The sequence below is a fragment of the Eurytemora carolleeae genome, unplaced genomic scaffold (genome assembly GCF_000591075.1).
Source record: "Eurytemora carolleeae unplaced genomic scaffold, Eaff_2.0 scaffold9, whole genome shotgun sequence".
In the NCBI taxonomy this organism is placed as follows: Eukaryota; Metazoa; Arthropoda; class Copepoda; order Calanoida; family Temoridae; genus Eurytemora; species Eurytemora carolleeae.
Window position 1 is genome coordinate 117,376 of NW_019396095.1, and position 72,089 is coordinate 189,464.

The window sequence follows — 72,089 nt, forward strand, 5'->3', positions numbered from 1 at the left end:
ATTGATGACATTTTTTTGTACTACTTCTCAAAGAGACATGTAGTCTTAATTCTAAGTAACTGTGCATTTATTTAGTGGCATGTCCGGTTCACAACGGTCCCATTATTTTTTATTTTCCTTTGTGAAATTTGTGCGCATTTCTTATACAGATATAATGGAAGAACATTAACAGAATAAAATAGTTTTTAAGACTGAAATACGACATCATTTTTGAACAGATAAAGCTTTAAAGGATGTCATTGTTAATCGAGCAGGCCCCTCTTTTTTTTAAATAAAAGATGACGAAAAATTGCAAGGTGAGTCCCTGTAAAATAACGCGGAATTCTATAAAGGGAACCTAATTTGTCAAATATGATTCTTAAAACAATTATTGTTAATATGCTAGCCCGGCACTTATCTGCCCTACTGTGCATTAGAAATTCTCGAGCAGAGGGGTTCAAAATCTTACGATTATAATATTTAAATTAAAAAAAGTTGAACACCATTTCCATATAATATCAAAGTTATAAAAATTTTTAAATTGGAAAATTCTGAATGATATTCCTAATTGTAGGACTTAGAAATGACGATGTTTTTTTCTAGTTATCATTGTATAAAGTGAACTTAATCAGCACCTGCTCTGTCCAGAACATTGTAAACATGTTGAAGGTATCCTGTATCTGGATGACGAGCATAAACTACGTAGGTTTGTCCATTCTCTGGGTCAGGTTGACCCTCAGGGGTTCCATGTTCTTGTAGGTAGTGCTGGGCCTGCAAATCAGTGAAGTCACATTAAAATAAAATACTTGAAGAAAACGTAAAAACTTAGATTCTAATCCATAACCCTGATAAAGTATTTTTTAATCGAATAAATTTTACTTCTGTTTAATTCATTACTTTTAAATCACTGTTTCTAAAACTAAATTAAGTTTTAAAAGCACAAGATCCATTCAATACAATGATGATAAATTGATATTAGGGCCTAGGGGGCAGTAAAATTAACCGTTGTAGAAAAAAATCTATATCTGCAAAAGTGCAGAGTGCTGCTAGGGAGTGTTTATTTTTCTGTAAATCACAATTGACTACTGATATTTACATCTTTCAACACCCCAAATGCAGTACACATTTCTAAAGTGTAATACATGTTCACAAAAATCTTGCCAAAGTTTACAATGACTCCAATGACACAGAAAGTGTTGCACCTAGATGTGCTTTTAACACTGAGCCCATTTGGGATCAAAAATGGAATATATGGACCCCTGGGCCCTGAATTGAAAGTATTCAGGATAAAATCTTATTTAAAACTTTCTGATAAACCCTGACAGAGAGTAATGAAAAGCAACCAGGAAAATAAAGATGAGATTCTATGAAATTTATGGTTAAGTACACAGCAGCATGACGTGCAAGGGTTCTTATCCTGTCGTCTCATTCAATTGCATAACATCAAGAGTTCCAGATTCTAAAATGAATAATTACAGGAAAAAATGCAAAACACTTATATCCTCTCAAATGTTGTCTTTCTTTCAAATTAAAACGACGTTTTTTCCGCTAGGTGTCTCTGCCACGTGTAATCATTCAAAGCATCCAGAGCAGACACTGGCGGCCAACTATTTCGGCGTTTAAGTGCATTTAATACAAAACACATGAAAAATATTATGAAATATTATCTATATATCAATGCGCCGAAAAATAATCGATGACTATAGGTTGTAATATCTGAATGATTTGTTTGAAATTAAATTGATTTTTTATGATCCGAGTCGTATATTGCAACTTTCTGGATATGGACGCTACATTATTCAGTATAAGTCGTTTTTAACAATTGTCTCCTTATAGACGCTAAGGATAGACATAAGATTAGTAGCGATCGAAAACGATTATTTTTTGCCGTAAGCATATACACTTTTTCATTTTTCGCGAACACTCCCTTTAAGATGATATACTTTAATCAAAAGAAAATTGAAGACAAAGGAAGAATGGAAACTGTTGGGAAAATTAACTGCATGAAAGATTTTGAGATTGATTCTCTAGGTACCTGTAAAGACGAGAGCTGCCAGATATTAAGAGCTGTGATAACTAATCCTAGAACTAGGACGGAGAAGATGAGAGAACTAAACCTTCCTCGTCCAAATACCCGGAGCAGAAAACTGTCTTCCATCCTAAAAACATTTCAGATTTTTAGTTAAAAATAATAATATATCATAAATTCAAATACATTTACTCCTTGTAGGATTGATTTGGAAAACTAGTTGTCAGTTTTTGTTGTACATTTGGCTTGTAGCTTCACGAAGCTAAAGTAAACTGCATGTAGGATTGAAATCAAACATATTTTACATTTTAACTGGAAACTGGTTAAATTCGCGTTACTCACAAGTGCGGGGAAAATCAAAACTAGAGGTGTTACAAGGTCACAATGTTATCCCAGTAATATTGCAAAAAGTCGACCTTCTCCCTCTGTCCTATCAAAGTGGCTTCAGGGGGATAGATTGTTTCGTATTTTGGGTAAAATATAGTTTCTCCCTTTATTTACAAAATAGTTTCTCCCTTTATTTACAAAAATAGTTTCTCCCTTTATTTACAAAATAGTTTCTCCCTTTATTTACAAAATAGTTTCTCCCTTTATTTACAAAATAGTTTCTCCCTTTATTTACAAAAACTTGCATTCTTCACAGCTTCGGAGAAGACTATAGACTGGATTAACACTAGTAAATTGAATATTCAAGTATATGTGGGAGAAAAATCCCTAATCTGTAAATTGTGAATTATGAATAATATATATATCCTTGTATAGAAACATATTCACTATTGATGCATATTATTATTAGTTTTGTAAAGCATATACTGTTCGTTTTCTTTTCATCTCTAGTATACTACGAATACTGCTTTTATACTGAACCTAGTACCATGACAGAGTTATAAACAGGGATACCAACACAAGGGGGGGGTGTTGTGTGCTCAGCCCCCTCCCACCTACATCAGTAAAGTCTATGGTTTTCAGGCCCCAACGGTTACAGAGTCCTTATCTGGAAAGATTTAACAAAATTATGCTTCCCCCGGAAACAGATTCAATGTACGCTTCTGGATCCTGCAGAGACGAATATACTTTTTTATTTTTTTGTAGTAATTTCATGCATTCTTCATCATTTTTTTATTATAGAACCTTTACAAACAAAAAGACTACAAGAAATCATAAGCTTTAAGAAGGTAGGGGGGGAGGTAAACACATGAAAATTGGTTACCTATCGTGCTGAATTTAACTCATGTAGGATGATAATAAGGAGAAGCAATCTTTTTAGTTCTCTAAATACACCACTACAACACTACACAGTTCAATTCATCTGAAATCTAGAACTACACAATATACATTATGCATAATTGATGTGTGGAAAACTTTTTATATACTCTGATATTTAAAATATATAATTCTTTTAACAAAAGAAAATGAGTTCCTGAGTTCCAGCCCACTGACTCTTAATACCACAAATTTAAGTATTTCAAACCGATATTTTTCCGGATTTATTCTGTAAACCGGAAATTTTTCCTATTTCCATTTCATCCGGAAAAATATCAGCTCCATTTAATTTCAAAAATGGACATTTTACCCTGAATAATGGAAACCATAATATCATATCTAACTTTTTTTGGGGAAGCACATTTCTGCAGTTGTATGATTGTAATAAATACAGTTGAACATACCAAGATAAATTACTTTGTACATTGTCCGTAAATCTAACTGCGCCAATCCTCAAATATGCAGAACTTGTAATGCTATTAGACTAGCTGCGTATTGTGATTAGCTTTACTACGATGATATATATCTGCGCAAATCTTGTAAAAACGTATATTGACTTAACATGCAACATAGATTTCTAAGTACACATTAGTTATCATAGTCTCCGCTTTGAAACATACGAGCTGAGATTGTGCCCATTGGTTTGGCATTGATCACTTAAGAGCTTGTGTCTGTGTTGACATTAATGGCTGGCGAACGGTGCCTGGATTGATACAGGTCTGGAAGCAGCTTTACGAGCATATCATTTACTACATGATGAGTCATTTGATGTCCTTGAAGTCGTCAACAAAACCCAGCGTATTAATTTATTGTATGTTTAGTCTCAAAGCAGATAAAATATATGATCTAGGGAACAGTTTTAAGTGCGTTGAAGGGTGATATGGGGGGGAGTACTGAACTAAATATCTTTTTTCTTTATGTAAATAATAATGCATCATGTGAATTTATAAAAAAAAACATACTAAGTGTAGAGTGTGGAGTATAAGAGGTTTTCTTAATCATAAGATTCTAGAAACTATGAGCTTAAAAAGCCTGGTACTCAGAAATATTGGAAATTAACACTAGAAAACATGACTGAAGGACGGAAAAAAGAAAATTAAAACAACAAGCGAAGTTAAAGAAGAGTAGGAATACTTTGAAGAAAAAACTGAAACCAAAAAGAAAATGAAAAATTTCAAAGAAGGAGGAAAAAACAGTAAAGGGAAACGAAAATTCACTGTAAAGAATAAATAAAAAAATTTAAAAAAATAAGTAAAAACTAGTTTGAGCATGCAGGAAAAACAAATGTGATGTTAATTAAAAGAAATATGCAATATAGTATGCATGTATGGTATTAGAAATATTGGAAACACAGAAAAAAATGTGAAAGAAAGAAAAAATAGTAAAGATAGAGAAAGGAAAAATAATAGTATAGGGAAAAGAAATTCACGGTTAAAATAGCTAAAAAAATACTAAAAAAACACGAATTTTTTTTTAAAGCATGCAGAAAAGACAATGTTAATTAACAGAAAAATGTAATATAGATATACAATAAGGTTGAGTTAGGTTATATTAAAGAGAGAGAATTAGACTGACAAGAATAAACAGCCCTGGAATAGCCGAATATTTATGAGTTTACACACTTCACAATTCTCCAGGAGAAGGTTTGTATCTGGGTAGTGTTTACAACTGTATAGCTGAGTGTACAGTGTTATATAGAGGAGGAGGTAGAACCAGGAACCAGAAACCAGTAAAGGTCATGCAATACAACAGGACAACTAGGATTTACATTAATCAAGAAATATGGAAAACAAAAATCTCCTTACACTAATTCATCTTGGAATTTTATTTGTGTGGGTGGAATGTATACAATGCAGTACACAGAAAGTTCCTTAAGGTTTTAGGTTATTATTCATATAGGACCTGAGCTGAAACTTTAGACTGGGATATCCTTAATCCCGATTGGTTAATTAATATGGAGATTAATAACAAGAGGAGAACAAGCATTGAACTCGATATCCGCCATTCTAAAGTTTTCAGCTCTGATTACAGAAAGTGGACTGGAGAGACAAGTGATGAGGACTGGATGGATGGAGACTGGAGGGCAAGAGAAGATTGAATTGGATTGTTATTGGAGGGACAAGTGAGGACTGGTTTGGATGGAGACGGGATGGTTACTAAAGGAGGGGATTTGATGGAGGATGGATGGTTACTAAAGGAGGGGATTTGATGAAGGATGGATGGTTACTAAAGGAGGGGATTTGATGAATATGGATGGATTAAAAGAGACTACGATTAATAAAGAATTTAGTGGAAAGAGACTGTGCTTGATGTTAATGAATTGAAAATAAATTGATTAAATGGAAAGAACTGTGCTTGATATTAATGAAATGAATAGAAATTGATTAAATGGAAAGAACTGTGCTTGATATTAAGGAATTTAATAAAAATGGATTGAACGAAAATAGAATATTCTTGATATTAAGGAATATAATTAAAATGGATTGGATGGAAAGGGACTGTGCTTGATATTAAGGAATTGAATAGAAATGGATTGGATGGAAAGGGACAGTGCTTGATATCAAGGAATTGAATATAAATGGATTGGATGGAAAGGGACTGTGCTTGATATTAAGGAATTGAATATAAATGGATTAAATGGAAAGAGATTGTTCTTGATATTAAGGAATTGAATATAAATGGATTGAATGGAAAGGGACTGTGCTTAATATTAAGGAATTGAATATAAATGGATTAAATGGAAAGGGACTGTGCTTGATATTAAGGAATTTAATATAAATGGATTAAATGGAAAGAGAATGTTCTTGATATTAAGGAATTGAATATAAATGGATTAAATGGAAAGGGACTGTGCTTGATATTAAGGAATTTAATATAAATGGATTAAATGGAAAGAGAATGTTCTTGATATTAAGGAATTGAATATAAATGGATTGAATGGAAAGGGACTGTGCTTGATATTAAGGAATTGAATATAAATGGATTGGATGGAAAGGGACTGTGCTTGATATTAAGGAATTGAATATAAATGGATTAAATGGAAAGGGACTGTGCCTGATATTAAGGAATTGAATATAAATGAATTGAATGGAAAGGGACTGTGCTTGATATTAAGGAATTGAATAGAAATGAATTGAATGGAAAGGGACTGTGCCTGATATTAAGGAATTGAATATAAATTGATTGTGCAACTAAATCCCTCCAACCGACCAGAAAAACGTTGTAAACTCCTTGAAAGTTTTAAGGTCTGAAATATTTTGTCAGATTTGCGTCAAATACAGATATAAAGTTTGATATTTAATACACTATTGATCTTCTCCGAGATAAGGAAGAGAAACTACAGGGTGTTCCAATAAACATGGGAATTAAGTGACGACTTCTATACGTCTTGTTTTGTAGTATTCCAGTTGAAGCAGCTAATAATTAAAACTACTAGTCTTGGGTATTCCAAAATGTGGTTTACCATAACTTTACATTCAAAACTGACGGAGTTATTAATAAATCTGTCAAGATTCTAATTTATTTTATAACATCGAAATCTTTCAAATTTTTAATATCTCCGTCAATATTGAAGACACAAAGAAGGAAAATCACATTCCAATAATTGTAAAAAAAAGATGGATTACTTTGTATTTGTCAATCTTCAGTGACTTTATTTATCGTTTTTAAATTTGTTAAATCTCACGAAAGTTGATATTGCAACTGACTAATGTCAATTTGTTATGAAATTCTATACTCCGTTGTCGTGTTAAAAATATTTTTTAAAGGATTGTTAACAATATTTCAAATGACTCTTTAATAAAGATTTTAGATATATTTGTAATAATTTGGATATTTATTTGTCCTTTTATACATAAAAACCAACAAATAAGAGTGGATAAACCTATCGGGCCTCAATATTTTGTAACTTTTTTATGTTATAGAAAGAAAAATTCTTTAAAATTATTTCTTTATGATTAATAATTAAACTTAAAAGAAGAAGATTTTTTGTAGGTCCTCACACGACCCCAGGGAAGGATGGATTATTACCAAATAATTTACAAATTAAATCCTTTAGAAAAAAACCAGCAATGAAAGAAAAAAACGTCATGAATTTCTCTTCGTCCAACCCCCCCCCCCCATCTTCTGGTTCCATCCCAGATCTACAGTGACCGTTCATTAGGGTAGAGCTGGTTGCTGATCACTGTTCCGGTGTTGGGGGGGGGGGGAGTATCCTTAATGGGATGCCGGGGGGGAGCCAACGTGATGAGAGGAAGTGGGGGAGTAGCCACCGTGATGAGAGGGGGTGGGGGTGATTAAGTATCGTTTGACCGGTAACCCTAAGCTGGTCTACCAGCAGGACCAGTATATAACTTCAACAAATCCTGATCATCTTCAGTTCTCCAAGATCAGTCAAAAATATCATGGATTTATCTATCTTTTGCTTTACTGGATATTCGTTTAGGATTAACATATCTCAGTGATAATTCAACAGATTAACATCACTGGGTTTTGTTTTCCTCAAACTGATATCTCCATTCTTAAGTATACCACTATTTACAGTTTGGATTACTTTCAATTCTTCATTTTTTATCGTTTTTATATCTTTTAACTCATTCGTAGTTTATCTTAATCTCTTTCAATTCCGTTAGTTCTGGAGGAACAAGTAGCAGTGGGATTGAATTGCATTCTCACTGGTTCATGTTCTTCTCAAGCTGAACCTTGTCCTCGACTTCGATATCAACAATTCATTCTACTTATTCGTAGTGTTTTACAGGAATTAAGTCGCAACATACTTAGTTTTGTCTGTCTACATTATGTACTGTGAATATTGTGTACATGAATATCACAGTTACATAACCTTCACAGATGGAACCATGTACATATGTTTCTTGAACCATAGATTTAACATATTCATCAATCTTGGAACTATCTTTATTCTGTACAAGCTGCAGTACACGCCATTGCCTGTGTCATAATCTATTTAGCATAGCATAGTTCTGAAGAAACAAGTAACGGTGGGATTGTATCGTATTCTCACTGGTTCATGTTCTTCCCGAACTAAACCTTAATCTTCATCTTGGATATCTGATAACAAGCATACGTTATGACACAAGCAGATATATATCCTGATTTTCTAAATTTACAAATCTGATACCAATATGCATATAGTTTGTCTGTCTAGATTATGTACTGTAGATATTGTGTACATGAATATCACAGTTACTTAACCTTCACAGATAAACATTAGTACATAAACCTGGAAGCATGTATCTCAACATTATATCTATCCTGTCTAGTGGTGTCTACCATAGTCTTGTATTAAATCATGACTAGAGCAGACACTGCTAAATATGGTAGTTTATGATCAACTTGAAAATTTCTACATAAAATATAGTTCTGGTGAAACAAATAGCAGTGGAATTGTAAATTGTATTTTCATTGGTTCATGTTCTTCCCAAACTAAACCTTCAAATCTCTCTTCAGCTTGTATATCGAAACAACGTCCGTCCAGAGGCGCAACTAGGACTTTTGCAAGGGGGGGTTTACCCCCCTGTTTTCGAAAATTTTTCAAAAACAAAAGTGCTTTTTTAAGGGTTTGAAGTCGAAAAAAAGGAAATTTTAAGTTGTTGCATGCAGATTTGGCTGTGTTATTCTCAGGTGCTAGGGGAGGGCGCGCGCCCGGCCGCCCCCCCCTAGTTGTGCCTCTGCGTCCGTCCAGCTAAGTTTAATGAATCTGCAGATCTGAGTAGTTTTGTCTGTTTCGATTATGTACTGCAGCTATTGTGTACATGAATATCACATATACATAACAAATTAACAGATGGAACATTTTCACACAAACTTAGCTGTTACATGTGCGTAATCAATATGTCCATCCTAACTAGTGGTGTTTTGTATCATATCATGATCTTTATAGTTATAGGTTTTAAACTACACTACACTGCGGATTTCAGAAAGCCCAAAAGAAAAATTTAAGGGGGTTCAGATGAAAGTACACGATTTTTTTTTTAAACATTATTAGTTAGTTTTCAAATATTCGACATAGTTTTACGTTAAATGGAAGGATCGGATGACAAAAACTTACCTAATCGACCCCTTCAAAAACTAATTACTATATACTGGGGCACATTTTCAAGTCTTTTTTTTACGATGACAAATTCTAATTACAATTTTTTTACCAGCCTGTAGTTCTGGACTAACAAGCAGCAGTGTGATTGCATTGGACTGGTTCATCTTCTTTCCAAACTAACCTGATTTTACATAATCTCGGATCTGATCAACAAGTGCTGATTTTCTAAATTAACAAATCTGACGAAGTCAATATCTACCCATAGTTCCCAGGGAAAACAGTCAAATAAGCTAACAGTTCCTTGCTTATTACCTAAAGACGTCTGGTAGCATAATTCACGGAATTTGTCCGTCGGAAGTGATTTCACAAATGCAGAATTCACATTTTTACAAATTCTTTCAATTTCACACAAGGATAACATAAAAAATTCACTTCTTTTCAAGCAAAAAGGGGAGTTAAAGGGGCTCAGTCCTCATGGATTAGTAAAATCTATGGTTTCAGAGGGTAATATGGATTTATTATTTGCAGGCAACTTTATTGTAGTATCAGTGCCCTGCTTCCGATACCCCAGATTTTGATTGAACCAATTTGAGCAAATATTGCAATTATTTCCATTATTCACTGCATGGTGCCGAGCATTATGATGGAAAAAACATTATAGCTTTCCAGTGTTATAATGACAGGGGGTAAACTGTACACTAGCACTGTAAACAACTGTAAACTCGATATTTAACACTGTGTACTGTAAAATGTACTTTGAACACTGTGCACTGTACACTTTACATTATGAAATGTAAACTTTACACTGTAGACTGCAAACTGTACACTGTAAACTTTACATCTTAACTTTACACTGTACATTGTTCACTTTACATTGTAAACTGTACATTGTTTACTTTACATTGTAAACTGAATTGCATGCTTTACATTGAACATCCAACACTGTATATACAGTAAACTGTACACTCAACACTGTGTATATACAGTAAACTGTACACTCAACACTGTGTATATACAGTAAACAATGTATATACAGTAAACTATACACTCAACACTGTGTATATACAGTAAACTATACACTCAACACTGTGTATATACAGTCAAAACTGTATTTACAGTAAACTGTACACTCAACACTGTGTATATACAGTAAACACTGTATATACAGTAAACTGTACACTCAACACTGTGTATATACAGTAAACAATGTATATACAGTAAACTGTGCACTCAACACTGTGTATATACAGTAAACTGTACACTCAACACTGTGTATATACAGTAAACAATGTATATACAGTAAACTATACACTCAACACTGTGTATATACAGTAAACTATACACTCAACACTGTGTATATACAGTCAAAACTGTATTTACAGTAAACTGTACACTCAACACTGTGTGTATACAGTCAAAACTGTATATTCAGTAAACTTTACACTTAACACTGTGTATATACAGTCAACACTGTATATAAAGTAAACTGTACACTCAACACTGTGTATATACAGCCAACACTGTATATACAGTAAAGTGTACACTGTGCGCTGTAAACTGTACACTAAACACTGTAAATATACCAAACTGGACACTGACACTGTTTATAAAAGTAAACTGTACACTGAACACTGTGCGCTGTAAACTGGACACTGAACACTGTGTATATACAGTAAACTGTACACTTAACACTGTGTATACTGTATGTATTGTAAACTGTACACTGAACAGTGTGCGCTGTAAACTGTACACTATAAATGTTTCGTATTTACCATTTCATTCTTTTTTCTTGGAATACCTACAATCGTTTACGTTATTTACTACGGATTTTGAATATGACTGAAAATATTTTGAGATAGACGGAATGAGCTTCAAAGTACAGGGTTACCCACAAAGGATGAGACTGTAAAGACGACCTAAAACTCGTTAATTTGACGATTCCGAGGTTTAATATTAAGGCCTCTACCTTGAATATAATCTTTTTGTGGCTTATTCAATGATAAGCCAGAAAAAGAAGAAACAAGTTTACAGTTGCAGGGAATGATAAATTTAATGAAACAGACAGTATAAATTCTGTACAATCGTTTATAAAGTCTCATCCTTTGTGGTTAACCCTGTCGCTAGTTTTACGTGGCCCAACCTCAAATATGGGTTACAAGCCTACAACTCCACATGTAAAATAAAAATAATAAAATCATCTTTAACAATACATAAGCCATGTGAGTTGCCCCCCTAAAAAAGGGCCCGATCAATTCAGCCGTTTTGACGTTTATACAAACAAACAGACAGGCAAACTACTACAAGTATATATGTATAAATTCTTTTTATTATATTCTTTCTAATCTATTTGATTCTATTCTATTTTTTTTCTTTTATTTCCTAATCTTATCTACATCAATTCTGATTTATTGTATTCTATTCTTTCTTCCGTTTACATTATGGGTTAAGAGATATGTTGAAGAGAAAAAACATGGTTAATATATCATTATTGGCATTCTAGAGATCTGTAAACATTCTTTTAATATTCTCTACACTCTACACGCTACACTCTACTTTCTACACTCTACAATCTATACACTCTACTCTCTACACTCTCTACACTTCATACACTCTATACACTCTACAATCTCTACACTCTGCACTCTACACAATAAAATCCACACTATACACTCTACACTCTCTACACTCTGCACTCTACACAATAAAATCCACACTCTACAATACACTCTACAACAGACCCTACAACACACTCTACACTCTACACTCTACAGAATATCATGTTTACACAATGTCTACACTCTACACTCTACAGAATATCATGTTAACAAAATGTCTACACTCTACATTCTACAGAATATCATGTTAACATAATGTTTACACTCTACAGAATATCATGTTTACACAATGTTTACACTCTACAGAATATCATGTTTACACAATGTTTACACTCTACAGAATATCATGTTTACACATGGTTTACAGTCTACAGAATATCAAGTTTACACAATGTCTACACTTTACACTCTACAGAATATCATGTTTACACAATGTCTACACTCTACAGAATATCATTTTTACACAATGTCTACACTCTACACTCTACAGAATATCATGTTTACACAATATTTGCTACAACAACACTTTACACTCTACCCTCTACACTCTACACTCTACTCAAAAACTATCACGAAAAGCAAGAATGCAGTTTCAAGAGAACTCGATATTTAACTGTATGCGCTCTACTTTATATAAAATTGCAGGGCCTAAAAACAAATGACATTAGTAAGATATTACAAATTGAACTCATTTGCTTTTAATCATTGCAGATAATCTACACTCTACACTCTACACTCTACACTCTACACTCTACACTCTACACTCTACACTCTACACTCTACACTCTACACTCTACACTCTACACCCTAAACTCTACAAATTATTTCAACTCAATTCTCTAAACTTTACATTCGTTATTTTGGACTTTCCTTTCAACAGTAAGTTTTCTTTGAAATCACTTCTTAAAGAGAAAAAAAAAACAATTCATCTTGTTTTACGACAAACTGCAACCTTCACTTCAGGACTCTGGAACAAATAAAGAAACTTTAAAGATTTATTGTTTTTGTCCTCTTATCCTGTTCTTGCGGAGAAATATTTCTCTATTGGCATTTTAACTGCCCTATTTACTCACCTTTTAATTACTTCATGACATATAGTTACTTGCAGTATGATTATAAGATTCAACTATTTTAATAGTTAATCTTTTTATCTCATATTTCTATTTATGTTTTCCCAGAAAAAAAAAACCCAACCAGCACTAAAAGAACTCTTATATATAAGCGACGATTTTCTATTAAAACTTTTCTACAACTGCCATAAATCTAGCCTTTGAGACAAAAAAAGACTCGATATAAAGATATGTTGGAATATATTTTTCGTATACTCGAGCATTATTTCTTAACTGTGATTTGTTTTAACAAACCTCAACATATCTCACCAAAACCAATAAATTTTGGAAAAAATTCCTTGAGAATAAGAAAGGATTAAAGTGTTAAATCTAAATGAGTCTGATATAATGACTGATTTTAGAACTGTGAAGGGAAGAGTGCCCTGTTAACTTTTTCTTTTTTCTTTTTTCTTTTTTATAAATTGACGAAGCATTTTATTTTCCCCTTGTTCAGACAAAATGTAACAAATTGAATGAAGATTATGTATAAATAGGGTGAGTCGGCTTCTTTTTCTCCCTGGTCAGATGAACTAGCGGTAAAAAAAATATTTAGGTTGGTTTATTTTAACAGTTGGTAGACCCAAGGATTGATGGTAGACTCAAGGGTTGATGGTAGACTCAAGGGTTGATGGTAGACTCAAGGGTCGATGATAGACCCAAGGATTGATGGTAGACTCAAGGGTTGAAAGTATACCCAAGTGTGGATGGTAGACACAAGGGTTGATGGTAGACTCAAGGGTTGATGGTAAACTCAAGGGTTGATGGTAGACTTAAGGGTTGATGGTAGACTCAAGGGTTGATGGTAGACTCAAGGGTTGATGGTAGATCCAAAGGTTGAAGGTAGACCGAAGGGTTGAAAGCAGACCCAAGGGTTGAAAGCAGACCCAAGGGTTAATATTTGAACCCATGCCAGGGTTGATGGTAGTCTCAAGGGTTGATGGTAGACCCAAGGTTTGATGGTAGACCCAAGGGTTGATGATAGACTCAAGGGTTGATGGTAGACTCAAGGGTTTAATAATAGACTGTAGACCCCATGCCAGGGTTGATGGTAGTCTCAAGGGTTGATGGTAGACCCAAAGGTTTATTGTAGACTCAAGAATTGATAGTGGTAGGTAGACTGAATTGTTGAGGGTAGACTCAAGGGTTGACGGTAGATCCAAGGGTTGATGGTAGACTCAAGGGTTGATGGTAGACCCTAGGGTTGATGGTAGACCCTAGGGTTGATGGTAGACCCTAGGGTTGATGGTGTACTGAAGGGTTGATGGAAGACCCTAGGGTTGAAGGTAGACCCTAGGGTTGAAGGTAGACCCAAGAGTGAGGGTTGAAGGGTAACGGTATGAATAAAAGTATTATTGTAAGTGCGATGAAAACAGAAGGCAGACAATATTATTGATTTATGTAGATAGGTTTATGTTAATTGTTCTACTAATGTTTTAGATGCTTAGCTCCAGATGCTAGGATATGTGTGAGCTAGAGAGGTTTAGCTCCAGATGCTAGGCTATGTATGAGCTAGAGAGGTTAAGCTTCAGATGCTAGGCTATGTGTGAGCTAGAGAGGTTTAGCTCCAGATGCTAGGATATGTGTGAGCTAGGAAGGTTTAGCTCCAGATGCTAGGCTATGTATGAGCTAGAGAGGTTTAGCTCCAGATGCTAGGCTATGTGTGAGCTAGAGAGGTTTAGCTTCAGATGCTAGGCTATGTGTGAGCGGGAGAGGTTTAGCTCCAGATGCTAGGCTATGTGTGAACTAGAGAGGTTTCAACTCAAATTAAACCAAGCAGCCATTCTTGAATGTTGGAGAGTTTTTAAACATTGACTATTTTCGGTTCCAGGTTCTCCATAGAAGTAACTTTCGGATTTATTACTGCAGAAACAATGAAGAAAGTGAGAATTTATCACTTTTATGCCTAAATGAAAAATAAAGTGTGTCTTGAAAAATGCTTGAATTATAATTATTAAAATGTTAAAAATTGAACAAAATTTAGTTTAAACTAGAAATCAGTAGTTACAATGAAGTAAACTGCTTGAAATAAAGTTACAATGAAGTACACTGCTTGAAATAAAGTTACAATGAAGTAAACTGCTTGAAATAAAATTACGATGAAGTAAACTGCTTGAAATAAAGTTACAATAAAGTTAACTGATTGAAATAAAGTTACAATGAAGTAAACTGCTTGAAATAAAGTTACAATAAAGTAAACTGCTTGAAATAAAGTTACAATGAAGTAAACCGCTTGAAATACAGTTACAATGAAGTATACTGTTTGAAATAAAGTTGCAATGAAGTAAACTGCTTGAAATAAAGTTACAATAAAGTAAACTGTTTTTAATAAAGTTACAATGCAGTACACTGCTTGAAATAAAGTGACAACGAAGTAAACTGCTTGAAATAAAGTGACAATGAAGTAAACCGCTTGAAATAAAGTTACATTGAAATTAACTGCTTGAAATAAAGTTACAATGAAGTAAACTGCTTGAAATAAAGTTACAATGAAGTAAACTGCTTGAAATAAAGTTACATTGAAGTAAACTGCTTGAAAGTGCCAACATAACTTGGATGAAATCAGTATTGGAGATGTTTATAATTCTTGTTGTGTATAATATATAGGAAACCGTTAGTTTATCCAATAATGCTGATCACTACCGTTTACATTTATTTATATAAAAATACATCAGAATTTACACAAATCAACAAATTTACGAAATTCCACATTTTACCAGAATAGAAAAAACTAGTTTAAACCAGGAAGAATATCTGAACTGTGCTTAAAGAAGGAGTTGGAGAATATACTTCAGTCCCGCATACCATCTAGCAGGGTTCACATTCACTTTAAATTCGGCAATTTTTTAATCAATTTGAATAAAGTATACAGTAATAATAGTATCTTTAGTTGTGCTAGTTGTGCTAGTTATGCATTTAGGTACCTTCCCACCTACCAGACTTTTGTCGGGAATAGCAGACGGCTCAAGTATATTTGCTATAATACTTTTGCCATATAGTTACACTTGCCATAATTGTCTTATTTTTCCGAAAATATCAATCGAACTATTTTTTTTATAAATGCGCCTCTCATGAAATTTCCCAACAAGTAGAAAAGTTTACAAAGTTAAGATCCATATTTTCTCGTTGACAAAATATATATTTTTGTTAAATGTAAATGCATATTTTTGTTAAATGTAAATATGTATTTTTGTTATATGTAAATACATATTTTTGTTAATTGATTAACAATAATTAATTGAAATAAAGTGTAACCATTGTGGGGCTTTATGGAAAATGTAATTTATAGCAAATGTACTATGGCAAATGTATTTATGGCAAATGTATTACGGCAAATGTATTTATGGCAAATGTATTTATGGCAAATGTATTTATGGCAAATGTACTATAGGTAAATGTACTATCACAAATATAATTGCTGGTAGTCCCTTCTATGAACAAACATGATAAAGCAGTCAATGATAAATTTAATCAAATGTAGAATGTTATCTTAATGTCCAGGCTTTAGGTATTTTATCTATCTACCATTGCAAATTCTAATTCTCTATAAACATTAAAGTTCTATATTGTAACATTAAACATTTTACGATATATCATCCTCACTCTAGAATATAGAAATGTGGAATCAGCTTATCATGTACGTGGATTTCTTTCTGTGTGACATTCTTTTTCATCTATTAAACTTGCTTGTCTTGGTGTTTCTTGTTTATTTGTATCCAATAAACGACTAAACTGATCGGGCCCAATTTTTTTTGTGTGATCTCATATGGTCAAAAGTTGAAAAATTTGACTTTAAAAAATTTAGATTTTTCTAAATCCACGCAAAATTTCCATAAATCCGCGAGAATTTTTTGTTATTGTTTGATCGTTTAAGCAAGGAAAATGGCGCAGACAAAGCAACAATAGCGTTTATTGTGTTAATAATTCAAACTTTAATTATTTTTCTTCAAATATCTTTTTCTTTGTACATGTTTAGACAATAAAACTAAAACATTTCGTACAGTAAGAAGAGGAAAACTCTGGAATAAGAAGACGACTCAAGTATGATTTTGAATAGTCACCTGAACACGAGTCACATTGGTTGTGCACTTTAACTTTAACTTTAACACTTTAACTTAATAAGTGATTTAATAATTTTCTGGTTCTCACTTAGGGGTCATATCAGGTCCCACACAAAATTTTGACGCTGTCAGAAAAGTGGTTTCAATTCTAATGGGAAATAAACAAACAAAAATAGCATTATTATTTAATATTTTTTTCTATTTGAAATTTCCTACTGGTCTGCTAATTCTTCTTCAAATATTGTGAAACATCTGTTGCATTTTGATCCAGAACTGCAATAAGGGGTAAAATGCAGTTTTGGGAGGTTTCTACTGACAATATTTGTAAATATTGTAAATATTTGGAAAACAACTAATACAACTGTTAATTTCTAGATTAAATTAATAATTTATTTTATCTAGGAAAAAATGAGCTAAAATAATATGCGTTCAGATTCAGTTCAGGCTTGATAAAGATTGTAGTGGTTTTACACAGGATAATTATATAATTATCCTGTGTAAAGGATAATTCTTTCTCCGGGTTTAGATTGGGGTTTATTTTTCATGTTGGTTTTACTCCAGGATTGTTTGGACCTGGTTTTTTTTGGACCTGGTTGGTTTGGACCCAGTTGGTGCGAACCTGGTTGGTTCGGACCTGAATGGTTTGAACCTGGTTGGTTTTGCTTCTCGAGTAAGCTTCAAATATTTACTAGCTGGTTAATATTCAGCTGTAAGGTTTTAAAACTGTTTATTTTAAAGGTTTAGCTTAGCTAGTTTAAATTTAAGACTCTTAGCCAAATTTTAATGGGTAAACCTTTAAAATTTCAAATCTAGAATTCATAGTTTTAAATACCAAAGGTCTACGACATCGGGTTGCAAAGACATAGGAATTAAAAAATTAGAGGTTGTAGCAAAGAATCAATTACTTTAGCAATGGGTTGGGTTAGCTCTAACTTGTGGTTGGTTTTACTCCGAATAGTTAGCTTTGATTAGAACTAATCAAGCTTGCGGTTGATTTAACTCCGAAAGTTTCGGTTCGGGTTAAATCCACGTTTGGTTTCAGCTTTTGGCTGGTTAAGGTCCAGATATGGTGGTTTGGCTTCAATTGGTTTAGTCCCGGGTTGGTTTGACTTAGTGTAACTTAGAGAGAGAGAGAGAGAGAGAGAACCGATTTCTTCTGGGATAAATGTGCTTGCTCCGGGTCTGGTTGTAGATCTGTATTGGTTGGGTTAGAACGGATCTGTGTCCTCCCAACACTGATTTTTCCCCTCGGAGTCGGATCTCCCAATCTTCAGTCTGTTTATCAACGTTCCCCGACCTACAGGTAGGCTTAATTCTGGTTCATATATACAGAGATCTTCTACAGTTCTAAGTTTTTTTTTTTTTTTTTATCATAATAAATATCATTTTCATGCCGGCTTTTAATCAGTTTTCGACTTACGAGAATGGCTTTATTTTCATTTAAAATGTTTAAAGCATGATATAAAAAATATATATATAAATCAAAGTTAAAATTAAAGTGATCTAAATCTTGTTTAAATTTATCATTTTTGAGATCAACATTACAGATTTTTCACTCTTTAACTTTAAAATTAAATAAAATGTATTCAAGTTGCATTAATTCAATAAAAATACAGTAGCGGGGGTAGTGGAAACAATATTCTAACTATATTCTCTAAAAATAGAATAACAACATTACAAAAAATATTTTAAAGGAAATAGAAACTTTATTTAGTAACATACAGGAGAAAACCTAATTCTTGCTTTTATCGCCCTTAGACCAACATTACCGACCTTTGATTCCACCAACAGAGGGAGGTTAAGTTATTTTACATCTCTTGGGACAATGAAGTAAAATAGCCACCCGCCTTGCGAAAAAATTCGCACATTTTCGTTTTTAATGACGATAAAATTGTGTTCAAAAAATTTTTAAGGAAAATAAGAATTTTACTTAACCACGTTTGCAATTTTTAATTTGAACTTAAATCATTTCGGGCATTTTAGTATTTTAGTATCTTATAATATTTTCTACATATTTTCTTTAATTTTTGAATACGGTTAAATAATCAGCATTTGGATAATATTTCTATAGTTCGGGCAATAGATGATTAACCATATCATTATGGGTGCAGACACGGGGGGATTATGGTTAAGGAGGGAGAGGATTATGGCTTTAGAAGGAAGGAGATTATGGATTAAGAGATTATAGTTTCAGGAGGGAGGGGATTATGGTTTCAGGAGGAAGAGGATTATGATTTCAGGAGGAAGAGGATTATGATTTCAGGAGGAAGAGGATTATGGATTCAGAAGGGAGAGGATTGTGGTTTTAGGAGGGATGGGATTATGGATTCAGGAGGAAGAGGATTATGGTTTTAGGAGGGATGGGATTATGGAATGTGCTGTATCTAGCAGTTGATGATAATGTTTATCAAACATTGGAAGTAGAAGTAGAACCTTAGATGTTTATTGTTTGCATAATACTTAACGAATATGCGTTATATATATATATGTATATATATAACAGATATATAACAGTAACTAGCAGAAGACACAAAGAAAATACAAGGTTACCCATAAAGAATAAAACTCTAGAGACGGTCACGAAATTTCTATTGTCTGTTTCCTTATATCGATGGTTTCCTTATATCGATGGTTTCCTGCAACTGTTAACTTGTTTCTTTCCTTGTCAAATCAAGCAATAAGACTTTAATAGACTTAAATTTAGGCAGAAGACTTAACTGATCCTTGGAATACCCATATTTTAAGAGTTTCCGGTCGTCTTTACAGTCTCATCCTTTGTGAGCAACTCTGTTCATTTACACAATTATGTATAAATGTAAATACGTATGATTATAAAGGTGTAACTTTTCTGTTATAACCTTTGCATACGAACCAAAAGTGATGCCAACCCTAAAACCTTAAAGGGACTCGAGACAACATATCTGATTTACAATGGCATCCTTAAAACCTTTATCTGAATAAAGATTGGGAAGTTATCCTCAGAAATCCTCTGGAAACTGATTAGATTCAGAAAATTGTCTCTTGAGTAAAAACCCGCAAATATCAATTTTAAAGAGAAACAAAAACTGAAGATTGTCAATTCCTTAGCTAAAAATTACTGATATATCATTTATTCTTGATAATGGACAAAGGTTACCATTGCGACCCATTAAAAAAAACACCCAGAACAGTTTTGAAATATTAACCTTTTTAACCTACTTCTGTTTTAGAAAGAATAAACTTCAGATTTGTTGAATTTATTTAAAGTTCTTGATTTATCAAGAGAGTTTTTATTAAAATCTAAAAGTTTGCTTTCTCTAAAAAAATATTTAAAAAAATATATGAAAAAATTCTGTTTTATATCTCGACTTCTGTAATATTCGAAACTATATACACATGAACTGATCTTGATATCTGATATGTTAATAAACTTAAAATCCTCAAAAAACTCTGACATTTTCAGCATGCAGAACAATATCACATGTACATGTACATTATATCATGAAAAGTATAGGTTTTAACATAACAATATCACATGTACATGTACATTATATCATGAAAAGTATAGGTTTTAACAGAACAATATCACATGTACATGTACATTATATCATGAAAAGTATAGATTTTAACAAAACAATATCACATGTACATGTGCATTATATCATGAAAAGTATAGATTTTAACAAAACAAAAATATTTGTTCAAAAATACATTTACTTTGCTTGACTGTCTATTTAGCGGCAACTAACACGACCCCTGCAGAGACGGTTAAATGCTGGTATTTTTTTCCAGAAAAGGGGGCGTAATGTGCCCTGAAACCTTAGTATTTATTTAATTTATCTAAAGAGTATTTTAGGATGAGGATATATTGACATTTAATCATTATGTTCCTGTCAATACAAAACCTTTCCCAAAAGGTTAGAATCGTAATTTTAATTAATTTTTTTTTACAGGAACGTAGACAGATAGATAAATAGTACACAACAAACTTTTAAGAATATTGTAATAAAAAATAATATTTCTTTTTAAGTTTTAAAAACTCTTTGGCACAAACTTAAATTTTTAAGTCTCTATATCTTTGCAACTTGATGGTGTAAATTAATATTTCAAATTAGTATTGTTTGATCTGACAGAATTCTTAGTTTGATATATTTAAGGTCTAACCCTTTGGCTTGTAAAGGAATTAGAAACTCAGAGTTTGTGGCAAAAACTCAGTTCCTTTTGTAAAAAATGTTCGGCGTCTATTAGTTTTTGGTAAATTTATGTCAATTCAACCACAAAATAGTACAAACTGACGCAAGTCGAATTCCAAAAAAAAAAAAATAAAAGATGTTGTCTGTTAACTTATAAAAATTATTGAAGCTCCTGAGACATATATATACATAAGTGTTCAAGTTCTAACCATAAAGAACATGAAAGAAGATAAACATGGTCGTTCTCCCAGGATTCTTTTAATCAAAATATATAGATCAGCATTCATCCAACATAGATATATAGATCATCATTCATCCAACATAGATATATAGATCAGCATTCATCCAACATAGATATATAGATCAGCATTCATCCAACGTAGATATATAGATCAGCATTCATCCAACATAAATATATAGATCAGCAGTAATCCAACAGAAATATATTTATCAGCATTCATCTAACAGAAATATATAGATCAGCATTCATCCAACATAGAAAATAGATCAGTATTCATCCTGCATAAATATATAGATCAGCATTCATCCAACATAGATATATAGATCAGTATTTATCCAACATAGATGTATAGATCAGTATTCATCCAACATAAATATATAGACCAGCATTCATCCACCATAAATATAAAAACTAGATATTCATCCGTCATCAAAATTTACATAATTTATATTCTCCGGACTTGTATAAAAATGGTTGAAGGTCGTATATTAGACCAATATTAAATGTTCTTTTATCCATATATTGAGTTTAGTGTTAAGGAAACAATAAAATAATAATTGTTCTTAATTAGTTTTGACGAGAAACATATTATACATACATTATACATTGGAAATATAGAACAAATATACATGCTTAGAAGTATCCCTGGTATCCCTGGTATCCCTGGTATCCCTGGTATCCCTGGTATCCCTGGTATCCCTGGTATCCCTGGTATACCTGGTATCCCTGGTATCCCTGGTATCCCTGGTATTCCTGGTATCCCTGGTATCCCTGGTTTCCCTGGTATCCCTGGTTTCCTGGTATTCTTGGTATTCTTGGTATCCCTGGTATCCCTGGTATCCCTGGTATCCCTGGTATCCCTGGTTTCCTAGTATCCTTGGTTTTCTTGGTATCCCTGGTATCCCTGGTAGCCGTGTTATCTCTGGTATCCCTAGTATCCCTGGTATCCCTGGTTTCCTGGTATCCTTGGTATTCTTGGTATCCCTGGTATCCTTGGTAGCCGTGTTATCTCTGGTATCCCTAGTATCCCTGGTATCCCTGATATCCCTGGTATCCCTGGTATCCCTGGTATCCCTGGTATCCCTAGTATCCCTGGTATCCCTGGTATCTCTGGTATCCCTGGTATCCCTGGTTTCCCTGGTATCCCTGGTATCCTTGGTATTCTTGGTATCCCTGGTATCTCTGGTATCCCTGGTATCCCTGGTATCCCTGGTATCCCTGGTATCCCTGGTATCCCTTGTATCCCTGGTATCCCTAGTTTTCCTGGTATCCCTGGTATCCCTGGTATCCCTGGTATCCCTTGTATCCCTGGTATCCCTAGTTTTCCTGGTATCCCTGGTATCCCTGGGATCCCTGGTATCCCTGGTATCCCTGGTATCCCTGGTATCCCTGGTATCCCTAGTATCCCTGGTATCCCTGGTATCCCTAGTATCCCTGGTATCCCTGGTATCCCTGGTATCCCTAGTATTCTTGGTACCTCCTTCAATATATCCAACTCTATACTCAATACATATTATGTAAACTGTATAGTATATGCATGCACAATGCAAGAGCTGTATACGTATGTATTGTATACCTATACTGTCTTTTCTTATTACTATAATAGGTTAAGGTTTACTTCTCTATAACAAATACAGGGTGTCCCAATAAACATGGGAATTAAGAAGGACTTGAAAATCGTCTTGAATTTTCGATAGTTGATAAATGAAAAAAAAGATTTTTTAAAAAGATTTTAAATGTGGTGTGCCTTTTTTGTATCTTCAATATCTTCTTCAATTTTAATGGTGCAAAAATGGTAGACCACATTTTGGAATTCCCGAGAATAATAAGTTAAGATGTTAATTCTTTTAACTAGGATACTAATAAATTGAGATGTCGTAATAATAAAACAGAGACGATAAAAAACCGTCACATAATTTCCATGTTTATTAGTACACCCTGTATAAGATCCTGAGTTTCTAATCTATCAAGATACCTTCTTCTTGAAAAAGTATCTTGTAAAATGCATATACAGCACTATTCGAAGGAATTAAGTCTTTGCCACGAACTTGGATATTCTAATCCTTATATCTTTGCAACCCGATGTCGTATATATTTTAAACTTTAAATTCTTTTAAATTGAATAATCTAAATTTGACATTTCAATCACGCTGTAGATATATAATTCTGTAGATAGTGATTAGAAAAATTCAGTTTGTAGCGGAAAATCAGTTTCTTTATATAGCAAACCTGGACAACGCTAGGTCCTTCTTGTTTTCCTAAATATGAACCTAAACCTAACTACTAGGTTCCTCTTGTTTTCCTAAATATGAACCTAAACCTAACTACTAGGCTCCTCTTGTTTTCCTAAATATGAACCTAAACCTAACTATTAGGTTGTTTTCCTAAATATGAACCTAAACCTAACTACTAGGCTCCTCTTGTTTTCCTAAATATGAACCTAAACCTAACTATTAGGTTCCTCTTGTTTTCCGAAATATGAACCTAAACCTAACTATTAGGTTCCTCTTGTTTTCCTAAATATAAACCCAAACCTAAATATAAATATCTGTTCATGATGGCTTTGCTATCAGACTTTAATATAAACTTCAGTTTTTCTTTTTACCCTGTCAAATCATATATTCAAGATGCGGACTTTTCTCAAAAAATTTCCAAGCTGCAACAACTTACTTTCATAGAATACGCCCAAAAAAGAATTTTTTTAATGTTATCCAAATTATACAGAAAGGCATTGAACTCTAATTTTCAAATTCCTATATCTTTGAAACCCAATCTTGTAGACCTTAGATATTTAAAATTTGAAATATGAATTACTATTATATATATTATACTTATAATACTATATAATTATACATTAAACCTACCAGTAGAGTTTCTAGTACACTTTGTATTATACGTTTTACTAAACAATTAGTACACTTAGCAGTATTACATGTTTGCTTTACAATATGTAGACTATAGACTGTACACTGTAGACTGTCCACTGTAGTCAGTAGCGTACACAGGGGTGGGGGGAGCAAAGGTTAGAATCAGGTGTGGTAAATTAAATATGAGCTTGCCCCCATCTGAAAAGAGATAATTTACTCCAAAAAGTAGTTAAACATTTTTTTGCGCTTCGCGCCATTTTTTCCCCTTCAAATTTGATCTTATTAGTAATGTTCTTTCACATAAAATTGCCCCAACCCCCACTAATCTTTCTCTTATCTACAGATGCATGTTAAACAATATTATGCATCATACATGTGTTTGCCAACTCTTTCCGCAACTCCCTTGAAGTGGGGGGGGGATCACCATAAGGTTAAATTAGGGGAGAAGGGGTGGGAGAGAATAAATATGAGGGGGACTTATATTATTACTCAGCACTTCAGAGAGTATTACAGAACTTTACAGAGGGATACATTATCTACATAAATAAAGTTGTAATCTCTGTTTGTCTGTTTGTTTGTTTGTCTGATCATAACTCAGAAACCCCTGAACCAATTTGCCTCAAATTTTGATTGGGAAACCCGGGAGACCCACGGGAATTGTTATTAGCTTGGCTGTGAGATTCTGAGTTGAGTGGGTAAACTTTTAACGAGAAAAATATCTAAAATCCTAATTTACGACAAGGAGCGGGTAAACGGTGGAACTAACTATGACTGGGTTCCCAAGGTAGTATAATATATAGTTCTTGAATTGAGAATACACAGTGGACTAATAGGCGGATATGTTGACTTTAAATGAAATAAGAGCAATTTAAGGGCCGGGGGGGGGGCAACAATTTTTTTGCCCTCCCCTGGCTAAAATCCTGCGTACGCGCCTGACTGTAGATCGTATACTGTAGACTATATTTTGTAGATTGTATATTGTAGACTATATTTTGTAGATCGTATATTGTAGAGCGTATACTGTAGACTATATATTGTACAGCTGCTGTAACTGTACTTGACCAAGTTAAGAAAACGGTTTGACGGATTTTCCCCTAAAATAAAGGACAGAGGGTTTTGATATGAGATTGTTTACTTTTTTACAAGGTTTTAATTGGCTTCGAGGCTTATTACTTAGTTTAAGTCTATACTTCTCCTACCCCACTCATCCTTGGACTGATGATGGTAATATTTTTAACGAAATTTATATCCTGATTTGAAATTCTGTATTTTTTCGAAGTTTGGTTGAGTGTAAACACTGGGAGGTTGTTGGTGGGAAAACTGATCAGATTTGAAGTTTTATAATAGAGGAGAGGAGAGGGAAACTATTATTTGACCAGAAGTTTAGATTCTATAGACCTACCCTCATTAATCATCTAACCTAGAACATACACAAGAAAGGTCTTATTTCTGGATTCTAGTTATGCCAATATTTACAAGATGAATTTGAAAGTTTTTATAAACCACCCTAAAATCATGAGGATAACGAAATGAAGGTTAATCCCTCTTGACAGGGAAGAATACACATATAAAGGATAAAATGTAAAAAATAAAATATTAAAAGATGACCATCCTACAATATGAAAGATAAAATATTAAAAGATAACCATCCTACAATATGAAAGATAACCTTGCTACAATGTGAAAGATAAAAGATTGAAAGATAACCATCCTACAATATGAAAGATAAAATATTGAAAAATAACCATTCTACAATGTGAAAATAAAATATTGAAAGATAACCATCCTAGAATGTGAAAGATAAAATATTGAAAGATAACCATTCTACAATGTGAAAGATAAAAGATTGAATGATTACCACCTTACAATGTAAAAGATAAAGAATAAAGGATAACCACCCTAAAATGTGAAAGATAAAGAATAAAGGCTAACCACCCTACAATGTGAAAGATAAAGAATAAAGGATAACCACCCTACAATGTGAAAGATAAAGAATAAAGGATAACCACCCTATAATGTGAAAGATAAAGAATAAAGGATAACCACCCTACAATGAGAAAGATAAAGAGTAAAGGATTACCACCCTACAATGTGAAAGATAAAACATTGAAAGATTACCTGCAGTAACCATCCTACAATGTAAAAGATAAAACATTGAAAGATAACCAGTAACCACTCTACAATATGAAAGATAAAGGATAGATTTAGTAGAAGACAGGGTAACAAGGTTTACCTAAAAGGATTAAGTATGGAGGACTGTAAGGCCAGTTTCTCTATTGATCTTAATTATATGTTCCTGGCACACTAGAACCCTTGATACAGATTATCTGGTTTATCCATGGGCTAGAAGCTAGAACCAGAATAAAGTTAATCAAAAGTTCCTATTCCTAAAGATAAGAATTGGTAAATATTTTTATCTTTTTTCCTCATTCTAATCAAAGATCATTTACTTAAATAAGAAGATAAGATACAACTAAATGAATGAATGAGGAGAAAATAAAAGTATGGAATCACAGAGGGCAATACATCATATTGGATCGTTTATAGCTTTGAACTGTGATTCTTGTGACTGATCAGAAAAGTGTATAGCTTGTCGTCTTTTGACTGAGTACGTTTCTTATTTGGACAGGGTCCGTCCTTATGACGTACTCCGGGTGACTATAGTTTGACCGCTAGATATCTCATGAAGGAATCTTTTCTGATAAATAAATAATTAGTTTTCAAACAGTCGGAGAAGTCATCTTTTCAACGAAGGGGGGGGGGGTGCAGTAATCCTCAATTAGTAATCACCACCACTCAAACGTGTTTTGCGGCATGCGCGCTCCTCAATTGGTAATCTCTACCACCTCAACTTGTAATCACCGTAAAATCTTGTTTTCCGAGATTTTAATTTAATGCATTTTTACTCAATTTTCGACATCTATCGGGGTTTCATGGCATCTGTATTGACTTAAACAAAATTTTCAAATTGTTTTCAGATTTGTTTGGTCAACAAAAACTGAAAAACAAGGCATAGTTTATTTTAGCCGAATATTAGATCCAATTCGCTGATTTATTGACCATGTATTTCATGATTGGAGTTAAGATATTAAAAGGTCGGGCTGCCTGTTTACTAAAAATTACCTCACCCTGGCCAAAATAATATCTATCTCCATTGAAAGGATATTTTCAAAAACCCTTTACAGTGTTTAGATTTTTGAATTCGCCTACTCATGTTCATCATCTACAGCAATACTAATTACATGCAAAGAAAGAACAAAAAATTTAGAAAAATCAGTCTCACCGCGCCCACTCGTGAAAATTACGTAGCGCTGGACATAAAATATTCAAATTCTTTTTGTTTTGTTTTTCAGGAATAAGTGTGATGTCATCCGTATTCAGTTCACACAGTACGCTAGCGTACACTTCAATTTTACGTTTTTTATGTTATAACTACGTTTATTGGCTCTAAAACTTATCTTATCACACCATTTTAGGTTCTTGATGTGGAATAAGACTAAAAATAAATTTTATTTTTACATTTATTTGTTTGAACAGACCTTTAAACATTTTCTAAAAATATCCAACAATAGATTGTTAAAGCAAACAAGGAACTTACAATATAGAAAGAAAGAAGTCACAAAGTAAAAAAGATACAACAGATATTTATAATGTAAAATGGTTCATACATAATACATATGTACTTAGCAAATTAGAAGGAATGGTTTGGTATCACAAGAAACCAAAGAGATATTGTATAGAGAGAAGATAAGCCGAAAAAGTTTAATTTCGTAATTCACCTAATAGACGTTTTAAAAAAAAATTTAACAAGTTTATAAAAACAAGAACTTGTAACGGATAGGTCCAGGAATCATACTATATTATTGTTATGTACTGCGTATAATTTGTAAACTATACACGGTGGACTAAGCCAGTGGGGTCGGTCAAATAGGCCTAGGATTAGGCCGGGTACTGCAAAAAGTGTGAACGTGCCATGGGAGTTGTCATAGTTAGCCCTCTCACGGGACTATGCCAAGAAAATTGACCCCTGTCGTAAGTTAGTCTGGTTATGGCGACGTACTGTACCATTGGATCGGGTCAGTACACGTAGTTATCTGGCAGGCCGGTACAAACTGGGCAGGTTCTGTTCGAATTCAACTTTACTACGGGGATAGAGTGATCACTTCTTTTCAGGTTCAGAGGGACTGAGAGAAAACTTCACTTTATATAACATCTATTCTCTTTGCAACAAACTAAAGTCTCATTTCATTTTAGTTTGAAATCTTGCGTGTTTTCAATAATAATCCCTGGATGTAATTAAACAAGTTCGGTTAGTTTTGGGTTTTTAATGAAAAACAGTTACAAGGAGCTATAAGGTTGCAATGTCCTACCAGTAAAGCCACATAACAGAAATGCTGTACAGCTTAAAAATGAAATTAAAAGACTAGTCATGGCTGTGAAAACTGATTATGGATGGGAGATATCTTGGTTCGTTTCTTTTTAGAACTTTTATGGTTTTCAATCTTAATACTGTAAACTTAGATTTCCATCATCACAAAAATTATTCTGTAATAGTTTGCTTTTATTAAAATAATGTTTAGATACTTTTTATATTTTTCTGGAACCTTTTTAAAGTTCAAAAACCTTAAAGTTTTTTTAATCAAACCAAATTATTGATTTGAGAAACCTTTTCAAAGTGAGTTCAAAAACCTTAAAGATTTTTAAACGAACCAAACTATTGCCCGTTTCTATTTGTAAAGAATAACAAGTTAGGTGTAACGTCCTGAAAAGAATGAATTTGAGCTGCGTCTCAAATCCGCCGAAAACTGGTTTCAATTGATCGAGCACCGGCTTAAATCTTAAAACATTGAATACACTTTTAAGTGGAACCAACCATATTTGAACCGCGTCTCAAATTCAAGCCGCGGCTCAAATTCTTTTAATTCGGCATCTATTCTCTCAAAAATGTTTTGTTTTATACAGACGTTTAATCAAAACTTAGTTTATCTTATTATTTCTCTTGGGATTCCAGGAGCAAAGATATCCTGGAGAGATATTAGATAGATCCGCCTCTGTTCTGTACTATTGGGTCTTCATTAAACTCTAGCTTGTAACTTATTCTTCTCAATTCTTGCTGATTCTTCTCAATTCTTGCTGATTCTTCTCAATTCTTGCTGATTCTTCTCAATTCTTGCTGATTCTTTTCAATTCTTGCTGATTCTTCTCAATTCTTGCTGATTCTTCTCAACTCTTGTTGATTCTTCTCAATCCTTGCTGATTCTTCTCAATTCTTGTTGATTCTTCTCAATTCTTGCTGATTCTTCTCTATTCTTGTGGATTCTCCTCGATTCTTTTGGATTCTCATCAACTCTTATTGATTCTTCTCAATTCTTGCTGATTCTTCTCAATTCTTGTTGATTCTTCTCAATTCTTGACGATTCTTCTCAATTCTTGTTGATTCTTCTAAATTCTTGTTGATTCTTCTCAATTCTTGTTGATTCTCCTCGATTCTTGTTGATTCTCATCGATTCTTGTTAATTCTTCTCTATTCTTGTGGATTCTCCTCGATTCTTTTGGATTCTCATCAACTCTTGTTGATTCTTCTCAATTCTTGCTGATTCTTCTCAATTCTTGTTGATTCTCATTGATTCTTGTTGTTTCTTCTCAATTCTTGCTGATTCTTCTCAATTCTTGTTGATTCTTCTCAATTCTTGACGATTCTTCTCAATTCTTGTTTAGTCTCCACGATTCTTGTTGATTCTCATCGATCTTCTTGTTAATTCTTCTCTATTCTTGTGGATTCTCCTTGATTCTTATTAATTCTTCTCAATTCTTGTTGATTCTTCTCAATTCTTCTGATTCTTCTCAATTCTTGTTGATTCTCATCGATTCTTGTGGGAGTCTTCTCAATTCTTGTTGATTCTTATCGATATTCTTGTTAATTCTTCTCTATTCGTGTGGATTCTCCTCGATTCTTTTGGATTCTTATCAACTCTTGTTGATTCTTTTCAATTCGTGTTGATTCTCATCGATTCTCCTAAATTCTTGTTGATTCTCCTCGATTCTTGTTAGTTCTTGTAAACTCTTGCTGATTCTCCTCGACTACTGTTGATTCTTCTCAATTCTTGACTTTTATCTTCAGTGTTCTGAATTTTTCTCGATTTTTCTCGATTCTTGTTGACTCATTTATAGGTTCAGATTAAGGTTTAGATTTCGGTTCAATTCCAGGTTCAGGATTGGGTTCAAATTTAGGCTTAGGTTTAGATTAATTTTCAGGTTCAGGTTTAGGTTCAGGTTCAGGCTGCAGTTCAGAATTAGCTGTTCATGATAAAGTATAATTTTTTGAATGGAATAATTTAAGAATATTTCCCTGTAAAGTTCCTTGAAGAATGTTTCCGCCGAGACAAATCCTTTAAATTACACAATTTGCTCTCAAAGGATGAAAAATTTATACAGTTTTCTGACATTTTTCAATATTTTTTCTTTTTTAATATCCTGTGGTTGACATTATCTTAGACACTGTCAAGTAATGTCAGGTTGTATTCTATTCTCTTCTATTAAAGAATTTTTAAATGTCGCTAAATGTTAGATTACAAGAAAAATCGGGAAAAATCAGGACAAACCAAGAAATATTTTTAAAAATAGAATAAAATGTTTGATATAATTGATATATTTAATTATGCTAGCTTTGCTACAGTGATAATCAGAAAATAATGGAAAAGGAAGAATTTATACTTATAGTAGTACTTAAGTGTTGTTACAAAGCAAATAGTTCTACTAGACACTTATTAAATCACAAATATAGTGGAATAAATCTCTTTAGACTGGAAATTGCTGTGTTCATGCTCATTGAATATGTTTGAATTTGATTCTAAAAAGTCGTCTTCCTGTATTATAGTTTTTTTGTGCTTACTGTACTTTAATCGTAAATGGGTTCTATTTTTTTGCTCTATATAAACTAGACTTGGGATTTTCTACTTTTAATTTACGGTGTTCACCATAGCATGCTCTTCAAACCGACACTTTTTTTTGGTAAATTGCATTTCACGAATTATTCTGTTTAAATTTGCGCATTAAATAAAATGGGCCCTATCGGTTCAACCGTTTTTACGTGTATTGGATACAAACAAACAAACATACAAGCAAAGATATGTATAGAAAAAAGAGTAAAATATCGGAAAATTTTTTCTTTTTCCAATAATGAATTTCCAAGATTGAAAATTGAAACTTGATCGGTTTCGAGTGAAAAAATATAGTTTTATTTTTATAAATGTCTCACTCATTTTAAAATGATATTTCCTAGATTAAAGGTTATTTAATCTGAGAGTTGGATGGTCTGATTCTCCCAAATCTGTGAATTTGAAATCTAACTATTTTCTCTGGCAAGACTCCAAGTCCAATAGTATGTTTGAAAGCTGTGCTTTGTCTCTTGAATATATCTAGAATTAATTCAGTTTCTAGTTTAATTAAAAAGTGTTACTCTGGGTAAATTAATACTTAATAATAATTATAACAATTTAACTATCATATAAATTTACAAAAGCGTTGATAAAAACTTGCTTGTATGTCTTTCTTCTTTCAAATACTTAAAATTTTGAATATTTGACAATCATTTAACAATTAGGATTGGTTTAAAACGCATCAAAGTTTGATTTAAAAAAAAAACTCTGTAATCGGGCATAAACCAAATGAATCATTAGACAAATTTGTAAAAGGCTAATATGAAAATTTTCTTGCAGAAAATACAAGAACCTATGATTAATCTGGGCATATTTCGGCGTTAAAGTAAGGATATAATCCAAAATTATATGGCACGCTCTGTATTCACTCCTAAGGATAAAAACAATTATCCAATATAACTCCTCCTTATTTTAATTAAGAAAAAAGTTGACAAAAATAATATTATGATATATGTGATAAATAGTATAATGATAATATAGAATAAATGTAGATATTGAATAAACAACGTTTAATAATTGTATTCATTGTAAACAAAATCTATATAAATTAAAATCTCAAGATTTTTCATTAATTTTATCAGACTTGTAACATTTTCATATTCAAGATTTATATAAAAAGCACCGTTATGCTACATTTAGGAACTGAGAAATGCTAAAAATCATAAGTAAAATCTATTCAAATAAATTATTCAAAAATGACAACAGTTCATTGCTAGGTCGAATGTGGGTGTTAGATCTTAAATTTATAACTTTATAGAAAGTTTTAATTTATGCTTTCATATATTTTATTTTACTAGAAGAACCGGCGAACGGAAAGAGTAGAAGCTACAAAAGAACAAAACAAGAAAAAGAAAAATGAGTTTTAAATTGAATGAGTCCAATTTTCTCCGTCAGTTCCGGGATTCTGACTCTAGGAAAGGATTCATGAAACACGAAAACAACTTTCAAATTATGTCCCAACCTTACTATAGATCTCCCAACCTTACTCTAGATCTCCCAACCTTACTCTAAATCTCCCAACCTTACTCTAAATCTCCCAATCTTACTCTGAATCTCCCAATCTTACACTAGATCTCCCAACCCAAGGTTATAATGCAAGGAAAGTTGTTTCAGAGGTGTACGCATCTTTTGTACTGCAGTGTACTTTAATGTAAACACAAGACGGATGTCGAAGCATGACATGGAATCCATCTTTTACATAAAAAATCAATGAAATATTCTGGTCATAGGAAACTATTATGTGAATTATCAAAATTATCAAAAATTAATGCTTTTAACCTCCTCGGATACTAAACGAACACTGATGCATCTATTCTTGTTTACAAATTCCGCCCAGAGAGAACTGGTTTCAATATGTACGCAGAGCATACGCAACTGCAATTAACTTTCATTGCATTATAACCTTGTCCCACTCTTACTCTAGATCTCTCAACCTTACTCCAGATCTCCCAACCTTACACTAGATCTTCCAACCATACTCTAGATCTCCCAACCTTACTCTAGATCTACCAACCTTACTCCAGATCTCCCAATCTTACACTAGATCTCCCAACCTTACTATAGATCTACCAACCTTACTCTAGATCTACCCACCTTACTCTAGATCTACCAACATTACTCCAGATCTCCCAACCTTACTCTAGATCTCCCAACCTTACTCTAGATCTCCCAACCTTACTCTAGATCTCCCAACCTTACTCTAGATCTCCCAGCCTTACTCTAGATCTACCAACCTTACTCTGGATCTACCAATCTTACTCTAGATCTCCCAACCTTACTCTAGATCTACCAACCTTACTCCAGATCTCCCAACCTTACACTATATCTCCCAACCTTACTCTAGATCTCCCAACCTTACTCTAGATCTCCCAACCTTACTCTAGATCTACCAACCTTACTCTAGATCTCCCAACCTCACTCTAGATCTACCAACCCGACTCTAGAGAGATCAGTAAACTATCTAGTTTATATACTCTTTCTTGAATCTTGTATCTTGTATCTTGTATCTTGTATCTTGTATCTTGTATCTTGTATCTTGAATCTTGTATCTTGAATCTTGTATCTTTAATCTTGTCTCTAGAATCTTGTATCTTGTATCTTGAATCTTGTAACTTGAATCTTGTATCTTGAATCTTATATCTTGTGAATCTTGTATCTTGAATCTTGTATCTTGTGAATCTTGTATCTTGTGAATCTTGTATCTTGAATCTTGTATCCTGAATCTTGTAACATGTATCTTGAATTTTATATTTTAAATCTTGTATCTTGTATCTTGAATCTTGTATCTTGTATCTTGAATCTTTTATTTTGAATCTTGTATCTTGAATCTTGTATCTTGTATCTTGAATCTCGTATCTTGAATCTTGTATCTTGAATCTTGAATCTTGTATCTTGAATCTTGAATCTTGAATCTTGTATCTTGTATCTTAAATCTTGAATCTTGAATCTTGTATATTGAATCTTGAATCTTGAATCTTGAATCTTGAATCTTGAATCTTGAATCTTGTATCTTGAATCTTGAATCTATATTAAATCAGGGAGATCAGTAAACTATCTGCAGCCCAGTTTATCCAGGTTTGGGAGCACTATGATGAAGACGGTAAGAGTTTTTTTTTATTTTCAAGACATAAAAGTGTAATTTACAATTTAGAGCATTTTAAAGGTCTCTTCAAGTTTTCAAGTTTTAACTTTGTTTGTTTTAATATTATATCCGAATGACTTTTAAAATCTATTCTATAAGAATGTCGTTTCAACTTGTTGGAATCGTCTTTAAAACTTTTACATCTCATGGTGGTGGAATATACTTAAACTGGTGTCTAACTAACTATTATATCTCATGGTGTTGGAATATACTTAAACTGGTGTCTAACTAACTATTATATCTCATGGTGGTGGAATATACTTAAACTGGTGTCTAACTAATTATTTAACTTTGTCAGTCCAAACTAGTGTGAGAGCATATAAACACAATCAAGTTTTCTCAGCTTTATAGAAAATACAAATAACACTGTTTTTTATATTTAATATTCAACAGAATTAGACCGACTTTTTGAGAAAAAAACTTCCGTAAAAATTTTCTTTAAATCCTACTTTGGAATATAAAATCTGAATATCCCAGATCTTGAAATTGATTATGTTTGCCAAAATCTGCGATCTTGGAATTAATCAAATTTGATTAATATCTTTGAACTTTGATTTTGGAAGTGATAGCAATTATTTAAAATCTTCGATTTTGCATTTGATTATGATATTTCATATCTTCGATTTACAATATTGTTGATTTTTTTCATTGTAAAATATTTTCTTAAAAGAAATTTTAAAATCATTCGAATGAATTTGATTTATCATTTGCTTTTTCCAAAGACATAAAAAGTTTTATTACTGTTACAATGTACTGAATAAAGAAGGCACAGTATTACCTACAAAAGATAAGACCTCAAAGACGACTGTACCGAATTTTCTTTTACAGTCTTAAACTGTAAACTTGTTTCTTTTTATCATTTAGTATATTATTTAAAAACTAAACGCAAGGCGTGCAGGTAGAGATGGGCAGTTTTTACTTTTCTGAAAAAAAACGAACTGATCGTTTCATCAACGACGAAAAAACTAACACGATACGATCTTTCGTTTCGTTTCCGATTATTTTATTTTGGTTTTGGTCTAAAATGGCCCCCTTCCCATCTTCTGAGCTGAAAATTTCAGAATTGTGGATCTTCTTTTTTATAATCTTAAGATTAAGAAAACTTTAGTTTTAATCCAAAAAATTTTCAACCAATCAGAGTGGTGTTTGCAGAATCCTGAACAGCCAATCAGAAGCCGGAAAATTTTAAATTTTGCGCGCGCCATTTGATGAGAGTACTTTTATTGGTCAGAATCCAGTAGGGATATCAATAAAGAGGAAAAAGAGCGGATTAAGCAGAAATCAAAAGTGTCCACAGTGAATATTCAGATTAAGAGATCGCTATTAAGGGTATCCGTTTCAGCCCTGGAAAGAATTAACTTGATTTTAATAGAATCTAACTTGAGGCTATAGTAATGTTTATGACTAACCAGCTAAATGTGATTATTGGTCCATAGGGACTATTTAACAACTTGTTATTATTCACTGTACAATGAACATAACCTAGTATGTTCAGAATATATAAAGACACAAATCTTTCAAAAGATTTGATTCATCTTTTAAAATGGGATTTAAAAGAATATTAATTGAAAGAAAGTTTTAAAACTCAACCACTTAATTTTCTTTTCTGGAATTCAAAGATTTAAATTCAACCGTTCAGAGGGAGTGTTCGCGTAAACACTTCGATCTGGTTTTTTTTCTTCAAATCAACATTGTTTTCACGTCTGGCGCTGGATTTTCAAACATTCCTTACTTATCAAAAATCCTAGAAATTAGAGAAAAGATTATTTTCAAAAGTAATATTCGGATCATATAAAAAAAAAGCCGGATTAGATAAAAAAAAAAATATTATAAAATATCAACTTTATATGAATTCATCGAATTGAATTTGACATTTAAAGGTTGTAATATCTGAATGATTAGTTCTGAATTTAATTGAATGGAATTATTTACATTCTGAGTGGAATAATGCAAGTCTGTGAATTTATCGGACGCTACCTTCTTTGGTATAAAACGTGTTTAACCATTTTCTCCTTATAGACGCAACAGATAGAAGTAAAATTAGTAGCGATCAATATAGAATTCAATTCATTATCCTTTATGTTTTAGCGAACACTCTCTTTAAAGTTGTATTTTTCCTCTTTTCCTACTTTAGACGAAAGCTTTATTTATTGTTTTAAAATGAAATTTTCCAGGAAATGGTTATATTGAGGGGGAGGAGTTGGATGGATTCCTCAAGGAGTTTATAACTTCAGTTAATCCTGATGGGTCTATTAACAGTCAGGTACTAGTAGGCAGAGTCAGGTACTAGTAGATAGAGTCAGGTACTAGTAGATAGACTCAGGTACTAGTAGATAGAGTCAGGCACAAGTAGATAGAGTCAGGTACTGTAGATAGAGTCAGGTACTAGTAGAATATTATCTAAAACAGAGGAATCCTAATCCAATATCAATCTTATTAACAAATTATGATTTTAATAGTTTTTCAAAAGCAGAAACTGATGAAAAGGAGGATCAGGAGCATATTATATGAAACCTATCAAGAGAAGGGAACCCTGATCATCAATAATATAAATTTAAAAATGGAAAGAAACCATGTCGTCGAACATCTTAAAATTAACTTAATTTTGTGAAATACTGTAAAATACAAGAACTTTCTCAAATTCGTTTTTGTTCCGTGCTCGTTTAGATAGGATTTTATTATTATTATTGTTAATATTAGTATTGACAAATAAATTAATGGGAGAATGCGGGGGTGGGATTAAATAGATTAATGGGAGGAGAGGTGGGTGGGATTGGTGGGAAGATGAGCGACCTCTGAAGTATGACCAGCACTGAGTTTTTTTTTACATTTTTCCTGATATAAAATCTGCAGTACACTTCTTTTAGTGAGCAAAACTGTAAAGGTTCGGTGATAGCAAGCTTTATGTACTTACACAGGATTTAACGTTTTCAAGTGGCCATTAAGGAGCTAACAATAAGTAAGCTTATGAATCCGATGTTTACTCGTCTACAAATAAAAACTAGTTCTGTTCTACATACAATCTATTTTTTACATTTACAGCTATTTTTGGGCAGTGTCCATTTAACGTCAACAAAATTGGCCCCAACCCCCCCAAAAAATAGGATTTTTGAAAACTTCGAAAGCTGAAGGTCAGCTAAATTTTAAAAATGTTTCTTTTTATAAATGTGCGAAAAAATGATTGCAGTCAATTAAAGTAACATTTAAAGTATACTTATATATTAAAATATATTTACTGATGAAAAGTTGAAGAGAACCAGATTGTATTTCTTTTTTTCCTTTGTTTTCCTAGACTAAACATTATGTAGCAAATATTTTGTATAGAGTCAGTTTGATGACATTTCAAAATTCAATTCTCCAAACATGTTTGACATTTAATCTATTACAGACAGGACATACATTCACTTACCTTAAAATAAAAAAATGAACTTTATACTGACTGTAAGAAAATGTACTCCCTGGTGATTATAAGAAAATGTACTTCCTGGTGACTATAAGAAAATGTACTTCCTGGTGACTTTAAGAAAATGTACTTCCTGGTGACTATAAGAAAATGTACACCCTGGTGTCTATAAGAAAATGTACTTCCTTGTGACTATAAGAAAATGTACTTTAAGAAAATAACCTCCATACTGACTATAAGAAAATGAACTCCATACTGACCGCAAGAAAATGTACTCCATACTGACTGCAAGAAAATGTACTCCATACTGACTGCAAGAAAATGTACTCCTTACTATCTACAAGAAAATGTACTCCTTACTGTCTACAAGAAAATGTACTCCTTACTGTCTACAAGAAAATTAACTCCAAGACTACAAGATAATTAATTCCGATGTGTCATTTTCTTGTAGAATTGAAGATTTACTTTGAAGTTTAATCTCTATAGTAAACCCGAAGTCTGGAACTAAACAGTAATATTTTGTTTTCTTTCCATTTTCTTCTCAAAGAAAGTTAGAGAAGAATAAATATAGTTGAACCTGCGATATACACAGTACACAGTCTCCGGATCCTACCGGAGTATCCCACTAAACCAAGTTCAAAACCTATAGATCAAATACTTATCTGTGTGCTAAAGCTTGGACCAGATTTAATAAATGGTAAAATGATACTGCGCTGCTAGTTGAACCCCTTCTTTTGTGCGGCGGTTCAAGGTAAAGAGAAGTGGTTCAACTTATTCCACGTTATTCAACTACTTCGCACTATTTTTTTTTCCTGATCTAGGTTTCAGATAAGGACCTGGCCGAGCTCAAGGAGAGCTTCATGGAGGCATACGATGACAACAAGGACGGGAAGATTGAGATTAGAGAGGTATTTTTCATTCTTTGTCAATAGTTGTGGAATTTAATATAAATCTGGGGATAAAAAGTTAAAGAAAGATAAAGATTGGAGGATGGAAGATATAGGAAGGATGGAGGATGGAAGAGATAGAAAGGATGAAGGATGGAGGAGATATAAAGGTTGGAGGATGGAAGATGTATAAAGGTTGGAGGATGGAAGGATATATAAAGGTTGGAGGATGGAAGGATATATAAAGGTTGGAGGATGGAAGATATATAAAGGTTGGAGGATGAAAGATATATAAAGGTTGGAGGATGGAAGATATATAAAGGATGGAGGATGGGAGAGATATAAAGGATGGAGGATGGAAAATATATAAAGGTTGGAGGATGGAAGATATATGTAGGATGGAGGAAATTTAAAGGATGGAGGATGGAAGAGATAGAAAGGATGGAGGATGGAAGATATATAAAGGTTGGAGGATGGAAGATATATGTAGGATGGAGGAAATATAAAGGATGGAGGATGGAAGAGATATAAAGATTGGAGGATGGAAGAGATATAAAGGATGAAGGATGGAAGATATATACAGGATGGAGGATGGAAGATATATACAGGATGGAGGATGGAAGAGATATAAAGATTGGAGGATGGAAGAGATATAAAGGTTGGAGGATGGAAGAGATATAAAGATTGGAGGATGGAAGATATATAAAGGATGAAGGATGGAAGATATATAAAGGTTGGAGGATGGAAGGATATATAAAGTTTGGAGGATGGATGGATATATAAAGGTTGGAGGATGGAAGATATATAAAGGTTGGAGGATGGAAGATATATAAAGGTTGGAGGATGGAAGATATATGTAGGATGGAGGAAATATAAAGGATGGAGGATGGAAGAGATAAAAAGGATGAAGGATGGAAGATATATACAGGATGGAGGATGGAAGAGATATAAAGGTTAGAGGATGGAAGAGATATAAAGGTTGGAGGATGGAAGAGATATAAAGTTTGGAGGATGGAAGATATATACAGGATGAAGGATGGAAGATATATACAGGATGGAGGATGGAAGAGATATACAGGATGAAGGATGGAAGAGATATAAAGATTGGAAGATGGAAGAGATATAAAGGTTGGAGGATGGAAGAGATATAAAGGATGAAGGATGGAGGATATATAAAGGATGAAGGATGGAAGAGATATAAAGATTGGAGGATGGAAGATATATAAAGGATAAAGGATGGAAGATATATAAAGGTTGGAGGATGGAAGAGATGTAAAGGTTTGAGGATGGAAGATATATAAAGGTTGGAGGATGGAAGGATATATAAAGGTTGTGGAAGATATCCAAAGGGTGTCTCGAGGTTAAAAACCTTATCTTTATAATTTATGATAAATAAACGATAAATAAACAAACCCTAAATGAGTATTATAGTAATCAATACTATGTTTATTCAGCAATCCTCTATCTTATAGGGTAGGCAACAAACACACACAAATATAGGGATCAGCAACCCTCAGAAAATAGGGATCAGGAAAAGATCATAGTAGATCACAGTAAGCAGAGATCTTGAGAGGGGATCGTGAATTAATGATTGAATTATGAAAGCATCTTGAATGGGAATACACTCAAAAACATCCCAGGGACCGAAGTAATGAATTGGAGAGAGGTTTCTGAACTGCCTATACTGCTGGTTCAAATACTCAATCACCGAATAGAGTTAAAGTTTCGTGAGGATTTGAATCGGTAGTTCAGCGACCTCTCCAATTATTTTAATTCGGTCCCAGAAAGGAGTAATAAAAGAAATTTTTCAAGTATTAAGAAAGGGGGATTTTCAAATAGACAGAAATGAATTATGGGATTTGAAAGCCAAAAATAAATCTAGACCTAGTTTCAAAATATGAGTATTAAATTTGTAAAAATTAGAATGATTTAGGCTTAAATCTTGGAAATGTGATGAGTCTTGTGTTAAAAGATTTATTCTTTTATACTTGAATAATAAAACAATTTAAAACGTTTTATTTATTAAACCTAGAGTTCTAGATGAAATGACTCAGCTTTAAAACCAAATGCATTCTCAGAACCTCAAAGTTTAATATTTTTTACAACATGTTTGGAAATATTTAAATATTATTGAAGAATTCTGAAACTTTTATATTCTAGTTGGCGCAACTTCTACCGATGGAAGAGAACTTTCTTCTTCTCTTTAGATTCGATAATCCGCTGGACTCTAGTGTAGAGTTTATGAAGGTATATACTGTAAAAATAGTATCCATCTTCTATAAAAAGATATTTAATATTTATACTTCTGTAAATAGTATCCATCTTCTATAAAAAGATATTTATACTTCTGTAAATAGTATCCATCTTCTATAAAAAGATATTTATACTTCTGTAAATAGTATCCATCTTCTATAAAAAGTTATCCATGCTTCTGCAAATAGTATCCATCTTTTATAATATTTAATATTTATACTTCTGTAAATAGTATCCATCTTCTTTATAAAGTTATCTATGCTTTTATAATAATATCTGTTCTGGTTCTAGATCTGGTCTCAATATGATACTGATCACAGTGGTTTCCTGGAGGCAGATGAACTCAAGGTACAATTTACTTTCGAGCCTTGAAGTATGTTTTACATTTTACTTTACCCAAAGACGGTAGAATAGTAGAAGATAGGGCATTAGGAATGTATCCGAATAGTGTGTACGCTATGTACACTTTTATATGACGTCACTGGCTGCAGTATTGGTTTTAAATTCAAAACAATCAACATTAAAACGTCAGTTACTAAATGATTTAATAATTGTAGTTGCTAAAATAAAGCTAAAATTGTGATTTTGTTAAATTTGTATGAAAATACCAAATATTTTAAAACAAAATTGTTAGGTGACATTAAGCATAGTTTTGTAAAAGTCTAAGCAGAATTTTAGGCCAGTAACGATGAGCAAGGCCGAAAAAACCTTGGTTTTAAGTAGCCACATTTTTTGTAACCAATTACGTTGCAATCTTTTTTAAGATAAAGTTTATATAAAAAGATAATAAAATTATGCATTTCTAACGTAAAATTAAGTAAAAACGCAAGTTTTTGGTGATGGAAATGCTTAAAAAGTCCTAAAATCTTTTTAAATTACAGAAACGACGACGTTCTTTGGCTTCTTATTGAACCCAATTAAAGCGTCTGGTTTTGCGTATAAATCTCAATGCCGTCTCTTTGACTTTGCCAATTGTGGACATCGAGTCGTGTAAAAAATTGAATTAGTTGTGCAATAGCCCTGAGCAAAGTTGTGATAAAGTTGTCACTTAAAAAAATAACTTAATACATGGTAACACACGAGTACAAAATCAGAGTTGTTAATGTATCATTTCTTTTGTGGAAAATAAATCTTAATATTAAAAAAAAATAAAAACTGTTTTTGCCTTAAAGGTACTTTTTACAGAACTTTCTTCGAGACATACTGAAAGGAGCAAGCAAGAGCCAAGACGTAACTGAAGATCAGCTGATTGTTTACACTGATACAATGGTAAGATCAGCTGTTGTTTTCAATGATACAATTGTAATATCAGCTGACTGTTTACACTGATACAATAGTAAGATCAGCTGATTGTTAACACTGACACAATGGTAAGATCATCTGATTGTTTATACTGATACAATGGTAATGTATGCTGATTGTTTACACTGATACAATGGTAAGATCAAGTGATTGTTTACACTGATACAATGGTAAGCTCAGCTGATTGTTTTTACGGATAAAATGGTAAGATCAGGTGATTGCTAACACTGATAAAATGGTAAGATCAGAGGAATGTTTACACTGATAAAATGGTAAGATCAGCTGATTGTTTACACTGATACAATGGTAAGATCAGAGGATTGTTTACACTGATAAAATGGTAATATATGCTGATTATTTACACTGATAAAATGGTAAGATAATTAGAGAATTGGATAATGGGAAGGATGATTAAAGAATATATATGATGGAACTAAAGGAAGTTCTATAAGAATAAAAGAGAACCTATCAGCCCCAGAAGATAAATGGATTCAGTAGAAACAACAAAAAGAAATTATTTTTATTCTTGAATAAACATTTCCTGGCTTTTAACACAAAAGAGACAAATATGCCATTTTAAATCAGACATTTCAAAATTTCACATCGGGGGTTGTTGTGTACACATTTCACATCGTGTACAATGTACAACTTTCGTACATGGAAAAGGGGTTTATAGTACGTCCTTTTTTGTAAATGCACAAATAATGAACAAAGTATTTTGGTCTTTTAAATAAAATTATAAATGCTAATTACGTATTGTTTAAAAACATCCCGTTATATAGTTTATATCAATTATATTTCGATCAACTATTAAATTAATATTCTGTCTTCTAGCGTGAGAAAACAGAAAGGCGAAATTAACTTAATATTATATCTTATTTCTAAAAAATATAATTTTGACGAATACGAAAATATTATTAATAATATCAAATATAAGATGCATGATAACTAAACAATCTTATCAAAAGGTACTTACATCTGTAAGAAGCATAATAAGATTATTGAGTCAAAAACGAAAAATATTAATATTAGGACCCAAACAATACATAAAACATTTCGAAAACTGATTATGAAGTTGCCTTACTATAAAAAAAAGACGTAGAATGAGTTTTATGAAGCTAATCTTGCATAATCTAATCATTATTTTCATTATTTAATAGTTATTATTTTAGTTGAACGTGTTTGACAGTAATAAGGATGGTAAGCTACAGCTGTCGGAGATGGCAAAGTAAGTTGAATCTTAATTAGAAAAACAAGATGGCGGGGGAGGTATAAGGGGGATACAAGGCCGGTCTTAGTGAGGGGGGAGGGGAAGGGGTGATATACCAGAAAATGCACTAAAAATTCTGAGGATCAACCAAACTATAAATACTTTTTTACTTTTAGGGGAGTTATAGAATTGATAAAAAAAATTGAGTCTTTGCCACAATTTCACATCTACTAATCCCAATATCTACGCAACCTGGTGCATATCTTTGATATTTAAAACTTAGGTTATTTGAAATATCTAAGGCCTATATCATATTGGGTTGCAAAGATATATTTGTAGAAAACAAAAAGCTGGAGTTGATCAGGTTAATATCTCCTCTACTCCACATACAAGAGTTGCAAATAAGGGGTGTGTGTTTTTTTAAAAAACGACATCTCTCAGAGAAAGGTTCAAACATGATTTATGTTTTACATTATTGTTTAGAAAACCAGAATTTGTGACAAAGACTCAATTCCTTTGATAGAGTTTCCATTTAGCCTTTTTTATAATTGGCGGAATAAAGAAAAAATTTTATATTTAAAGTTAATTGATTTATTTTAGGCTTCTTCCGGTCAAAGAAAACTTTCTTACACGACAAATATTCAAGGTTTAGTTTTTTTTTTACATTGTTAGAGACATTTATTTATAAGTTTATATATGTAGTATGTATGTTAAAGTTTAGTGCATTTATTACTACTGGTTTCAGCCTTAAAGAACTTTTAAAATCATATTCTCTGTAATAAAATTTCAAAAATCTCTTTTTATGAATTAAAAAAAAACATTTGCTTATGACTTTTATTAAAGAAGATACCGAGCGTGTTTTTTAAAATTTATTTTTTCAAATTTATTTTAATAGAGTTTCAGTATTCAGTTTATTCAATTTTCCCACTTGTAAAAATACTTAGGGATTCTTAAACTTTTAGAATTACATCCGAAATCCACTAACTCTGTATTTAATCGTATTTATATCAGGGGCCGAGTGCGATTACGAAGGAAGATATTGATGGTGTATTCTCCCTCTATGACAGGGTGAGTCAAAATATTGAAACCTTTTCTCCAACAAAATGTATAGAACAAATTGATACCCAAGCCCAATCAATAATGATAACATCTTGAATATTTCTAAAGTGAAAATAGATTTATATATAATAAAATTGACTGCTTAAAGTAGAATATTTAGAGTCCATAAAAATTACTGATAAATCATGTTTGCACTCCGAGAAAACAAGGTTTATTTATTCCAGATTGATGACATTAATAGTAATAACTCCTTCTTAAGTTCTCATCTCCTTGGTCTAATTTAATATAGGCGGCTTATGGATGGAGGGAGGGGAGAGAGATGGGGACGCCCCCATGGAAAATTGATGGGAAAACTGGGGGGTTGTTCCTCCCCCTTGGAAAAATTAAGAGCACATAAAAGAGAACAGTCACCTTCTAACCATTACATTTTAGATTAAAAATTTTTTTTTCCTGCAGCCCAACTTATAAACTCTAAATCAAAAATGTTTAATAAAAATTATAAAAATTTAAATCTTGCTTAAACATATTCCACCATCCACCCTCCAAATGATTTTAGCGTTAAATTAAATAAATTCACTGTAAAAATAATCCAAGTGGGTGATAACAATTTTTGCGCGCTTCGCACGCATTTCTTCAATTATTTTCCCACCTCTGGAAAATATCCTAAGCCGCCCCTTTATATTACCCTGGACACTTTCTACTATAAACTATTTGAATTGAACAACAAGGTGTCAACAAAAGATCAATTTGAAAAGATAACTGCGCCCTGTAACTTTATTGATTGTACTTTGTACCATGAGTACTATTTTGGGCCCAATATCTCAAAAAAAATTGTATAGGATATGAACAAAATTCTAAATTTAGTTTCAAATAATTTCATAGCAAACTGATTTTTTTTTTCTAGGATAACAGTGGAACTATTGAAAATGAAGAACTCTCTGGCTTTCTTAAAGATTTGCTTTCTCTTGCTAAAAAGGTATATCTTGGAAAATAGATCTGGAAAACTTTTCCTAAGCATGGGAAAAAGTTTAAGTTGGAACAAAACTTTTTAGATAAAAAGATGTTTATATTGATAAAATATATTGGTACAAACCGTTTAAGTTACGCAAAGAATATCTTATTAAAATATTTTATTCTGCGCTTGATGAACTTTTCTAAACTGAAAATATTTAAGGATTATGATTTATATATAGATTCTGGATTACTACGAAATAAGACGTATATTATTGAATTTTATATTTATGTCTTTTTTCTTTTAAATAATCTAGAATAATTATAGAACTGATAATATCTCTAAATATCTAGGATTTCGATAGAACTGATAATATCTCTAAATACCTAGGATTACGATAGTACTGATAATATCTCTAAATATCTATGATTATGATAGTACTGATCATATCTCTAAATATCTAGGATTAGGATAGCACTGATATTCTCTAAATATCTAGGATTACGATAGTACTGATAATAACTCTAAATATCTAGGATTATGATAGAACTGACAATATCTCTAAATATCTATGATTATGATAGTACTGATATTCTCTAAATATCTAGGATTAGGATAGTACTGATAATATCTCTAAATATCTAGGATTACGATAGTACTGATCATATCTCTAAATATCTATGATTACGATAGTACTGATAATATCTCTAAATATCTAGGATTATGATAGTACTGATCATATCTCTAAATATCTAGGATTATGATAGTACTGATAATATCTCTAAATATCTAGGATTATGATAGTACTGATAATATCTCTAAATATCTATGATTATGATAGTACTGATAATATCTCTAAATATCTATGATTATGATAGTCCTGATAATATCTCTAAATATCTATGATTACGATAGTACTGATATTCTCTAAATATCTATGATTACGATAGTACTGATACTCTCTAAATATCTAAGATTACGATAGTACTGATAATATCTCTAAATATCTAAGATTACGATAGTACTGATAATATCTCTAAATATCTAGGATATGATAGTACTGATACTCTCTAAATATCTAGGATTACGATAGTACTGATAATATCTCTAAATATCTAGGATTATGATATTACTGATCATATCTCTAAATATCTATGATTATGATAGTACTGATAATATCTCTAAATATCTAGGATTACGATAGTACTGATAATATCTCTAAATATCTAGGATTAGGATAGTACTGATAATATCTCTAAATATCTAGGATTACGATAGTACTGATTTGACCGAATTTGAAGAGACCATCATGAAGGGTTGTGATACGAACAAGGACGGAAAGATTTCCCGCAAGGTTAAATAAAATCATTTAATAAAATTGAGTTTTTCCCACAAATTCATATTTTTTAATTCGTATATCTTTCCAATCCAATTTGGTGTAGACCTTAGATATTTCAAAGTATGAATTCTGTGACATCAAATAATCTAAGTTTGAATTGAAATATCACAGGATTACACGACCAGTTTGTAATTAAAGAAATAGGGATTACAAAGTTTGAGTTTGTGGCAAAGTCTCAAATCCTTTACCGACAAATCTTATTTTTATAAAAAAAAAGCTTTTATCAGAGCAGGGAACTTTTATGTTGGATAATTCCGAACTCTTGATATCGATTTACACTTTGGGCACTTTAAAATCTACCTTTCTCATTTCTTCGTGTTAGTTATTCTTCCCCTGATCATAGCTCCCTTTAGCCCCAGACTGGGTACTATTACCATGCAGGATATTAAATAAAGCTTAAATTAATCTGCAGATTAAAACAATTAAGACCAAGGATTGGTCTCGATATCCACAATTAATAAAAGAGTTCCAAGCTCAGTTCATTTATTAGGAAAACTATTTTGAAAATTGTGATTTCTTAGGAATTGACCATGATCCTGATGGCGCTATCTGAACAGGTTTAAGAATCATTGGGCAGCCTACCTCCAGTCCTAACATACATCTCTACAGTCCTAACCTAGCCTAGCATACTTCTCTACAGTCTTAACCTAGCCCAGCATACTTTTCTACAGTCCTAACCTAGCCTGCAGCATACTTCTCTACAGTCCTAACCTAACCCAGCATACTTCTCTACAGTCCTAACCTAGCCCAGCATACTTCTCTACAGTCCTAAACTAGCCCAGCATACTTCTCTACAGTCCTAACCTAGCCCAGCATATTTCTAAAGTCCTAACCTAGTCCAGCATACTTCTCTACAGCCCTAACATATCCCAGCATACTTATCTACTGTCCTAATCTAGCCCAGCATACTTCTCTACAGTCCTTACCTAGCCCAGCATACTTTTCTACAGTCCTAACCTAGCCTACAGCATACTTTTCTACAGTCCTAACCTAACCCAGCATACTTTTCTACAGTCCTAACCTAGCCTGCAGAATACTTCTCTACAGTCCTAACCTAGCCCAGCATATATCTCTACAGTCCTAACCTAGCCCAGCATATATCTCTACAGCCCTAACCTAGCCCAGCATATATCTCTACACTCCTAACCTAGCCCAGCATACATCTCTACAGTCCTAACCTATCACATCATATTTCTCTGAAGTCCTAACGCACAAGCTCTGAAGAAGATTAAAGAGTTGTAAAAAGAATCCTTCAGGACATTTCAATTTTGAATTTACAGTTTACAATTTTCAAGGCTGCATACATAAGTCTTTCTTGTATGAAAAGTATAGGGTTATTCGATATATATTTGCGTTCCTTGAACAGACGCCAACTGTAGAAAATGTATCAGTTTTTAAAGTTTGGCCAAGAAACAAGCGATCTTATATTTATTGAAAACACCAGTATTTGATCATCAATGTTTAATGTACTTCGCAGATGCTAAATAATGTTCCTTTTATCGATCATTTATGCAATTAGACAAGTTCTCTTTATTATTTCAACAATTATTATGTCGTTTAGGCAGCTATTGGTGTAATTTAATGGCCATAAAGATTGTTTTTATGATATGTATATCTAATATATGCAAACTTAACTTTCTTAGCATTATTAAAACTGTTAAAAATTGTTAGCTTTAGTAGAACTGTAAAAGTGGAATCTGTAAAACACTCCTGTTTTCCACTGATAAGTGCCCTTAGTGTCACTTCTAGTTCAAACTTATTTATTTCATTGAATCTTGCTTTTTCTCTCTTTCTCTCTCTTTTAACTTCTTTCAACAAATAAACAGATGGTTTGAGGATATATATCATTATATAATGCAACTCCTGGTATGGGGGAACAAAACGTTTTCTAAACTTCAAATCTAAAATTTCTTTCTTGTTAATCGTGTTCGTATATAGCATAGATATGTTAATTACAGAGTTTAGAAAAATAAATATTTTATAGAATCTGTTTTGCTTATTTACCTAATATTGAGCAGTTAGTGAGAAAGTCAGGGCGTTTTCTGCCCCTTTTCTTGCTGCCTTTAACGGTATACCCTTTCCTCTGGCACTTTTGCTCCTTTTTCTTGGTCCCTTTTATCCTTTTCTTGGTCCCTTTTATCCTTTTCTCTGGTGTTTTTGCCTATTCTTCTTGGTCCTTTTTATCCTTTTCTCTGGTACTTTTACTCCTTTTCCTTTTAAATGTTTTCTAGGGCGCTTTTGCTCCTTTTTTTTTAGTCCCTTTTATCCTTTTCTCTGGTGTTTTTGCCCATTTTCTTGGTCCTTTTTATCCTTTTCTTGGATCATTTTACCCTTTTATCTGGGGCTTTTACCCCTTTTTCCTTTTAAATGTTTTTTAGGGCGCTTTTGCTCCTGTTTCTTAGTCCCTTTTATCCCTTTCTCTGGCGTTTTTTGCCCATTTTCTTGGTGCATTTTACCCTTTTATCTGGGGCTTTTACCCCTTTTTCCTTTTAAATGTTTTCTAGGGCGCTTTTGCTCCTGTTTCTTAGTCCCTTTTATTCCTTTCTCTGGTGTTTTTTGCCCATTTTTCTTGGATCATTTTACCCTTTTATCTGGCACTTTGACCCCTTTTCCTTTTTAAAGTTTTAAAAAAGACAATCTTGGTCTGTGCTTACCGTAAAGGAAAAATCAAACCAAAAGAACTTAGTAGCTAAGAATACTGGAAGAGAGAAGGATTTTAAAAAGTTCATTTAGATATGGTAGTTTTGTGCATTGACTCTGAATTCTGTTTTTATCTAAATCACCACGCAATCCCTTCTAATCCGATCTGATCCATTGTTTTAAAGGGCCCAGATGTTCAACCTCCTCATCCTTAGACCCCGCTCCCTCCTACTTTCCTACTCCTATAACCTTCTTTCTACTTTAATGCTCTTTATCCTGCTCCAACTCCCTCCTACTCCGACCCCCTTCCTCCTACTTTCCTACTCCAACCCCATCCAACTCCAATAACCTTCCTCCAAGTTCAACCCCCTCCTATACTTGGACCTCCTACTTCAATCCCCCTCCTACTCCGACTCCCTTTCTTCGAACCCCTCTCGGCTTACTTTCCAACCCTCTCACTCCTTTTCCGATGGAATCCCTCCTACTCCAACCCCCATCCCCCTGCTCCGACAAGAATATAATTAATTATAGAATTATTCAAGTCACCTAGTTCAACCCATCTGAATACTCATACTCAACCCTATACACGAGAATTCAAAATTCAATTAAAACACAACTTTTTATATAAAAACAAAGTGGAGATCAAGGATAAAGAAAAAATGAAACTAATTTTTAGAAAAGAAAAAATATACGGTAACTTTTGGAAACAGGGTTTGAACACAAGTCTTGAAAATTGTGTAATTATGTAAAGATAATGGATATTTTGAGAGATGGAATAAATTGTCGTAGACCTTTGATATTTCAAACTAAGAATTCTGTTAGACCAAATAATCTAAGTTTGAAATATCAAAGGTTTACATCATCAGATTGTAAAGATATAGGGATTAGACAGTTTGAGTTTGTGACAAAAACTCAGTTCCTTTAATAAAGAAATGGAGCCTTTGCCACAAACTCTGATTTTCTAATCCCTAGTTATGTGTTTGGAACTTAATGTCCAAGACCTTAAATTTGTCAAACTATGAAATATGAATTCTATTGGGTCAAATATTCTAAGTTTGAAATATCAAAGATTTACACCACCAGGTTGAAAAGATATAGGAATTAGAAAATTTGAGTTTGTGGCCAAGGCTCAATTGAGGTTCCATTTCGCCTGCTATTCCTTTATTACAGAAAATCACTGTTCCCATTCTCTTTTTAAAGTTTATCTGAAAAGACTGTGCTATAAAGACATGTACTAAGCTTAAAGGATCAGTATTAAAGAATGTAGTTTTGTGTAAATAAGATCTTTGTCGCTATAAGGACAGGTACTAAGCTTATAGGATCAGTTTTACACCAATGTGTTTCTGTTTTACATATATTTAGTTCAACGCCTAGGCTGACTACACCATGTTTATTTAGATGTAAGCTTAGGTTAGGATTGCATAAAATCTTTAAAAAATGAACAATATTATGATAAGAATTGGTAGGAACTGAAGGTGTAATATCGAGTTACTTTCCTTTAACAAAGCTGCATGTCCGATTTACAATGGTTCCCACAATAGTTTTGCCTGATTAAGAATGTATGACATGTATCTTTTTTTCAGTTGTGGTTTTTCTATGCAGTTGCTTGCGCATTTCTGCCCTAGAAACAATAATCAAAATTATCAAAATAGAAAAGCCTTATTAATGATCAGATAAAGGGTTTAAAGGTATCGATGTTGACCGGAATATACTTCTTAAAATGAAAGGTCACTTTAAATTGCAACAACATACAATTACAAACCTTTTAACTAATTTATTGTGAGGATATGGACTGCAGTAAAGATTTGTGTTTATGTTATTGCTCAGTCAAAACTTGTGATGTAATATATTTTACAATTGGGATTGTTATCTACATATATATACATATATACAAAGGGAAGGATATAATGAGATGTAAGATATATGAGAAGGGAAGGATGGGTTGTAAGCTAAGAGAAGGATGAAATGCAAGCTAAGGGAAGGGAAGTATGGGTTGTAAGCTAAGGGAAGGATATAATGAGATGTAAGATATATGAGAAGGGAAGTATGAGTTGTAAGCTAAGGGAAGGATATAATGAGATGTAAGATATATGAGAAGGAAAATATGGGTTATAAGCTAAGGGAAGGATAGAATGATATGTAAGATATATGAGAAGGGAAGTATGGGTTGTAAGCTAAGGGAAGGATAGAATGATATGTAAGATATATGAGAAGGGAAGGATGGGTTGTAAGCTAAGGGAAGGATAGAATGATATGTAAGATATATGAGAAGGGAAGTATGGGTTGTAAGCTAAGGGAAGGATATGATGAGATGTAAGATATATGAGAAGGGAAGTATGGGTTGTAAGCTAAGGGAAGGGAAGGATGAGATGTAAGCTAAGGTAAGGGAAGTATGGGTTGTAAGCTCAGAGAAGGGAAGGATGAGATGTAAGGGAAGGATGAGGTGTATGCTAAGGGAAGGGAAGGATAATGTAAGTTAAGGGAAGGGAAGAATGGGATGTAAGCTATGGGAAGGGAAGGATGAGATGTAAGATAAGGGAAGGAAAGGATGAGATGTAAGCTAAGGGAAGGGAAGGATGAGATTTAAGCTAGGGGAAGGGAAGGATGAGATGTATGCTAAGGGAAGTGAAGGATGGGATGTAAACTAAGGAAAGAGAAGGATGAGATGTAAGCTAAGGGAAGTGAAGGATGAGATGTAAGCTAAGGGAAAGGAAGGATGAGATGTAAGCTAAGGGAAGGGAAGGATGAGATTTAAGCTATGGGAAGGGAAGGATGAGATGTAAGCTGTGGGAAAGGAAGGATGAGATGGTAAGCTAAGGGAAGGGAAGGATGAGATGTAAGCTAAGGGAAGGGAAGGATGAGAAGTAAGCTAAGGGAAGGGAAGGATGAGATGTAAGCAAAGGGAAGGGAAGGATGAGATGTAAGCTAAGGGAAGGGAAGGATGAGATTTAAGCTATGAGAAGGGAATGATGGGATGTAAACTAAGGGAAGGGAAGGATGAGATGTAAGCTATGGGAAGGGAAGGATGAGATGTAAGCCAAAGAAAGGGAAGGGTGAGATGTAAGCTAAGGGAAGGGAAGGATGAGATGTAAGCTAAGGGAATGGGAAGGATGAGATGTAAGGTAAGGGAAGGGAAGGATGAGATGGAAGCTATGGGAAGGGAAGGATGAGATGTAAGCTAAGGGAAGGGAAGGGTGAGATGTAAGCTAAGGGAATGGAAGGATGAGATGTAAGCTAAGGGAATGGGAAGGATGAGATGTAAGCTAAGGGAAGGGAAGGATGAGATGGAAGCTATGGGAAGGGAAGGATGAGATGTAAGCTATGGGAAGGGAATGACGGGAAGGAATAGAGTAAATGGTGCAGGAAAAGGTCCAAATACTTTCAAGCTCGTATTTACACTGAATAAGAGTGAATGATGAGATCAACAGAATTTAATATAAATCCTACTTTTAAGTTTACAAAAAGAAATAATAGAAAAGAGATATTTATAGGACGGATAGAAAAGAGATATTTATAGGACGGTTAGAAAAGAGATATTTATAGGACGGATAGAAAAGAGATATTTACAGGACGGATAGAAAAGATATATTTACAGGACGGATAAAAAAGAGATATTTACAGGACGGATATAAAAGAGATATTTATAGGACGGATAGAAAGAGATATTTATAGGACGGATATAAAAAAGATATTTATAGGACGGATGGAAAAGAGTTATCTAAAGGACGGATAAAAAAGAGATATTTATAGGACGAATTACAGAAAAGATTTATTTACAGAACGGATAGAAAAGAGATATTTACAGGACGGATATAAAAGAGATATTTATAGGACGGATAGAAAGAGATATTTATAAGACGGATAGAAAAAAGATATTTACAGGACGGATAAGGAAAGAGTTTGTGATAGGACAGTTTAGGACAAGAGTTGATGACAGAACAGGACAAGAATTAGTCATAGGACGTTAAGGACGTGAGTTTGTTACAGGACATAAAATTGCCCAATGAAAGAATAGGTTTCTTCCAACTTATATGAGAGAGTTACGTATTCTAACTAAGTTCATTAAAAATTTCTTGGCATTCAACTTGAGAAATATCTTTAACTATAATTAATATTATTTAGATTGGTTTGCGCCCTTGTACTTTGAAATGACAATCTAGATTTTCTATTTCTTATTCATTCAAAAAGTATTAACAAAAAAATATTATTTTTGAGCTTCCTAATTTCTAACCAAACACAAAAATCTTGTCCATTTTGTCCATTTTGTCGGCCATTGTTACTATTTTGAATAAAAAGACACAAAAAATGATTATAGATTACAATATTTGCATAAACAAAAATGGAATATTACAAATAAATAAAAATTTTTCTCTTACTTAAATCTAATAGAAAAAACTTGCATTTTAAAATTTCAATATCAGGGCTAGTTGCCCAAATTCAAAGTTTTATGATGATTAAGTAATATTTCAAAACTTTATAAGAGGTTTTCCACAAAATAAAATCTTTATCTATCAAAAGATTTTACAAAATACTTGTCTAAAATTTAATGTTTTAACAATTAACATGCTATCTTTATAATACAGGATGCCGCACTACAAGCATCATGCTATTTTCATATAACAGGATGCTGTACAAAAATAGCATGCTATCTTTATTTCAAAGGGATTTTTTACCCAAAACGCTTGCTTTTCAAGCACCATGCTCTTTTTACAATTCTAGAATTCTGGTTTTATATTCCAGGATGCTGCTGTCTAAATAGCATGCTATTTTTATATTCCAGGATGCTGCTATATAAACAACATAATATTTGTTATATTCCAGAATGCTGCTATATAAACAACACAATATTGTTATATTCCAGGATGCTGCTGTCTAAACAGCATGCTATTTTTATATTCCAGGATGCTGCTATATAAACAACATAATATTTTTATATTCCAGGATGCTGCTGTTCAAGCAGCATGCTATTTTTATATTTCAGAATACTGTTGTTATCTAAATAGCATGCCAGGTATGAAAAGTTGTCAAGTTGTTTATGTAGATATTTCACGGTCTAGGTGTCCTCACATTATTTCAGTCTGTGCTACTCTTGACAATATAAAAAGCTGAAAATATGTTGAACACATTGGATAAATCATCTTTAAATATACATATATGCCTTCTATACTTAATAAGATATATTTTTGTGAAACTATGAAATATGAAAGAAATTAAAGAGATTTTTCTTAAATCTAGGAAAGATGGACGGATCCAGTTGATGACAAAAAAATTAATGCTAAACAAGCTGATGGTTAGCTATTCAGTGTAGAAAATTTTTTAGAAATCATTTGAGACCTTTAAAGGGAGTGACCGGCAATATATATTAGTTTAACTAATAATGTAGTATTGTGGAGTTTTTAAGATTCATTTGAGGCATATAAAACATTTTAGAAATGTATAATTGCTGAGTTTGGGCGCAAAGTCGACGTTCAAAATCATCCATTTGGGTTGGTGTCGTTTTGAGCATTGATTTTTTAAAAATTATTAAACAGCGACGACAAAAAAGTCAAAAAATATTCGAAAGTAAACAAATTAGATGTTAAGGAATATATTTCTCGATTGAAATTTTCTGAATAAATTAATGTTAGATCAAGTATTTCTTTTCATTATTACATTGAATTTCTTATGCTTTATGAATTTGTTTGCAGATTATTTCAAATTCTTCAAATGTTGTCTTTTCAATAAAATTCCAAGAAATCTACAGGAAACGTTTGTGAACAATGAGACATCAAAGAACCAATAACTGAATAATTTTCGATGATAATAGTTAATTTTTAGGTTGTCTTCTGGCTCAGCACGGCTCCCCATCAGGTTGTGGCGTGGCAAGACTACCCAAAAGGTTGTGGCGCGGCAGGGCTGTCCAGCAGGTTGTGGCGTGACAAGACTACCCAAAAGGTTGTGGCGCGGCAGGGCTGTCCAGCAGGTTGTGGCGTGCCACAATTCTGCATGTGGATTAGCGTCAAAGAGGATTTTAAAGATCGATGTTGCGCTCTTCCTTAGANTAGGAGGGGATAAGGGGGGGGGTTATATGGTAGGAGGGGATACGATAATAGGGAATAGGAAAACAATAATGAAAAAACCAATTGATGGATCTTTAGTTGATCTTCTATTTATACAATAGATTCAGCTCTAAACAATTTTAAACTTTCCTTCTTCTTCCTTCTTCCTTCTTCTTCAAGGATTTAGAGATTTTTTATAACTTTTATTTATGAAGCATATTCTTTCTCATCCTGGACATTCCTTTCTTATCCCAGGCAGGAGCATATTCTTTCTCATCCTGGACATTCCTTTCAAATCCCAGGCAGGAGCATATTCTTTCTCATCCCAGGCAGGAGCATATTCTTTCTCATCCCAGCCAGGAGCATATTCTTTCTCATCCCAGCCAGGAGCATATCCTTTCTCATCCCAGGCAGGAGCATATCCTTCTCTCATCCTGGACATAAGCATATCCATTTACATCCCAGGCATGAGTAGATCATTTCTCAACCCAAACATGAGAATACCCTTTCTCATTCCAGACCAGAGCATATCCTTTCTCATCCTGGACCTGAGTATATCCTTTCTCATCCCAGGCAGGAGCATATTCTTTCTCATCCCTGGCAGGAGTATATCCTTTCTCATACTGGACAGAAATAAAAACTTTCTCATCCTGGACAGGAGTATATTCTTTCTCATCCCAGGCAGGAATATATCATTTCTCAACCTGGACTGGAGCATATTCTTTCTCATCCATGAAATTAGCATATTCTTTCTAATACCGAACAGGGGTATGACCTTTCTTATCCCGGGCAGAGTACATCCTTTCTCATCCTTAAAATGAGTATATCCTTTCTTATTCATGAAAAGAAATTTCCTTTCTGATCCCGGAAAAGAGTATTGCCTTTCTCATCACAGGCAGGAACATATCCTTTCTCAACCTGGACATGAATATATCCTTTCTCATCCCAGGCAGGACAAGGGCTACTGCTGTTGATAAAACCACAAGTTTTCAAGAAGTTAGAACTTTTGTGTTCTAAATCCTGTAATCAAACATAGATCTCCATCTTGTGCAGACCTACAGATTAATTTATTTCAATATAGTGGTCATGCAGAGATAACATATCCGATATCCAGATCAAGCGTTTAAGATTAACGATACTCTAAACAAAAGTTTTGACTGCTGAACTCTTGTTGCTTTTTATTTTCTTCATGTTTTTGAAATTTTCCAGTAGATTAAACCATGTATATCATGCAGTTAAGGGGAGACGTGGATCAAAAGTAAGTGAACGTTTATTCAAGAAACATATTTAAAGACAAAGACTGTAACTGGAAACAGTATCACATAGTGACATAATATATCATGGAATGAAGCTAGGTTCCAGTCTACGAATGTCGTCTATAGCTCCACCATCATCTACGAGGTTTACAAAGAGATGAAGCTGAAGTTGGTTGTCTGGCCGCTCTAGGAAGGTTTCTTCTAAGAACCTGAGAACCTGGAGGAGAGGACAGAGAAATAGACAGAGGATGAGGTGAAGAAAAAGGAGAACTGAACCTTAACCATAGGTGGAGATGCATTGGGGAGAACAATCTGGAGGAGCTCGCCAAGGTCGTCCTCTGGTTGGAGGGACTTGAGGAACATAACCTCAGTAAAGATTACTGGTTTGAGTTGTCTATTGAAACCTATCTTCCAGAGCTCCTAACTGCAGAGTAAAATACTTTAGAAAAATCAGGTATGGACCTTGATACAAAGGTTGGAGAGGAAGAGTAGACCAGTCCTCACAAACAAACTTGATCATCAAAATAGGAACAAGGTTGATCATCCTTCAGAGCAGAAGACAAACCCAAAAGAACCATGGCCTGTGCACAACTAGCTGCAGAGATTTATGAGAGAGGAACAATCTCCAGCCATCTAGTAGTATGATCCACCATGGTAAACAGATAATTAAAACCGCCAGAAACTGGAAGAGGTCCAACAAGGTCAACATGAAGATGGCTGAACCTTCTACTGGGAACAGGGATTTGTGAAACACTGGAACAGATGTGGGTTTGGATCTTGCTTGTCTGACAAGGAATGCAGGATTTAGACCATAGGCCAACATCTTTGGATAAATTTTTCCAGACAAAATGTTAAGAGATTAACCTGCAAGAAGCTTGGACTCCAGGGATACCAACAGTACGAGAGAGAGCATCAGCCACCATGATTTCTGAACCAGGCGTAGAAACCCTAAACAGAGTATGTGTTAGTGGTTTGTGGTCAGTAAATAATGTGAACTCCATACCTTCCAACAGGAACCCGGAAGTGGCGGATGGCGGAGTATGCAGCTAGCAGCTCACAGTCAAATGCAGAGTAGTGTGTCTCCGGGGCAGAGAGCTTCTTACTGTAGAACGCTGTGGAGCCCAGGACGAGAAGACTCTTTGCTGGAGGACTGCACCAATGTGGGACTCAGAGGCATCAACGACTAGAGAGTTCGGAGCTGAGGCAACAGGATGAACCAACCTGGAAACTTGAAGCAGAGCAGAGCAGAGAAGGACTGTTCCATGGCAGAGTCCCAGGAGAAATTTTTCGGAGAACCTTTCAACGCTGAGGTCGAGGTTAAAGAATCCTTGCAGCCTGATGGATAAACTTTCTGTAGAAGTTGATCATTCCTGGGAATCATTGGTGAGAAGGACGATCTACTGCATGGATTAGGGAACTGAGAGGTAGTGGAGCAGTGCTTCTGGAGAGGGGCGAAGTCAGAGGCGGACACATGAAGGCCCATAAATTCCACCTGGTTCACAGCAAAAACACACTTGTCCAGGTTAATTGTGAGGCCATGATCTCTGCAGAGCTGAAGGACTTGTTGAAGATGATGTTGATGAGAAACAAAATCTGGAGAATAGATGAGAATATCATCCAAATAGATAAAACAAAAGGAATGGTAACCAAAGATACTATCTATCATTCTCTAGAACGTTTGAGCTGCATTCCTAAGGCCAAAAAGGAGACACAGGAAATCGAACAGGCCAAAAGGAGTAACAATAACAGTCTTGATAATATCCTGATATCTCTTAGGAACCTGATAGTATCCCTTCTGCATGTCCATCTTGGATGACACCTTGGAGCCGGATATTCTGGTGCCAAGAACTGTCAGACTTCTTAACCATGTGTAATGGGCTTGACCAAGGGGAACTAGACCTCCGGATGATGCCTGCAGCTTCCATCTTTGCAAACTCAGCCTTGGCAGAGGCCAACTTCTCAAGATCTAAATGTCTTGCCTTTGCTAAAACAGGACCAGGAACGGTTGGAAGGTCATGGAACACACCATGCTTGGGATTCAAGGATGTGAAACCATCTGAAGAGAGGACGTCAGGATAATCAGCTAACAACTACCTGATCTCCTTGGGAGCAGACCTCAGGTGAGCATAGGAAGGTGTTGAAGAGGTGTGTGAGGATCCTGTTGATAAAACATCCAGAGAATCCACATCTAAAATCTGTCCTCCACCTATGTCCACCAAAAGTGAAAAAATTCTGAGAAAATCTGAACCCAAGATAGGAGTAGTAACCAGAGCCAGACAAAAACTCTACTGGAAACAGCGGCAGCTGAACTTGAGAGGAAGTTTTCTGTCACCAAAACAAGGTAGGGAATCCCCCCCTGCTTTTACCAAACTAGAAATTCAAGGCGCTTCGCACCCTTCTTTCTAGCCTTAGAGGGCGCTTCGCGCCCATCTTCTAAATTAGTTGTAAACATGTTCTCTTTGTGTACATCGTAAAACTAAACAAAAATAATTCGCGGATTTTCACCAAAAATTTCGCGGATTTTCAAAATTTTAAAAAATTTAATGACGATCGAATTTTGATAGAGACAAATATTTGAAATTTTGATGATTCATAAACCTTCCCTGGGCTCCCTAGATGTCCCACAAAAAATTTGGGCCCGATCGGTTCAGCCGTTTTGACGTTTATTGGATACAAACAAACAAACAAACAAACAAACAGACAAGCCAAATTTATATATAGATGGGAACCAGCAGGGAAGCAAGCTGCCCCAGAATAGGTACAAGTTTACTATGGAAAAACAGAAAACTATTGAAGCTCCTGTATTGATTAAAAAATTCCTTCTAGAGAGAGAATCTAGGAGGTATATGAGAGAGGATTTCCTGACAGGAAGAGAGTGAGCTTGCTCCTCCTGCCGGCCAGCTAGTTTCCCGGAACTTAAGAACAGGGGCTCTAGCAGCACTGAGCCTCTTCTCCATGAGACCTGTCGTATCAGCACCACCCTGAAGGACTTGATCTTGATGAGGATGAAGGCCTTGATGAGGTTAATTTCCAGACTTAGCACAGGAAAGAGCACAGGAAGCAGAGTGGGAGGAGACAGCAAAAACATCTTCAACCTCCTAGCACTCTGATGCATAAGACAACGCGTTGAGGGTGGCCACGTCACTGTTCTGCCAGAGTTCATCAGCCAGGGCTCTGGGACCCTTGATATTCTCCTGGAATAAATGGGAACGAATTTCAGCAGGTAGACGACGTAGAAAATGTCAATGAACAAAAACCCAGGTTCATGATCTTCTGGAAGCAGGTGCAGCATTTTACTAGTTTATAAAGTATAAAGAGAAAAGTGTATAATAACCCTGAGCTATATTGGATAAAGTTAAAGGTCTCCTGCAGATATATATCCGACACAGATGATTTAGTGTTAGAGTACATTTTTATATTATTTTTAATCAAAAATATAATCATATAAAGAATATGAATTAAGGAGTATGAAAGATATAAAAATATTTTTGATGAAAGCTGATTTAGCGCAAACAAAAAAGAATATTTGAATGCTTTTTTGAGTTTATTAAAACGATCCTATAGTGCTCTAACTTGACCCAATATCCAAACTGTGTTATTAAAAAACGACTGATGCCAACTTTTTCAGAATGGATTAATCAGAACCCATATTTCATAAAATCTCAACTCACATGCAAAGCTCTTAAAATCCAAAAAATGTGCAAAATAATTTGGGTTTTTTTTCAAAAAAAAATGAGGGAAAAAACGTTTTTTTCTTTTCTGTTTCAAATAAAAACACTTCCTAGACACTTTTAACATCTACAGTTACATTATACTGTTTTAAATACAGCAATCCCCATATTTGTTAACCTGAAGATACCTCTAGATATATTACGTTGTACATTGTCTGTAAATCCAAATGCGCTTATATTTAACTACGCAAAACTTGTAATGCAATAAACCTAGCCTAGCTAGCTATGTCTGTTGATACGTCAAAACCTGTATTGTGATTAACTTATAACTATGTCAGTGAATGGCTTAACCCTATTCCCGCTGGGGGGGGGGGAGTAGAGCACAAGAGCTTTCTAATGATGTATCATTTGTCATATTTGGACATAAAAAATGGGATTTAGAGGGGGGGGTCAAATTGACCCCCCCCCCCCAGCGTATCCTGGTTTTCAAGTACCCCAGCGGGGATAGGGTTAACTATGCTTATATATATCCGCTCTTATCATGTAAATATGTATATTAAACTTAATCTGTAACAAAGATATATAAATACACATTAGTTGGAATAGACTCTGTTTTGATTACTGTGTGATAAGTAATTGTTCCCACTTTAGCGTACGATTTTTTAAAATCGTGCCCAGTGGTTTGGAGTTGATAGAACAGTTACATCATGCCCAGTGTGTTTGGCATTGATAGTCTTTGAGATCGTGTCCAGTGTTTGGCATTGATAGAACAGTTAAAATTATGCCTAGTGGTTTGGCATTGACAGACTAGTGGAGATTGTGCCCAGTGTTTGGCATTGATAATCTCTGAAGAGTTGTAAATGGATAGATACGAGTCTGAAAGACTTTTATGGAGTTTGCTATTTACTACAAAAGTGGTAGCAGCGGCCGTGAGTATCAAGGAACCCTAGTAAATCCCACGGCGCTACGACATCTGCTCTATTTCCATTTGCTCTATGGCCATTTGCTCTAGTTCCATTTGATCTATCAAGTCATTTGCTCTATACGTCATTTGCTCTATATTCAATCTGCTCTATACCTCATTTGCTCTATGACTAAACACGTCATTTGCTCTATAACCTAAAAATACACTACAAAATAGCTTTCATTGGAATTCCTGAGCGTAACTTGACTCTGAAATGCGGTTTTTTTTGAAAATTCGCAAATTGCAGTTTTAATCAGTTCTTCAAAGTTCATCATGACAGAGAGACTGCTCAATAATAAGAGGGGTAAAAAAACCTAATATGTGGTGAAAACTATATTTAGCTTGGTCTCACAATATGCACAAATACCAGACAAACAAAACTATCTCCAGGAAGTTGGTGGAATAATGAAACTGTAGGAAGAATTGTAAAATGTAAAATTGTAAAAATATAGTTTTAATGTGATTAGATGTTTGTAAAATATGTTTATAGAGCAAATGACGTGATTACTCATAGAGCAAATGTTGAGTAGAGCAATTGGACCATCACAGTCATAAAAATGTGTATAGAGCAAATGACGTGTTATGTCATAGATCAATTGACGTATAGAGCAGATGACATATAGAGCAAACGTCGTAATCTATGAGCTATAGAGCAAATGGTTAATAGAGCAAATAGCACTAGAGCAAATGGCCATAGAGCAAATGGAAATAGAGCAGATGTCGTAGCGCCAATCCCACAGACTCCAAAAAAGAAAAGTACTAGTGGTGACCAGTGTTAAATAGTAACAGGAGAAAAAAAAACAGTAATAGTGCAAGAACAAGTTGGGAATGTTACCGGAATGAACAGGGTACCAGATATAAGAAGACCAGACATGAAGGAAACCGGAAGAAAAGATTGAAATGTGCTTAATTGGAAGCCCTGTTGCAGAGAGTGGAGCAAATGGAGTTGCAAAACAAAAAGAAAATTGAAGAGATAAAATCATTAAAAAAGATTTAATAAGTAAAACAATGTTGGAGCAGAATAAGAAGATGGATAAATCACAACAACTTATGAAACATCAACAGAAAGTTGTGGAAACTGGGGAAGCAACTGAGGATACAAATGATGAGATGTGTGATAGTGAAAATATTATCAGAGAAAGAGTACAGGATTTCATTAAGAGGGCTCCAAAATATGATGGAAATCCAGAAAAATGTTGGAATGGTGCAAAAACTTGGTGAGTGCAGACATGAAGGACAGGAATGGTATGAGAATTTAAAGAAGCATTTCCTGGAATGGAAAAAGAAATATCCAAACAGATAACAAGAGGTTAAAACAGGAAACCAGTTGTTACATCGGATACAGTTTTAGCAGCAAGCAGTTCTAACAATGAATGTCTGAAAAACCTGGAATTAAATAAGATTAATCACGGGAAAAAGAAGGATGCTGATTTGAGAAATATTTCTGATAGTTTAAAGATCAGAACTTCAAATCCTGAGTTCCCTGGAAACCAGAAGAATCCCGAAGAAATACATGAAGTAGTGATAGATTGGAAAAAGATCCAGAGGGACAATGAAGGCGAAGTTGAAGAAAAAAATCAATCTATCTAGATTAGTTGTTTAGAGTGGAAACCATGTTCAGGGATGAAAAGAAAGACCTGGGTAGAGTACAGAAGATCGGATTTATATAGATAGGCTGATGAGTGATGAAGACAAAGATAGGATTGGAGCCTTACCATGAGTATTGAGAAGGATTAGTGTTCCTGGAAATAAAGCACAGTAAGTTAAACGGGTTGAATCATGCAGTAAATCTAAGCACGGGAAGTGTAATACAACAAGAAGTGCAAAAGTCTTGCTCAGAACAAGACATGAGTCACATTTCCAATAGTTTAAATGTGAAAACTTCCCAGCCTAAGTTACCAGGAAAACGGAAGTATCCCGGCAAATCAGAAGAGAAAGTGATGAATTGGAAGGAGATAATCTTAAACCATATGATGAGATGCATGATGAAGAGGAAGTCATGACAAATGACAGAAGAGAGTTTCAGAAAATCCATGCTACCAAAAGAACAAGGATCAGGTCTAGAGCTAGTATTTCAAGAAGAAAATAATGGTTTATCAGGCAGTATACAAGCTATATGCATTCAGAAACATGAAGATAAAAATAAAACATTAATGGAAACAAGGAATTATATGCGAGAATCAGATTATCCTACAGAAGAAAGTAAGAAGGAATTTGTTTGTGAAAGCTTTAAGATAGATGAAAATGAGATATTAAACCAAGATGAAAAGTTGAAACAGGAAGCAGTCAAACTGTTTTTGGATAAATTTTTGGGGCCAGCGTCACATCCGAAACATTACGGAGAAACAGTTGTATTAGACTTTGTCATCCATAAGATGAAATCAGAGAAGATGAACGTAGAATACCAACTAGAAAATGAAGTATGATTGAAGATAACATATGCAGCAGATCTAAAAGAGAATCCAGTGGAAATAGCTAAGGAAAGTCGGAAATTTTCCGAATAGCAGTCTAAAATACATAGCAGGATTCAAGAGAATGATCAAGATCAAGAGAAGCATCAAGATCAAGAAATGTAGAAAAAAAAACTAGATAAAGAGAAAGAAACTGAAGAACGAAGGATGTTAGAAAAGGAGAGAAAAATCCACAAAGAAAAGAAGATTTTAGAAAAGGAAGAGAAATTGCAGAACTAAGAACGGTAGCAAATGAGAGAAAAATCAACAAGAGAATTAAGCCTGAGAGAAAAAGAAAATCAAGACAGTTAAAACTGAAGATATGGCAAACGATCAATGGAGATGATACGCAGAGCTATTCAAGAAACCAACACATTCGACTGTAGAAACAAAATTCAGAAATAAAACAACAAATGCATATGTAAATTCCACAGCTGTATCTAGAACAAATGCTGATTTAAACAAGCACAGCAAGGACAGAAGAAAGTTAATCCGGTTCTAGAGAATCAAATAGAAAGTTCAGAGAGACAACCAGCAGATAGGAAGGGATTAAGAGCAAGTCTTATAGTGGTAAAAACCCTCCGACCCTCACAGCTCTAGCTGAGAACAATGTTGACATGAATGACGTCGTAGAAAGGGCTTTCAAAGACAAGGAAAATACAGCTTAAACAGAGTTGAAGGAAATTAACAAAATTATAGAAGCATCGAAGAGGAAAAGGATGTGAAGGAAAAAGGCTCAAACCTGAAAATCTCAGGAGTTGAACGATACCTATAAGACATCTATCTGACGTTCCTGTCTCGAGAAATTGACATAGAACTGTGTCAAAATTATACATTCCAGGTTTCTAAGTGGAGAAACTTGTTTTAAGAAATATTTGTAAACTAAGAACTGGAAACAAGTAATTGCTTCTCATAATCATATTTCACAAAAACTCAATACTCATCTTCTATTGTTGCCTTTGATGAAGAAAAGGAAATTTTCTAATTTCCTTTCACTTTCTCCTAATTTCTTCCTCTTTTTTCTTACTTTGATCCAGTTTTTTCATATTTTTTCTTTTTTCCTACCTTTTCTTTCACCTTTTCCTTTCTTACTTCTCCTTTTTTCTACCTTTTTTCCACGTTTTCCTACCTTTCTTCCACTTTTTCTTATTTTTCTTCTACTTTTTCTTACCTTTATCCACTTTTTCCTATCTTTCTTCCACTTTTTCTTATCTTTCTTCTACTTTTTCTTTCCTTTATCCACTTTTTCCTATCTTTCTTCCACTTTTTCTTATCTTTCTTCTACTTTTTCTTGCCTTTATCCACTTTTTCCTATCTTTCTTCCACTTTTTCTTATCTTTCTTCTACTTTTTCTTCCCTTTATCCACTTTTTCCTGTCTTTCTTCCACTTTTTCCTAACTTTCTTCCACCTTTTCCTGAATTTTCTTCGACTTTTTTCATATTTTGATCCACTTTCCTTCTTATTTTTCAATTTTCTTAAACCATGTCACTGTACAAGTCAGCTAAAATTTATCTATAATGCTTTAATAATGAACTGATACACTTTAATATCCTTCAGAAATTTATCAATTTTCTGCTTCGTCAGTTTCCTTCGCTCAATCTCTACTTTTCTTTACTTTGATAATTCCTCTCTGTTTTATTTTTTAAATAAATTTACATCAGCGTCCCACTTTTTAATACCAATCTATAATTAAAAGCTTAAAAGTTCTACCAATAACAAGATAATCTTTTTAAAGATCTAAATAGTTCGACCAAAACTAAAAATAATCTGGCATAAGCCAATACATTTAAATATTTACTTAAATATTTACTTAAATATTTACTTAAATACTTACAATCTGACATTAAACGCAAATTAAAGATTTTCGTTTCACCCATTGTTGAAGGGCATGCAGCTGAACTTTATCTCATTTAAAAGTTTCCAACTCAATACTGTTTTCAATTTTACGGGGTTAACTCTTCAAAGTTTTCCAATTTTTGTCATGGTGTAATTTTATTCAGAACTCAAGCTGTCTAATCTTATTCCAAACTCAAGTTGCCCATTCTAATCCCAATCCAAGTTGTCCGGCCATTCTCATCCCAATCCAAGTTGTCCATTCTCATTCCAACTCAAGATGTCCATTCATTCCAACTCAAGTTGTCTATTCTCATCCCAATCCAAGTTGTCCATTCTCATCCCAATCTAAATTGTCCATTCTCATCCCAATCCAAGTTGTCCATTCTCATCCCAACTCAAGTTGTCCATTCTTATCCAAACTCAAGTTGTCAATTATCATCCCATCTCAAATGGTTCATTCTCATCCTAGACTGTTCATTATATTTATAATTTAAAAGGTTTGAACATTTCTAATCCATACTCGATGATAAAAATATGAAACTTTCTTGTGAAATACTTGTTTATGAAATTACTGTTTGAATATAGTATTATAGCTACTAACTACAAATGGGTCAGATAGCCAGGGGAAAAAATAATAAATATTTTATTTTTACATATTTGTATTTTGTAATTTCTTCAGATTAGACATTTACATTGGAAGGGACTTTAAAGGGTAATTTCAAGTGATCCTGCAACGATGACAATGTCCGATTCACAACGGTATCTTTAGAAGAATGAGTGAGATATGAGTGTTTATCATTTTGAAAATTTAAATTTTAAATCCAGAAAATCAACAGTATTTTCCACATTATTAATCAGATTAAGGGGTCAAGGCACCGTTGTGATTCGGGCATTGCCATCTTTGCATGGAGGGTCACTTTAAACTACGCTTACAGTCCCTTTAAGCATACGATAGTGTAGTATAGGATATTAGAGAAGGAAGTGTAAAGTAGAAGAAAATAAAACACCATTTATACCAATCCGTTATACAAGACAGTTGTCTCAGGAACAACACATTTATATGCTAATATCATAGTTTACACAGTACAATTCCTGGCGCTTCTCAACCTTATTTTAATTAGATGAGGTTTACATGGTACAATTCCTGGTGCTTCTCAACCTTATTTTAATTACATGAGGTTTACATGGTACAATTCCTGGTGCTTCTCAACCTTATTTCAATTACATGAGGTTTACACGGTGCAATTCCTGGTGCTTCTCAAACTTACTTTAATTACATGAGGTTTACACGGTACAATTTCTGGTGCTTCTCAACCTTATTTTAATTACATGAGGTTTACACTGTACAATTCCTGGTGCTTCTCAACCTTATTTCAATTACATGAGGTTTACATGGAACAATTCCTGGCGCTTCTCAACCTTATTTTAATTACATGAGATTTACAGGGTACAATTACAAATGGTTTACATGGTACAATTCTTGGTCCTTCTCAACCTTATTTCAATTACATGAGGTTTACACTGTACAATTCTTGGTGCTTCTCAACCTTATTTTAATTACATGAGGTTTACACGGTGCAATTCCTGGTGCTTCTCAAACTTACTTTAATTACATGAGGTTTACACGGTACAATTCTTGGTGCTTCTCAACCTTAATTTAATAACATGAGGTTTTCACGGTACAACCTTATTTTAAGTGATCTTTTTTATTACTTAATTTTATGTTTTACCCAAGAAAATCAGCACCGTTTGTAATTATTTCTTCGTCGCTTTTTGTAACATTACCATTACAGGGTCTCGTTGGAACAAGGGATTTAAGTGCAATATCGAGATTTAATGAAAATTAACTTCACAAATTTCTAAAAATGTCCTCTCCTGTTCTCCATCAGTCCAAAATAATACAATTATTGCTTTTATCTGCCACAGTTGGGGTAATTAAGGTGCCCGTATATAAATGTTTGGAGTTTGGTCCATTTTTGGTCTCATTGGTACAACAAGTGTGTACGGTACAACAAGTGTGTACGGTACAACAAGTGTGTACGGTGCAATCTCAAAAGTGTTTTTACCATTTCGACACAATGTTAGACATCAAAAGTGTTATTATGACACTTGTCAATATTCATGTATTTTGATTGGAAAAAAATAATGTTTCAAATAAATATTGATTGTTTGAAAATTTGAATGAAATATACCATTACCTACCACATTTAAAAGGAAATAGCTTTTTTGTTGCGTTCTTTCCCTTTTGGAATACATTTTATAGACTAACTACGCATTTAATTATGCTAATTAATAATTCTAAATTTTTTAACATTGCTTATAATGTCTAAAATTGTGTTGAAATGGTAAAATCTGATAGTGGAGATAAAATGTCGCAACATTGCGAAATATGAAACTTTTCATGTACTTTTCATGTACTTTTCATGTACTTTTCATGTACTTTTCATGTACTAGCCGCAGCGCCTTGCTGTAGTGCTTAGGCTGCGTCACCTCAGATATTATTTTGACCATCAGTTGTCAGACACATAACACAGTGTAAATTGTAATTAGACTACAAGGTTATTTTATTTATATTAGCGTACTTAATATTTTTTTTAGATTAGTAATGTTTATCAATCAGTAAATATATTTATTTTCAAAGGGCTCAGTTAGATTTTATAAAGTTACACTTCATATATTTACACTTGCTGTGATTACATTTGAAATAATTATCATAGTTTTGATTTTTTTTCTCAAAACGATCCTTTTCCGTTTTGGATGACCATTTTTGGAATCATTTTGCTTTTAAAACTAAGCACTTTTTTTTTTTAAACGGAAAACAATTTAAAAATTGTTTAGAAAAACCTCGAACGATTTTCAAATTTAAAACGGTAAACAAAAACTTTGAAAACAAAAAAAAGTTGAGTCTGACAGTGGTCTTCCTTTATTCAACAATGTTCTTGTTCCTGAAGATTTGTATTCTTTATTAACTTCCATTAATAAGTTCAAATCAAAAACCATTTGAAATGCTCATAATTTCTCAGTGGCAATAAAGAACCAACTGTTAACCCTATCCCTGCTGGGGTACTTGAAAACCAGGATATGCTGGGGGGGGGGGGGTAATTTAACCCCCCCCTCTAAATCCCATTTCTGAGGTCCCAATATGACAAATGTTACATTATTGGAAAGCTCTTGTGCTCTACTTTTAGAATCTGCAAAAAAATTTGCAAATTTGCAAAAATTGAATTTTTTATCGCAAAATCCAGTTATATAGTAAAAATGTTTGCAAAAAAAAAATTGTCCAAAAAATGAAAAATTATACATTTTTTAAAAGCCCTTGATCATGCCATTTCAAATATGCAAAACATTTTGCAAAATATTAAATAACCTGGTTTTTAATCAAGAAAAACTAAAAAATTTCAATTTTTTTTTGGCAAAACTTGTGCAATTCGTTTCCTTATGTCAAAGGCTTTCCAAAAAGCTAAATTTTATCAAAATCTGACAAGTGGAAGTGGGTCAAAACAAAGATTTAGTTTGTTACAGGAAAAAGCAGTCCTTCAGGCAGTGCGCCTAAGGATTCAGGCAGTTAGTATTAAAGCCCGGTTTTAGGCCTAAAGGGAGGGCTTTGGGTATGTAGTAAAAGTCAGAAAATTTCAACAGCCTCAGACCAATACTTTTTGAGTTATGTAAAAAAAAACTACAGGGGGGGGGGTCAATTTGACCCCCCCACTGTAGTTCCAGCAGGAATAGGGTTAAGGTGTAAACTGATAAATTGTAAAACTGTCAACTGGCAAATTGCCACCTGACAAAATTGTCAACTGGCAAATTGTCAACTGGCCAAATTGTCAACTGCCAAAATTGTCAACTGGCAAATTGTCAACTGATAAAATTGTCAAGTGACAAATTGTCAACTGGCCAAATTGTCTTGTGGAAAATTGTCAACTGGCAAAATGGTCAACTGGTAAAATCATTAACTGACAAAATTGTCACCTGGCAAAGTTACCTGGCAAAGTTTACCTGGCAAAGTCTACCTGGCGAAGTTTACCTGGCAAAATTTACCTGGCAAAATTTACCTGGCAAAATTTACCTGGCAAAATGGTTACCTGGCAACTTTGTCACATGAATTTACGCCAAAAGAATCATTAAGCTCGAAAGTTCTGTGGAGATTAGAGTATTTTGAAAATATATTATACCATCTCAGGGCCTTAAAAAAGAATACCTAAAAAACCTTTCTGTTAATTGTTAACCTATAAAATTGAACTAGTATCACCTAGATCAACTACTTTTATTATTAAGGGAAATTGATTTGAAATATTTAATTTCAAATTAGGAGCTTCATTTAGAGCTTTAGAAATGTGTCACATGTTTTTGGTTTTGCTTTGGAATAAAGCCACCAACACTATTTTGAATCCTCCATTATCCTCAGCAAATAATCATTATTTGACTAAAGTAAGTACTTGGTTTTATGGATTTTCTATATATACGGCTGGGCAGGGTTACGCCAAAGTAAACTGTTTCCACTAACATTTTCGTTTCTTTTATAAATCAAGCTGGCAACTTTTAAATTACTTGAATTACTTTAAACCATAATTAGTTGAGAAACTCAGTTTGAAATTATACTTTTAAGGAGTCTTGAATGTGTACGTTCAAAATCTATAGTACTTCCTTTCAGGTATCTTACAACAAATACACAAACAAAATTGTCAGCAGATGTATTTTTCATCCCATTATTTTCATTGAAAAAAATTGCCACACCACTTTACGGCTTACATTGTGCATTACTAAGTAAACACTAAAATTCTGAGTGTATTTAATTGAACAGTTGAAAACTGCTCGCATTCACTCTCTTGCCGCCAACCTACAAAGAACCCACACAAGAAAATATGCAATTCTTAAAATTTCTTTTAAGTATCCGAGCAGCACCGTTGTTCAAAGATAAAAATGGAGTCTGGAAATTTAAGATGGCCACAATGACCACCATTGTCACTTACTTAATATGGTGCGTTATCTCAGTAACTGCATTTTTCACGAGTTACACTATCCTTTACAACAATGGAGCCTTGGATCATATTAAGCTAACCTCAATCCTTGGAATAGGGACCTTGGCCAGTCTAGTAAACTATGCCATATTGCCAATTTTATTTCCATATTTGATGGCAATCTTGATCGAAAAGTCTGGAGTGTTAGAACAAGACAAGATGATACAGATTACTACCAAGAAGACACTTATTATTGTCATAATCATTTGCCACGTGTTATTCTTTCCCTTACAGCTTTATGAATATTCCAAAGCTAAAGACTTTAACATTATTTGTGTCCTGTTAACAGTCTGTATTGTTCTGGTTATATTTCTTATGAGTTCCAACTTGATGGTAATCAATATAATCTTCAACAACTTTATTGAAGAAGCCAAGGAGATGAATAAAGAAGGGCCTGCCACAGTAATGATTGCTTCAGCCTTCAAGCAGGTGTTTAAGCTGAGAAGGATGAAAGAAGGCATGAATCTTCAATTGTTTACATTGATCCCAATAAATGGAGTCTTTTCAGGCAAGTAAAAAAAAGCTAATTAAAGATAGGATTGTCTAAACCTTGAACTCTGAAAACCTAGAAAAAGAGCAAAAGTTGAATTTTAAAATTATATGAATTTACTTCTTTGGTGTTCACTTTTTTCTTTCTTCTTTTACATATTGCAATAATGATATTCTTTTCTGTATTTCCTAAAAATTTTGAAGGTAGCTTTTTTTAGTAATTTTGGCGTATTCTGGATTTGTCTATTTGGTCAAAGGATATTATAGGATGCTATTCATAAAGCTGTGTTTGCTGTCCATCAGTATGATTTACAACTTTTATCTGACAAGCTCATGCCATGCTGCTCATCAGGCACTGTCACTTAACAATGATAACCTTAGGTAAGCAATCAAATTTGTGACTTCACAATGCAGAAAATTATTTGAAAATAATTTTTCTTCTGATTTGATCTTTAGGAGGAAGGGAATGAAAAGTGAAGAAAATGAAAAGCAACAGATTCAATCAGGTATAATATACAACAGATTTAATCAGATAATATACAACAGATTCAATCAGATAATATACAACAGATTCAATCAGGTAATATACCACTGTGATTTAATGGTCTCACACTCTCAAGCAAAAATCGTGGAGAATTTTGCCAATTACTTCTAAAAATTTAAAGCTAACAACAAGTGCTTTACAGTGCTAAAATGTATATGTAAAGGGCTACAGAAAAGCATAAGTAAGTTAGAGCGGTAAAATCTAAGCTTAGGGCGTCGCGACACATCAAAGGTCAATCCTGTCTTAAAATTG

General features: G+C 33.6%; 3 protein-coding genes across 5 annotated transcripts in view; 2 read left to right on the forward strand and 1 right to left on the reverse strand.

The window, feature by feature from the left end:
• LOC111694762 (tubulin polyglutamylase TTLL6) overlaps nt 1–9,670 on the reverse strand; it is a 20,479-nt gene extending 10,809 nt beyond the window's left edge. Inside the window, exons 1-3 of one of the 3 annotated variants that reach the window (XM_023463765.1) lie at nt 9,636–9,670; nt 2,015–2,138; nt 615–750 (exon numbers count right to left, since the gene is read on the reverse strand). In XM_023463765.1, coding sequence (XP_023319533.1) covers nt 615–750; nt 2,015–2,138; nt 9,636–9,655 — 280 coding nt within the window. In that variant the 5' untranslated portion in view covers nt 9,656–9,670. Of the gene's footprint in view, nt 1–614; nt 751–2,014; nt 2,139–3,218; nt 3,344–6,897; nt 6,974–9,635 lie in introns of those variants that run through there. The other 2 variants (XM_023463767.1, XM_023463766.1) reach the window with 2 other exon arrangements.
• An 8,634-nt stretch (nt 9,671–18,304) lies between these two features.
• Nucleotides 18,305–48,916, forward strand: LOC111694791 (calbindin-32). The gene is made up of 14 exons (XM_023463817.1): nt 18,305–18,408; nt 32,622–32,738; nt 34,362–34,423; nt 36,640–36,728; nt 38,690–38,776; nt 40,916–41,002; nt 41,300–41,356; nt 42,194–42,277; nt 43,483–43,538; nt 44,121–44,166; nt 44,532–44,588; nt 45,484–45,555; nt 46,799–46,885; nt 47,452–48,916. Exons 2-14 carry the CDS (start codon nt 32,680–32,682, stop codon nt 47,491–47,493), a joined length of 885 nt encoding a protein of 294 aa, XP_023319585.1. The 5' UTR covers nt 18,305–18,408; nt 32,622–32,679; the 3' UTR covers nt 47,494–48,916.
• A 22,569-nt stretch (nt 48,917–71,485) lies between these two features.
• LOC111694797 (gustatory and pheromone receptor 32a) overlaps nt 71,486–72,089 on the forward strand; it is a 1,040-nt gene continuing 436 nt past the window's right edge. Inside the window, exons 1-2 of the mRNA XM_023463823.1 lie at nt 71,486–71,674; nt 71,750–71,799. Of these exons, the coding sequence (XP_023319591.1) occupies nt 71,562–71,674; nt 71,750–71,799 (163 nt within the window). The 5' untranslated portion in view covers nt 71,486–71,561. The remainder of the gene's footprint in view (nt 71,675–71,749; nt 71,800–72,089) is intronic.

Excerpts from the sequence above, each read along its gene's own strand:
- LOC111694791 (XM_023463817.1), top strand. The coding sequence starts at position 32,680 with ATGAGTTTTAAATTGAATGAGTCCAATTTTCTCCGTCAGTTCCGGGAT. Across the intron at positions 45,556-46,798 it reads TGCTTTCTCTTGCTAAAAAG|GATTACGATAGTACTGATTT; the intron begins GTATATCTTGGA and ends CTAAATATCTAG. Across the intron at positions 46,886-47,451 it reads ACGGAAAGATTTCCCGCAAG|GAATTGACCATGATCCTGAT; the intron begins GTTAAATAAAAT and ends GTGATTTCTTAG.